Consider the following 71,556-nt stretch of genomic DNA (forward strand, 5'->3'; position numbering starts at 1 on the left):
AGAAAGCAAGAGTGTCTAACTAATGGCAACACCTGGAATACCTGCACAAAAAGCTAATCAAAAGTCAACTTGAAATCCAGGGAAAGCCTATATATGGCTGTTTCTGCCCCTTAAAAAAATTGCTCAGAACATTGAAAATTACACTCTGATCACACTTCTGCTGGTGTGAACCACATGGAAATAAAGCCTTAAACAATAATCTGACTTTTCAAGAAGGCTACATCCACATAAATGTACGAAGCTGGACACAATAGGTTTTTCTAAATGTAGAATCTATCTAGAAAATCATGGTGATTCCAAGTCTAATAAAGTTTCCTTGATGTTATGGAGTGTAAAAGTCTGTTAGAAGTACAGGGTAGGAGGAGAGGGAGGAGGGAGAAGCAGCTCTAGGACCATGTGAAAACAAAGCCTTTCTTCTCCTTTTAAATATTTCTGCTGAGCCTGATTGAACACAGGATGAAAAGCTGCTATCTTGAGATTTGAGGAAAGCAAAGGATTTCTGTTTCCACTATTACATTGAAAAGTTCTTTACTGCATGAAAGGTCACCCCTTCTAAAGTCCTCAGACTTGTGGCTTAAGTTTTGGGGGAACAGAGCTGCTGATACAACAGAAATCTATTATCAATAGGATGTGGTATCTCTGAATAGTCCGCATGGTCAGGAACATTAGCTCTCTATTCTTTATATTAATTTTACGTTGAACCTTAGCTTGATACTTTGAGAATGAGGTTTTTACTAGTAAAAGTGGCATAGAGGGGTGATGTGTTTTGAGAAAAACTCTCTGTTGTTACATGGTAAGAATGGCAGAGTAATGATCTGAGGTGTTGTACTGAGACTGGCAGTCACAGTGTCAGTATGAGCAGTGGGGTCTTACAGAATTGGGCCTAAATATTTGATGTTGTATTTGAGCTGATGCTTCTCTCTGTTATCTGGACTGTCAAAACCACACCTAGAATGTATTAGAGCCTTGTCATGACAATTGTTTGGTTTTTGTTTGGAAAAAAACAAAACAAAACCCTTCTAGAAAACATTCTTCTGTCAAAATACAGCATTTTACAAAAATACAAAATGTTTCATGGAAGTGTTTGTTTCAATGAAAATTTCTCAGGGGAAACTTTCCAGGGTTAGACTGGAATTATTAGGGAAAAAGAAAAGAGAAGAGAAAAGGACTCCCTGGGAAATAGTGATGCCCCCATATATGTCCAGCCTGGGTGCAGAGGTGCTTTGTACTGCATATCTGTCTCTCCAATTTCTCTGAGCCTTGTCAGAGGTGTTTTGTGGTGTGAATGGTTCACCATTCTCTGGTCCAAAGAGTTACTCTGTAAGTCAGGGGTTAGATTCCTGGTGTCCATAGAGGCCAGAGTTCCTCTAGGGGTAAAGCAGGACATAATTTAAACTCACCTTTTCCACTTCTAAGCAAGCAAGTTGGTCACCTTGTTATTACTCCTGTGGTGGATATGGGTCCAAATGTCTCTATTAACTTTTTCACTTTTAAAAAGGTTTTCCTTCAAAGCTGAAATAAAAGTCAGCTCTGAAACTGAACTCCCGTCCCTGAAATAAATTTGTTATATTCCTGTTGCTTCTCAAGTGCATTGTCCATGAGGTAAACCCACCATGAAACAGGCTGTAGTCCAGTAGATGCTAGACCCAGTCACGCGTGGTTGATACACAGGCCTTACCAGCAGTCAGGGGGGAAGGTTTTATGTGTTTGGGTGAGCAGAAGGGGAAATCCTGCCTACCAACAAGTCTTCATCTGTGCTCATGTCATCTCCACAGTCTGAAGATGGTGGTAGATGCTCTTCTACGAGGAGTAGCTGCTATTGTGATGTTTGTAGTACAAGCCAAAAGTTAGCTTCACTTTGAAGACAGGAGAGGGTTGAAGTCAGGTTCTGGTTGCTGCTATGTATTGAGTTGTGTAGTATGCTAATGAAAATAGTGTTAGCATGAAGAATGCACAGTTGTGCTTTCAGCAGTATTTTCAGGTCAGGAGCACCCTCTTGCATTCTCAATCAATTATGTATCAAAGTGGAGGGAAGCAGGACTGTAGTCTGCTTCCTTCTTGCCTCATTTCATGTTATTTGTTGTTTGGAGCAGGTGGGAAGAGGCAAGCAGGCTCATCTTGGACCCCGCTGTTGTAAGAGACTGGTCCGGGTAGAACTCATTCAAGAGCTATGATCTTGTCTTTTTTTTCTTCTTCCTCGCTTCATGACCAACCACAGTCTATCCCACAGGAAGTATTTCCAAGAGAATAGTGTATCACTGATATCTTCATCATAAACCACTTAAACACAGAATCAAAGACTCACCTTTAGACATCTCCCTTGAAGTTGTTTTCAAAGAAAAATATGAAGAGGAAAACTCTGCTCTCCCTGATATGCTTATAAATCTGTGCAAATCTACTGAAATCAAGAGCTAAAACTGAAATAAGGCCTGGAAATTTTATCTTCTGGCTCAGAAAACAGGACTCTACAATGGGCCTGATTCATTGTGGAGGAAAGCCAAGTCCACACAAGATGTTCATATTAATTGTGTAATTTGATTTAGGACTTGACTGGTGAGGCAAGGTGACCGCCTAAAGCATTGAGTTCAGTCAACTTGAGCTGTTCTTAAAATGTTGTAAGAAATTATTGAAGACAGGCACTCCTCTAACTGCAGAAGGGCACAGATTTGAAATGTATTTTTATTGAGTGACTGCACGGCCTAGTCCAAGACTGTGATGCAAGTATGATGGGTGCTGAAAAAAATGGACATTAAGGACAGTAAGTCCCACATAGTTTTTCAGGTGCAGGGGAGATACATAATATTCAGGTATTATATAATGTTCACTACTTAATACTTGTCGGAGATCCTTGTTCTGTGTCCTGTTGTCCAAGCCCAGTAATATGCCTTCAAAGTTTCAACACCTTCCAAGTGTCTCGTCTTGGAAAGCTGACCCATCAAAAAAAAGGCACTCTTCCAAATGTCCTGCTGTGAATGGCAGCCTGGCCCCAAACCCAGTTCATCTGATCCACATGAGGAAGTGGATGGAATGATTTGCACAGGTAAGTTGCTTGAATGGCTTTGGAATAGAAGTGAAAACTGCAGTTTTGCATATTGTGTGCTGTAAGCTACAGGTGAACTAATGTCGCATTTCCTATTATAACTTCACATTGCAGATATAGCTTTATTTGTAGGAATAATATGGGAGATACTGTTTTTTATTTACAAATTATTTCTTTGTAGTAATTGTATGAACTTGAACACAATGATACAGGGGTTTTATTTATTTGAAATTAAAAAAAGAATAAATAGAATTGGTGTGTTCCATCCAACTAAAAATCTCCGATAATCTATTATTAAATCATTAAAATATTTTAAACAAAATTGGCTGTAATATTTTTACAAGCGGTTAGCTTATGAAGGTGGTAGTTTCCTTCCATATGCAATAAAAAGCATTTCACATGCATGAAAAACTAGTGCACCAAATTCCAGGCTATAAATAAGGCAATTGTAAAATGTAAATGCTTAGAAACACTAGCAAACTTCAGCCAACAAAGCCAGGATCAGAAATTTATACCCTCGTTACTGGTAATTACAGTCACATTCTTTACTGATCTGTATTCCCAGCCAAAACATAAAAGTGTCCTGGTGCATTACCTGCTTGGAACTAAGTCACCCCAAGCACACATGTTCCAGAAAGCCACTCTGTGGCCATGCTAGCACATGGAGCTCTGCATGTGCTGCTGTAAATGTACCTGTCTACCTTTTAAGCAAAGTAACTGAAAGCCCCTCAGGGTGTTCTTACGAAATGTAAATTCACTGACTTGGAGACCTCAGCATAAAATCGCTGCTTTTAGTGGATGGCAGTTTAACCCCCTCCTTCTCCTAACAAAACGAGGAAAAAGAAATTCAGTCCCATTGTTTTTTATATACATGCAGCATTTGTCTTTTTTCTTCTTTGACAAAATAAGTAATTTAGGCATCTAAAAGTAGCTGCTTTTTTTTTCTTTAACAGCAATCAGCAATAAATTCTTAATGCTCTTGTGACAGATTAATCTCAACCTGTCAATAATTCATATTTGAAGCTTCCACTCTTCAAGAATGACTTGTGAGGAAAGATGAGCCTCCTTTTGGGTTCACACTGACGCCTCCTGCCAAATATTATTAATATGCTTAAGAAAAAAACACATGGGAACTAAATTCATTAGCAGTCATCTTGTAAATATTTTGACAATGCTGCATGAATCACATCGTTTTCTTTGAATGATGTGCAAACACACATGATTAATGTGTCTTCAACAGTCCAACTAACTAGTCTTGGTTACATAAAATTACCCATCCAGAGTGTCAGGCACCTACATATTTGACTTCAGGGGAACTGTTGCAGTTCCATTGTAGCTGATAACTGGGCCCTTTTCCATGTGGAGTGGGGTGCCAAGCACTGCCTGTCCAGTTCCAAGACCACTAAACTGTAGCCATGAAGCAACAGCAAAACACAAGTGCCCTAGGAATTAGAGCTTGTTGCCTGGAAGGCTGCTGTGCCTTGAGCACCTTCAAGAGTCAGTCATTCAAGTCTAAAAGTAATTTTGTCGTAAGATGGCTTCCTTGACAGGACAGAAATTTCAGGACATGTTAGAGAAGTCCTCAATACTGTTAGCCAAATTCTGATCCTTTCAATTTGAAAAAGGGAGATGTAAGACATTATGGAAGTCATAACCAAAATTTCTCACTGAATGGTTTGGGTTGGAAGGATCATGTAGTTCCAATACCAGATCTCCATCCAACCTGGCCTTGAACACTTCCAGGGATGGGATATCCTAGGCTTCTTCGAGCAATCTTTTCTAGTGCCTTGCCACCTTCACAGTAAGGAATTTCTTCCTACTATCTAATATAAACCTACTCTCTTTCAGTTGGAAAATTCCCCATTGTCATCCCACTACATGCCCCTGTAAATAATCTCTCCTCATCTTTCTTGTAGACTCCCCAATTCTTGTGGGTATTAGGAGGCCACAATGAGGCCTCCCCGTAGCCTTCCCTTCTCTAGGCTGAACACACCCAATTGTTTCAGCTTTTCCGTGTAGGAGAAGTTCTCCATCCATCTCATCATGGTGACCTCCTCTGGACTCACTCCAGCAGATCCATGTCCTTCCTGTGCTGGGCACCTTAGAGCTGATGCAGCCCTGCAGGTGGGGTCTCACCAGAGTAGAGCAGAGCAGAGGAGGAGAATCCCCTCTCTGCCCTGCTGCCCACGCTGCTCTGCATGCAGCCCAGGACAGGTTTGGCTCTCTGGGCTCCAAGTGCTCATTGCTCTCCTCCACCAGCACCCCCAAATCCTTCTCGGCAGGGCTGCTCTCAGTCTGTTCATCTCACAGCCTGTATTGATAAGGTGTAAACTTCCTCACAAAAGGCTTCCTTTTTTCTGTTACTTTTTCATCCTATTGAAAACAGTTAATGGAAAGTCACCAGTCTTAATGCATTTCAATAAGCTGATTCTCTTTGGGATCTTTCAAAGGCAATGATAAAACAACCTTGAGTTTTAAAGTATAGTGACACTTTATGTAAAAATGTTCTCCAGAAGTTTTTCTGTATGTTGCTAATGATGTAAACAATAAGCTTTCTTCCATTTAAAAGTCAAAATGCTACTTTTCCTTGTCCAGTTCTCCAAATATGTTTAGGCTCTAGTCATCATGTCTCTGTTCTTTTTGTTTTCATCACCCCCTTTTTTTTCCTTCTTTTTCAGATGAAGTAAACTTATTTCAAAGACTTGCAAATTAATACTGGTTGTCTCCTGTCCTAAGTGCTATACAAACATAGAGAAAGAAATGGTCCCTTCCCTGAAGGTCTTCCCTGATGATCTAAAACAAGAAGGAGCTGATGAAGATGTACTAAAATAGGCCTTGCAGGTCAGCAATGTTGACTGGTAGGCTTGATTGAACAAGCTAGAAAAAAATGTCATTGGCAGTACACAAATTGTAAAGTTCTTTTCAGTGCCAGATCAGAGCCAGATCAGAGATGTGTGCAGAAGCCAGGGAGACCTTTCTCATGACATACTAAGGGAACAGGTCTCACTCATTCTCCTCTCAGGGCTGTGTATGAGCTGCTAGACAAAGCCTAAAGGGTACCTCACAGGGGCTACAAGAAGGGGTGCAGGCAGGACTGCACCCCAGGGAATAAGTAAGAGGAAAGCCACCTGAGCCCTCCTGTTATATCATGCATTGTTCCTGATGTGCTTAATTTATTTCTCTGAGCCAGTGTGGTTCTGCCACTGTCTCTGAATTAATCACAGCTGGTTTCTCAACCCAAGCAAATTCTTACAGAAACTTGTTTCTCTCTCCTGTGCATACATGCAAGAAAGAAAGTGCTATTTTTTAAATATAGTCACATTTTAGATTAGAACTCGATGATATAAGCACAAGACACATCATTAACTGCAGGAATCTGTTAATACTCATAATCAATAAATGGCTACAGGACTGTTTCTTGTATTACAGACACAAAACGATGCATAGTATTTGCTAACTGCTGTTCACTTCTAAATACTGCATGTTACTCACTCATTAATTACTGCCACAATTTTCAGGAATTATTCTATAATTAATTGGCCTCTAAAACACTCTATCTCTTTCACATTTGGGAAGTGCTATTCAGCATCTGATTTTTCATACAAGTTTTCCGTACAAGCTTTGCTAAAGCTCTTTGAACATGTCATCTTGGCAGATAAAAACATGACATGGGAATGGCTACAAGAAATGGGAATGACTACAAGAAATGAGATAGTGTGAAAAGTTTTGGAAGCAGTGAAATATCACCATTAAATGTAAAATTAATGTGGCATTCCTACATCATGAAATTCTTCCTTCAAACTATGAACCAGGCAATGCTGTAAAAAGTTTGAATGTAGACTACTTAATAATTCAGGAATTGGTTCAAATTTTAGAAAAACTGATTTATTTGAATGTATTTGAGCAATTTGAATGACATAATGGCATAAATAATAACCTACAGAGACTCTGCATCCTTCATTAGCATGGATCCCAAAGTAAAGCATCAGTTGTGGAAATGAAGCCACTGCTTCAAGCACCTCTGCCAGCTGTGTTATAGATCCAGTCTTCCCCACTGCCTCTGGTGAGCCATTTATGAATTGCAGGGATTCAGCATCACAGATGAGTGAGCTAGTCTCTGTTAGGAAAGAAATATCATCTGTACAGAGAGTTACAGAGAGAGAGGGGCAGGCAGAGATGTAATTATTTACATGGCACATAGCTCCTTATGATCTCTAATGACTGAAAATATTGGGAATGATTTTAAGTCTCATTTTTAAAAGTACCACAAATAGTAAGTAGCACTATCCCCACTTAACAGGACTCTTTCAAGAACCAATCTCCTAGTGCCAGTCCACACAGCACTGAACATGTAGAGCTCTGGGAAAATCTTGACATTTATTTAGGTGCTTACAAGGGAGAAGAAATCTTCTGAAAATTTAGTCCCAGCTGCAGGGGTGCAAGGCCTTTGGTAAATTCTTATCAATAGCTGGATTGTAAAGCTGGAGATCACACAACAGCCTTGGAGTAAATCAGTATTATGCACTGTTAATCCACACCCACTCTCCAGCCAAAACAAATAAAATAAAAGCTCTTAGTGCATTACAGTAATGCAAAGCCTAAGATAATGCAGGGAACGTTCTCCCATGAGCCAGAATGTTCAGCTGAGGTTCTGAGCACTGATGATCACAGCATGGCCAAGCACACCCAGGAAGAAGTGTCGGGGACAGAAAGGGAGGCAGAACAGGAAAAGTACCCTACCAGGGGCTGGAGGACAGTGTCACACCACATGTGCCAAAACCTAGTAACTTCTGCCTGCTCTGTACTGGTCTCAGCATTCATGGTAACCTGCCCATTGCCTGCTCTGGCACTACGGTCTCATCCAGTCAAAACATCTAAATGCCATTTCATCTTCCTGTGCTGCTCTCCCTAAAGGCTATTATCATGAAGCTTTTGGACTGCTCCTCTTTGACTCTGGTTAGATCAAATGGCAGGTTGAGCTGTTTGCTGTTCTATTAAACCTTTTTGCATTTATCACCTCTGGTTCTTTATCACAGTCTGTTTTGTCTGTGCACTGAAGCCATACTCAGAAGACAAACTCTTAAAGGAGAACAAAATCTTCCCAGGCACACATTTCTACAGTGCATAGTGAGTAGGGTTGCAAAGTGCTTCAGTGAAAATGAGCTCTTAAGCTATGTAGTAGATGAAGTTGTGAGTTTTTATTATTGAAAAATTATTCTGTTCTATATATTAATTTAAAAAGCAGATGGTGGTTGTGAAGATGGAGGAGGTCAGTATTGTGGTGGTTCCCTTTAGTAGTAACTAAAGATTGATACAGTTTGATCTGGTTTGGGTGCATTGATAAGGGTTGAAGATGAATATATACAAAATGAAACAAAATCATAACCATAGCTAGCACATGATCTGCTCCCTGGACTCAAAAGGACTAAATGGGTACTGGCACTGAAGGACTGACCTGCAAAAGAGTTATACACATTACACAGCTAAATATGGTTGAAGATTGTACGGTTTCATGCTCAGCTCCTGTAAATACATTAGTTTACTTTAATCTCCAAGGCAGCCAAGCCAGCTTCCACTTCAGTTAAATCAGATGGGTTTTTTGATGAATCTGCGGTGGATGTGGTGGTTTGTTGAATATTACATGGAACTAAAACTACTGATACAAGCATTTGTGGACCAACTAAGACCAAGAACATTAACAATTAAGCTTTGGTGGCAGTATTTGGTAAAAGAAAGATACATTATCTTAACTTAGCTGAAAGGACTGCTAATGTTGTGAAGTGTTGGACGTGACTCTGAGGAGAGTATGAATGTGAACTTGGACTAAATGAGTAAAATGTGAAGAAGGTTAATTTTGAATTGAATATGAAAATGGTTCAACTGTAAATTTAGCCTGAAAGTTACTTAGAAAACAGCCTGAATTTTTGCATAGTAATAGAAATGTTACCAGCTATTTGATGAATGTATCATTGCATATGAAAATGTTTGATTAGAAACCAGTGACCAGCAATGATACAGAGCACAAGAGATTACACAGAAATGTACTGAGGAATGCAGAAACAACTGGCTCGTATTAATACTGTGACAGCAAATACAGCTAAGCTATCAAGATAGTAGAAAGGCTTTCTAGCTTTAATACAAATTCCCAAATTGTTTTGGCACTGAACTCAGAATTGCAAAGGCAGACACATAGGATGACTCTGAACATCATAGGAACACAAATAGCTGCTTTTGCTGAAACACAGAAATGCTAACCTTAGTACTAAATGGAAAAAAACATGATTTGGGGAGACATCAGTAAAAAAGCTGACTGTTGTCAGGTGAGAAAATGAGGTCAAAGAAAAAGAAATGTACTTTCTTCTAATGTTTAAGGAGGCAGAACCAAAGCTGAGTTTCAAACTGGCAGAAAAATATTGAGGGAGATAAAATGATGCAGAAATCTGACTGGGAGGGCAGCTAAATCAAAGAGGTAAGAATTAATGATCTACCCTGAGGTATAATACACATGGCACAGTTTAGGTGGCCCTAGAGAAGCAGCAAATCAAGCTTAGCAAGAGGTTTGGAATCAGAAAAACTGAAAAGAAAAAAAAAAAAGAATCAATTTATTGCAGAGGGAGAGAAATTTATAATAAACGGGAAGCAAGGTATAGTGCAAAGTGAATACGTGGGATTAGCTAGATGTATTGTTTTCTTCTTGAGCAATATGACTGAACATTAATATAGCTTCTATATGTGGAAAAAGTAGCTAGGCTTTGCAGGGAAAGCTTTAATATCTTATTAAGATATGGTTCTCAACCTAGAACTTGAGGAGAAACACTGCATTTGTCACCCCTTTCACCAAAATGATACCAGGGAGACTAAGTTAGATGGGCTAATGGACTGTACACACAACGCCTAAATCAAAACCTTTATCTTTCTAATTATCTGCTCTGGCTGGTCTAAATGGTACCCCAAACCATAGCTGTACAATAATGTCACTAGATCCTCCTAGTCCTTAGTCTGCCATATGCATATGGCACTTGAGGGCAAAAATGAGTTTAGGTTGAATGTGGAAGTAATCCATTCCCCTCACTGATGTATGCTAAGGCTGTTAGAGCGTACACAGACGATACCATATTCTGCTTATCTACCTGACTTCATCTCAAGTGCTTTAAAGGGTGGCCTGAGTGAAGGGAAACATCAAACAAGAAGCTTTAACTGAGATGAGAGTATGACTGAAGGGAAAAATGCAGGTTAAAATTGTTGATGCTTTTTGCAAATTACAGCAACTGAATCATCTATTCCCTTTCCTACTACTGCCAAGTCAAACAAAGTACAACTGGAACTGAGAGAACTGTCCTTGTGAGAGAAACTGCCTTGATCGTTAATACATAGCTTACGTTTTCTATACCATGTCAAGCCTTATGTACACTTTTCCTGGGTCATAACCAGCCACAGCCAGTAGACAGATAGCTTCCTAATGAAATGGAAGCATTATGATATCTAACTTTTATCGCTGTTATTGAGCCAGCAGACTTCCCTGCCTGCTAGGTCTGTTTCACAGCCTACAGATAAATCCTTTTTGGTAAAAAGGACCAGAGGAATTAGTGTTATTAGAGACATGCGTGTATATGCATATTCCTGTGTATTCTAAGACTCTTCCTAGCAATTTAGAAAGCCCTTTTAAAAGATATACCCAGTGTACAACAATGATCTTCATAAATCCTTTATTGGGCAGTCTTTAATAGTACCTCTTAAGGCAATTCCTCTTCCAAGATGGAGACTGAAGTGAGGTTCAAAACTTGGTTGTCTTTGACTTAAATGTGTTTGGACTTCCCAGCAATGCAAGAGGTGACACTCTTCACCTCATACAACACACATACAGTACTAGATGCTTCTGTTCTGAGAGCTCTGAATAGATTATCCTTAACAAAGGGAGAAAAGGTGAGAGTTTCAGCCCTTTTGCTCCTTTACACCAGATAAAAGGGAAAGAGTAAATTAGAGCCACCCTCAGTATCCTTTGTCCAGCTAACAGAGATTGCTGGGAGCACAGCAGAAACCATCTGTGAGGGTTCCATTTTCTCTGTGGCATGTATGGGCAAGTACAGGGTGTGGAAAGGCAAGGAAAAAACCACCAGTCTGGGGAGAATAACCTTGAAATGTTTAGAAGACCATAGAATCTTCTTAATTGTATCATTGACTTCTTCAGCACCTCAAATCAGGATGATGTAAAGCTCTAGGACACCTTCTCACTCTGGAATAACTGTGAGTCTTTTTAATTACATTATTGGCAAAATATATAATCAATTAGAATCACATAAAACAGGGAGGAAACATCCTGTCATTTAAGTTACTTGGAGACAAGAGAGATTTCCTAAATATAATGGTATATATGAAATTTAAAGTATAATAATTTTTTTTAGTTCAGTGAGTGGAAACACAGTAAGGAGGAACTCTTGATTGTTGAATGACCTGAACTGCAAAAACTGAAAAGCTACAGAGAAAATAAACAGCAAACAGAAAAAACACAATTGAACCAGAGGAAACTGTTACAATAGGAAAACTAGCTCTTTGGGTTATTTTTCTGGAGCCTGTCTGCTTTTTATGACTAACATATATTTCTGCATGTTCTCTCTTTCCCTTTCTTTCTTCCTTCTAAATATTGTGGTTGAGGAACATGTGAGGGTTGATGGAAAGTACAACACACTGTGGCTGTCCATGAATGGATTGTGAAAGTTCCTGAAGTGTCCAGGCTAGGCTGGAGTACTTTCAATAACTATACATTATATTACTATACATTATATTACTATAATAACTATACTATGCATTACTCTTAATATATTCATGTTGGTGGCAAGATTTACTTTGAGGGAAATGTTAACAGGTGTTTGATGGAGGAAGAGAGTAAGATTGCAAACTAGAAATTCCTGGAAATGGCTAATATGGTCAAATCTCACAACTGGAGCAGGCTCTTCTAAATTGACGGATGTGATGTCTCCACTAGACAGAAGGAAGACCAGTTAGTCAAATCATGTCCACCTTTCCTTCCCATGACAAGATTCATTTTCTTCCTTTCCATAAGGATCTCTAATCCATGCCAGCTGCATCTGCCTTTTAAATCCTTCTTCAAAACAAACTTTTCACTACAGTGCCTGAAGGAAACACCTTGCCAAAGGAACCTAACTTGATAGGTAATTTGAGAGATGATCTTATTTATAGTTAAAGGGATCATACATGAACCAGACCTAGTAGTAGCCAAAACCACATTGATTCGCTACTGCCCCACTGAGCATAGTTGCTGTTAACATATGACTGTCCTACTAATGCTCATATCTTCTTCTCTCTTCCCCTTTTCATTGCTTACCACCTTAATAATTGTATTCCTTCTTAAATTAAATCTGCCAAAAATCTGATCAGTATTTCAGTTTTGGGTCTTCTCTGGATCAGTCTTAGATTGCATTTTGGAAACCTCATTTCCCTGCACATCTTACAGCACTTGATGCATGAGCTTTCCTATTGCAAATGGACATTTCAGCAGTATGGGTTGGACTCATCTCACCTGTCTTCACCTCCTGACATATAAATCTGAGTCAAGAGGGAGAGAGATAAGAATCATTAAGATGCCAGTCAGACTTATCTGTGACCTGTACTCTAAAGTAGGTTACATTATTGACAGCTCAGGTTTGGTCTCCCCAAAGATCACAGCACAAGCAAATGGCCACTGTATAAACGTAAATGTACATATGTACAGACACATATTTGTTGGAAACAGAAGTAATTCATAAACTTCCAGTGTTTTGCTAGGAAAAATGGATGGGTTTGTTGAGTTGGATCAAAAGCAGAGGAAATTTAGGTGAACTGATGATGCTGAAGGGATTGCTGTGGGGTGCAGTGGTCAAGGAAGAATATCAGACAAAGAGAACAGTGAACTCAATTCTGGACATTTCTGTGGGTTTAAGCATACAGTTATTATCTGTAGATTCATACATCACACTGGAATGAGCAGGATGCAGAGACAGATATTTGAAATACAGATTTGATAACAGAAATTAAAGATGAATGACCCTAAAAGTCCTAAATATAAAAGGACATTTGTCATGGCTGCAGCAGGAAGTGAACCACAGGAATGTAGATAGAATTATACACAGTGACAAATTTCATATGGTAGGAAAAAACATGGGAGTTTAGTACCCCTGGCAATATGTGAAAACATACATTTCTTAAAGATTCATTTCTTTTACATACTCTGCATGTATGCTGCAACTCCATTGTTTTACAGTCGCAGCATGGCACAAACAGAAAGCTTGAGTGTTCCTGTTTCATTGAACTTTCTCTTTTGTCCACAGTTTGCAGCAGATTTGGCAGGGGTGGGTTTTAGCAGCTGAGAATCTCCAGAAAGGAGAAAGAATTACGTGGGGGAGGGTGAGCAACACAAAGCTAATTCTGAGGCTTTAACAAAAAGAAAGGCTAAAATGTTCCAGTCATTAAAGTCAAGATATTTAGAATGATACTTTTAATTCCTGATTCAGAACAAGACTATTCTACCATTTAACCTGCAGGTTTACAGGAGACTTAAAAGATGCACAGTATGTCCAAAGAGTTACAACTTGCAGTGTGCATTGCATGGTGCATAAAGACATTAATATTTCTGAGGTAAACAGATAATTGGCTTTCTCAGTATCTTGCTTTTATGGATGCAAAATCAATACCTATTTTAGGCATACTACTACTTTTATAATAACAGACATTTAAAGAATCATAAGATAATACTTACAGTATGTCTAGAAGAACTAAAGGAAAATAATGTATTGTTAAACAAAATATCAATGTTTGAAACATTTGATAACTGTAAAAACAACGGTCTTTCACAGGCAGCACTATTAAATAATTTTAATTTGCAATAATAGTGGGATTCAGGTTCTCTAATATAAAACATTAGAGACCTGTTAAAACATCTACAAAAATATCGAGAGAACATTTATTTTGTGGCAGTACTAATCCTAGGTGACAGACAGTGTTCTCAGGGCTTTTTTGATGACAAAGACAGCAATAATGCTTCTTCATAAATAGCTGTATAATGACAACAGTCTGCAAAATCCAAAGTCATTTGGAAAAAAATCTACATTCAGAGAACAGAGTCCTCACCTTTTTTGAAAAATAGTTTCTTTATTGTGACTTCTTCTGTTTTGATTGAGCCAGATGCCAACAAATATATTTTGGGATCTATTCTTTAAAACCCGAGAACAAATTATTAGCAGAAGCCAGCAGCAAAATCACAACAGTGTACAGTTTGCAATAACAAACTTGAGAAACAATTACCCGACCCCTTATGCATCTTTACTTTCTCTATGGTTTTTCTCCTGAAGAGCAGGATCATCACTTCCATGTAGATGCCAGGGCACAGCTCCCTTCTCATCGCAGGACTTGGTTCAGCACAGCTGCAATAGAGAACATGGATTTACACTGTCTTAATGGGCCAAGTGGCAATCCCTGGCACTGGAGAAGACCAGCACAGCCTCTATATTAATCTTGAATAACATCATCTTGCCCTTAAAACATCAAATACTGCTGACCTCTCATAAGTCTGACCCACATCTTGTGATCAGGGCCAAGAAATACACATCATTCTCAAATTAGCATTCTTCAGTGTCACAACCCCATTAGAATTGGCATAAACAAAAGCAAGAAGCACTACTTTACCCTTCCCACCACCTGGCTTCCTCCTAGGATGGCTGTGGGCATAAAATGAAGATCATTAAAGAGGACTTTTGTATTAATGATTGAGTGTATCAGTGATCAGATAATGGCTATATCAGCTTTCATTAGAAGTCTCAAGAAACCCATCTTTGCTATGCATGATAAACTAATTTCTTCTAGATACTTTGACAACATTGTTGATTAAAGCCTTAATGTTCACTTTATATCTGTAAGGCCAATTGTTTTTTGGTCAGTTTATTGCTTGGTGTAACAGCAAACCTGAATAGTAAATGGGCTTGAGAAGTGTTAAGGAAAACTCCACATACTGAGTATGTAGAGTTCTACCCTAAAGTATTTGCATGGGTGTTATAGATAGATTAATAGACAGGCAGACTTACATACAAAAATATTGAGAGAACATTTATTTTGTGGCAAAATACAGTCCAGGTATAAAAGATATAACACTGTATTTAATCTCAATTATCACCTAAAATGTCTTGGGCCATTAAGAACCAAGAGTAATAAAATAATAACATTAATTAACAATGGGCATTCCTGTCATCTGCCTAGAGTAACGCTTTTGCAACTTGGAATCAAGCAGATTCAGCAGAGCAGTGATAACAAACAAATGTTCAGGAGTGCAGGTATATTGGTCCTTGTTCAATTGGCTGATAAAATCTCCTGGTCTGCCTATAGCATGTTTTAACAAGATTTCTGCGCTCAGGGCTTTGTTTCTTCTGTTCCGCAGACGCAGTGTAAAGCAGGTACGTGACTCCTCCAGGGGGCTAAAGTTACACCCAGGAAGGCTTGGAGCGCTCAGTGAAACGTGCCCGCCATTCCGAGCACGTCGGCCGCTGTGCCGGGAGTGGCAGGGAATCACACCGGCGCTCCAGCGCCAGGGAGAGGCACGGGGCTTTCTCTGGGGGCTCATCTCGGCAGCACAGCACCGGCTGCCATGAGAACAACTCCTGCTGGCAGGAGAGAGCGGCTTAAAATATTTGTGTGACAGCACATTTGGACAGGTTTGCACATGCGTGAGAAAGGATAGCTATCTTGTTGAAACAAGAAAGTTTGCTCATGTCCCTTGTGGTGCCTTCTGTGTCTTGTTCTGCCCTGATTTTCCTGTTAAATCATCACAATACTCTTTTTTTATCCTTATTTCTTCGATTCCTACCAGTTTGTGGGGTTTTTTTGTGTTTGCTTTTCACTGTGTTCATTCTTGCTCACATTTTGCTGCCATTTTTGGGATTGTAGTGTATTCTTCTGACCACACATTGACATCTGGAATATCATTTCCCTTTCCCAGCATCCTCTTTCTTGAACCTCTGGATCCATAGCTATAAGTAGGTGAATATTGAAAAGCACTCAGGGAACTGTGGTAACAGTGGTAAAATGATGGAAACTGGTATTATCTAAACCTCAGCAATTACCTTCTCTGTGAGACAATGCCTGCTGCTGAATGTCCTGCCTTACAAAGGACTTGCTTACTTGTGGTCGTCTAAATGCCAGACACTGTGCTGTCAGCATCCAGCTACTTGCAGCACCTTTTAAACCACCTCAAGTGTGGAGAAGCCAGCTGGCCTCTGCACCCCTATTCATCTGTAGAATACCTCTGAAATCAGAGAAAGAAGCAGGTTCTGGGGACATCAGGAGAGGATCAACAGTACTCCTCTGGGGTCATCCGTCAGTCCTACACTGTGCAGCAGTGGAGTCCCATTTTTATGCCTTCTGACAGTAAAGCCGAAGGATGATTAACATGACCTCAGGGAGCAGTAAGGGAAATGGCCATCCACTGCCTGCTGGTGATTATTGTAAGTCAGAATGATGGCCTATAGAAGGATACAAAGTGCTTCTGGCACTGAGACCATTTTTGAGTCGTGAGTGATTGTCATTCTTCCCAAGGAAGTCTTAACCATAAATAGTAGCAGTATGTGAAATCAAGTATTTAAAAACATAAGCTTATTTCAGACTAGTCTTAACAGTGAAAGTGTGACAACAGACGAGGGGAGCAAAGCATTAACAAAACTGGATAGTAAAATATACATGTCTTTTGTCAGAGTGTGAGAACTGAGATGAAAGCAGAATCTCAGGCTATTTCAATGAGAAGGTAGCCAAAGCTATGGAACATCACAACTACAGAGAAAAGACTTTTCTCTAGAGAAAAACCCCACTAAAATTTTCCTTCCTATAGAAATTACCTGAATTTTTCTTCCTATAGAAATTTCCTTCCTATAGAAATTTCCTTCCTATAGAAATTACCTGAAATTACACTGCTTTTTCTTTTGTTGTTTTATGAGGTACTGAAAAAGTTTGATGTACTTACTACTTTGTTTTCAGATGCTCTTCCAGACCAACAGAACCTGGAATAGTTTGATGTAGCTATCTGGGCATCCCAGGGCCAAAGTCACAGCTCAGTGGTATGAGCTTGATTTTTCATTGCTGTGTTTTACCAGAGGTGTTTGATCACAGTGATATGAAAACCTGACATGAGACAGCTGTCATTATCTGAAGATGGTGTTAAATTGACAAAATTCTGCTTTTTAATTGCCTTTACTCTCCTCAGTTTACTAAATGTGAAAGTGAAACTAGCTCAAAACTTACATACAGGGGTAAAGCAAAACCTGTCACTTCCAAGACAAGTACCAAAATTTAAAAGGCAGCCAAGCCAAGGAGGTAGAACCTCCAGAATGTTTGCAAAGGTCACAGACCAAAGTGCTGGAAATCTAGAAGATGCCTGAGTTGAGCTTATCCATTAAATCCTTACTGCACCAGTTCTGTACATATCTCTGATTGCATACTAGTCTCCCCCCAGGACTGTTTCCTCATTTAGTCCCTGGTCCATTCTCAGCATCAGTCTTTTCTTCATTCACACAATTGCCCCAGCTCCACACAACCATATTCCAAAACTGAAATTTCAAATTCCCTATTTGTATAGGTTCTCTCTGTGATATCTATGTGCTTCTCAAGCATCAATGAGATGGTCTCCATTCTGTGGGATATCTTCCTTGCTTTGATAATCTGATAAAAGAGATCACTAAATTTGAATACTCTATGGGTGATGCGGACCTTTTGCTACTGTCACACCAGTTAGCAGTTCCAGTGCAGGTAATGTATCTATAGAAGGAATCCTATTCAAAGATCAGCCAGAATTGGACACTTCAGAGAATTTTTCCCTATTGCAATTCTAGCAATTCTCTTGTGTGTGAACTAAGATTTCTTTCTTATAACTCAGAAATATGTGTAATTTGGCCAAATGAGGTATGTTCATGATGACCAAATTTCAAACTTTTTGCTTCTAAGTGCAAAGGCATTACAGCTCCTTAGAAAAGTAGTTCTCAGATAGTTATTCTTTTAGTGCAGAAAATGTGTTAGTTAAGAATGAACTCTGGAAACCAGGTAAATGATTTTATGGACTGCATACTTCTCAAATAGGGAACCTTTAGATCAAAGAGGTAAAACTTGACAAATGCAGAAGTATCTGAAAATAGGACCCAAAAGGAAAGAAAAACTATCAGGCATCCTGAACTAGCAGCAGTGATTCAAATCTTTCTCACAGTTTTTTTTTTTTTCTGGGGGCGGGGGGCATGTAAGCCCTGAAAGAACAAATACACTTTCTGAGTAGCTGCCCCAGAAGAGTGTTGGTGCAATGCCATTTGAAAAAACCAGAATGCAGCCTTAGCACTGAGGAGCCCAAAAGCTGATTAGGTGAATGAGCCCATGCTTACTGTGTACTGGCCAGGGCATGCTTATTCTAAAGCCCCTTGTTAGTTGCTGGCATGACATCTCTGGCTTGACATTTAGATTCATACAGCATTCACAGGGTAAAAGCCACACAAGTCCCCTTCCGTAAATGGTGGTTCTTAAGAACCATAAAGAAATGAAACTGTAGGACTGACATGGGCTGTCAGTCACAGAGAAGAGACACCTGGAGGTACTGAGTTGATCTAAGCAAATCAAGGTGGCTCTAGTAGCCAGTTCTTTGGACCCAGGCTTCAGAGCTCTCCATTTCTGTCCTGTCAGAGTCCCAATATCGAGACAATAAGGATCCCTGTGTGTTTTGTTTTTCCTGGGCACTGCTCTTTCTCATCTGGCAGTATCCTATCAAATGCAGAGCTGCATTGTTGACTTGCATCAGTGATGGATCAAGCCCTCTGGGAGTTGGCATTACTGGGGATCAGCAATCTGGATTCCTGCCTAGGAAGCATCAGGAAAACATCTGTACCTGAAGCAGAATCAAACCATATTCAAAATAATGGGAATGTTTAAGCTGTGATAACTTTAAAAAAAAAATCCCTCTGCTACATTATTTTAGTAAATATTTGTAGGTGTCTATAATAGGGGGTAATCACTGCATTTCCTTTCAAACTAAAGAAGAGTAGTTTTCAGTAATATTAGATGAAAGCAAGGAATTCTAATGGATGGGTTTACCCTGATTTTTGCTGACAGATAGCACTTTTCAGCAGTTCTCAGGTGTCCTTTCTTGCAGCACACAAAAACTAGTTTGTGCCTGGTCTTTCCCTTTACTGATACAAGAATCCCATGGTAGCTGGCAAGCAGTGAAGCATCCCCCTTTGCCAGGGAGCTGGGATGGGTTGCATGTGTGGAAATCAAGAGGGGCGGGTATGAGGAAGGTGAATAGGGCGTGTCTGGCTGCAACTATGAGAAGGAGAAATGGCATGGTGCTGGAAAGAGAAGGAAGGAAGGAAGTGGCGGAAGGGAAGGGAAGGGAAGAAGGGAAGAAGGAAGGAAGGAAGTCTAACACTGCTGTAAGTCACAGTGATGAGCTGCAGCCCAAGAGGAGCTGAGTTTGGTATCATGGCTGTGCAAACAGACAGCTTTCAGGTTAGATTGGAGCCCAGGTCCCTGAGTCCATGAAATAATTTGTAGCTCAAAGGATGTTAAAGAGTTATAAGGCATTGCAGGCAATGGGGCACATGCTGGTGTGCTGTTATGGCTGTGGGTGGTGTCCAAGACATTTCCACGTGTTTCTTGCACCGATGAAGTAAAAAAGAATTTGGTTTGGGAATTTTGAGAAAACTTCTGCATCTCTTTTTTAATTTACCCTCATCTAAGAAGGAAAGGACCATACATTCAGAGTGCCCACAGGACTGGTGCTAGAAGAAAGGCTGTGCAGAAATGTGTTTCTTCCTGAGAGTGGAAAACAGATGAGACACTATTTCCATTTTCTTCAAGGGGTGCAGCACAGAGCTGCAGCCAGGTAAAAGGACATGGTCCTGAATGAAAACCTACCGTTTCCATTTCAAGGCAGGAGACTTCCTCAGGAGAAAGGGAAGGAAGCAGAGGCAGCTACTTTTCCAGTCCCCATCCACAATTCTTCTGAAACAAAAGCCCACACCCCAAGGTTAGCCTGCTCAGGATGTGGGCCACATGGAGAACCCAGAGGAGAACCAATTGCAGCATGTCTGGTTTAGAGCTCTTGGCCCCAGCAGAAGGGAACCCAAACCTAGGAACAGGGTCAGAGTCTAGCCCTGACACTGGATCCATGAGCTTTAAGAGGCCTAGGAAAAGAGCGCAAGAAAGGAAAGAGTAATTATATTAGAAAAAAACCCCAAAATTCCAGCTTGCAGTCTAATGAACTGCTGGATTCCCCAAGGGCTTGCTTCACATCCTTTTTCTATTTCTGGTACAATGCTTAAGTAACCCTAATACTTGATGGATCTGGGTAGGTTTACAGTGGTCAATTTGTAGATGCACACTAGAGTCAGTAATAGAATGAATAAGAACTGAATGTGAATTTCAGTTTGTTTCTCTTTTTTTGAAACTTTCTTTCAGAACAACATCAATATTTACAAAGGCAGGGCAGCTCCCATGTTTCCATGTCACAACATACTGCTCTAGCTGCATTCCTGTGAAAAAGGAAATAGGAATGGTTTCTGAACAAAAATCAGAGCCTGTGATTTTCAACTTTCTGTCTCTCCCATGAAAGCACAGATTATGGTGAAAAGGATAATCTGGAATTGCTTTCTTAGGACTCCATCATGAGACAGTTGTAGCTAACTCACCGATAGACTCCTGAACATAACAGTAGTCCTCAGCTCCCAGGCTGAGGGCAGGATGCACGATAAAACAGATTTGTATCCAAAAACAAAACAAAAACCAGAAATTCCCCTCTTCCCCACCCCCCCCCAAAAAAATCCTCAAACAAACAAACAAAAGTCCCCAAACTCTACTAAATAAAAGGTTTCAGAAAAAAACCCCAAAAACGTCTGAACTGGATAGCACACTTCTTCCCCAGCACCAAAAAAGTGTACAACTTTACAGGCTGGAGTAGAAAGGTTATATATAGCACTGCAATTTAATCCACATGACAATTAAAAAATACATGAAATGGTCTTCCTTATGCATGAGAAAAGATTATCAGAGTTTTCCCCCTTTCCTCTTTTAGCTTATTAAAAATGTAACTCCTTCAAGAGTAATAAATTAACTCGGAACGGATTACTTAAGTGAGACACAGGTTGTGATTAAAGGAAGTTTGGAGTTCAGGAGAAGTCTGTGTTTGAAAAACGTCCTCAGTGTTTGGAGTATTGCATATAGCTTTTGACAACTAATTTGGGAGAAGAGTGGTAGGGAATGAACCTCAACAGGAAAAGCTCTTGTTTTTTGTCACTTTGTGACATTACTGAAACACTGTTTCCCCTCATTTGTATTTCCCCCCGCCCCATAAGTTTGTGTTAAAATGTATCAAAACAGAGAAAGACTTTGAAAAAGGCAGCAGAACTGTCATAAGGGATGATGCTAGCTTGTTGGGAGGTTATGCTTTATTATGTAAATCCATGTTCGGGGGTATTTTAAAATGCATATCATATGGTTAGAAGCAGCTAATTATCTAGATAAACTATACTGCTTCCAAATGAAGCGTACAAATCCATAACATAAATGCCAGGGGCACGACTTCTTGCAGATCTGCAACCTACCTGATTGACCAAAACTGCCCCTCATCTGTACCAGTCAGTCTTGCTTCATGGAGCATTGGCCACAAGGCTGCTGGTTCCTGCCAAACCCTGCTGCTCAAATCCACCTTGTCTTGCTGCTCCTGAGAAGAGGTTCCTGCAGTGCTTTCCCTTGGGTAATGCTATAGAGTTGAGTACCCCGAGCTTGAATTCAGCTTGGAGCAGAGGGAAATAAAACTTCAGTCTGCACATAAATCCTTCATTTACTTACATATAAAACCAATGAAACAGTGCAATTTTCCCTTCTTTTTCTGTAATTTACAAATGGTTAAAATTATTTTCTTGGCAGAAACATCCATTTCTTAACTGCTTAGTGCCCATGCTGGCAGCACCAGGCTGCAGCAGTGGCTCTGTAAGTACCAGCTCTCACTCTGGAGATACCAAGAGGGGCTGGATGAAGAACTTGTGATGCATAATTTATTCAGTTAATATAGGCCTTTTCTGTGCTTGCAAGAGCTCCGGGGAAGGCAGGTGAGCTTGGCTGGGTTTTTTTCATAGTTTGCTGAAATACTTTAAGGAACTGTAGTGTGTTTGCATGCAGTACCTGTATGTCAGCAGCTTGTTAAGAAATGTGTTTTAATGTTGGCAGTTCAGATGTGGAGTTCTCGTGGCCTGCCCGGACAGGTGCTCGGACAGGTGCCATGCACCTCTTGGGCTCTGGCACCTGCAAAGGGCAAATGTTGGCAAAGAACTTCTGGTGAGTGCCGAGACACTTGTCTAACATCCACCGTTCAGCTGGCTCTATTTCGCCTGAATGTGCCTGAAATCTGCACCACCTCACGCGTCTGAAATAAAATCATAGCGTCGGGGGTTGGTAGTCATTAGAGATCTGCGAACGCGGGTGAAAAATGACATGCAGCGTGGCCGTGCGCTGACCGGGGCACCGGCCTGCCGCTCCAGGGGCCGGGCCGGGCGAGGGCACCGCCGCTCCCCTCCGCAAACTTCCTGGGGCACAAAGTTTGCCGGCAGTTCCGCGCCGCCCGCGGGGAGGGTGACAGGGCGCAGCGCGGGGGGCGCGCCCTCCCCGCCGCCCCCTCCCCTCCCCTCTGCGGCGCGGCGCGGCCCCGCCCCGCCGGCAGCCCCGCACCGGGCGGCCGCGGCCGCAGCGCCCCCGCCGCGGGAGGGGAGCGCAGGGGGCGGCGGCGGGGGCGGCCCCGCGCTGCGCCGCGGCCCGTGCGCGCCGCTCGGCGGCCGCCCCGCCAGCGCTCGGCGGCAGCGGCGGGTGTCCGCATCCCTGCGTCCTCCCGGCGCGCTCCCTCACCTCGGCGGCGATCGCCTGCCGCCCGCCCCCGCCCTCCCCTCCCCCGCACCGCCACACGCACACGCACTCCCGGCGCTGTGTGCGAGGGCGGGCGCCGGGAGACGGGCGGCGAGCAGCGCGCCGGCAGAGGAGACCACCGCGCACACGCACACGCACACACACACACTCCCGCCCGCCCTCCCTCTGTGCCTGCTCCCCCTCTGTGCCTGCTCCTTCCTCGCCCCCCGCCGCCTCCCCTGCTCCCCCCTCCTCCTCCTTTCTCTGCAACGAGCTAGAAAGAGAGAGAGGGGGGGAAAAAGCCACTTACAGGTATTTGTTTAGTGGATCGGCGGCTTAATTTATCCCCCCCCGCCCCCCCCACCTTCCCCACCGCCCCTCGCAGTTTGTTTACAAGTATCAAAGTTGTAATTGAGGAGCTGCCAAGGCACATCTGGATATTTTTCTTCTTCTTCTTCTTTGTGTTAGGGACTGATGTGCAACTAATTAAAGGCAGACAGGCTGGTAGCGTCTGCACACTCAAGCCCCCCCAAATAAAGAGCCTGGTAAGTGACTGGTTTGCTTTCCCCCCCTCATCTTTTTCCCCCTTATTCTTCGCGGGTTTTTTTTCTTTTGTTTTTTTGTTTTTTTGTTTTGTGTGTGTGTGTGGTTTCGGATTTTAGTTGTGGGGTTTTTTTAGAGGGATGGGTTGTTTTTTTGGTTTTTTTTTAATTTTGGGTTTGTCGGGTGCTCTTTTTTTTCTGTTGTTCTTGTTATCTGGGATCGTAAAAGTAGATTAATGTTAGACTTGGGCAATAAAAGGCGTCGCTGTATTAATTTATTAATTAATCTGCACCCGCCCCTCCTCCTGAATCTTAAATATGACCTTTGATCTCTCTGTCTTTGGCAGAGCAGACATGCAATATTGAACATGTACGGTCACATTTAGCTTAAGCAGGGACAGAATCGCAAAGCCCGGCTAGCAATTTCTATTTATTTATTTCATTCGTGGAAAAGAGGGCGATAGTTAGAGGGGGAGGGAAATCAATAACTGCGTCTCGGGTACCCTTTTCATGCTCCGGAGATGCATCGATTAAACAATAATGACCCGGTTGGTGGGCACCATCATTTTCTCGCTGCTGGTGGCAATAAAGCCTGAGAGGGGATCGCGGGGAGAGAAAGGGTAGCCAGTGAGGGAAGGTTTTGTGGAGAGAAGCCAGTTTAATGCTGGGGGAAATAGGGCAAGAAAATGCATATGACTTCTGGCATAAAGGGCTGAACGCTAACATTTTATTCCTTACCAGATGCGTGGCTTTCGTACACATGGCTGGCAAAACTAGTTTTATTGAGTAGTTGTTATCGAGGACATGCAGCTAGGTTTTCCTTTCTGGAAACGAGAGAGATTGTTTTTTGGTTTTTTGGTTTTTTTTCTGTAAGCAAATCCTTCGCATCCCTCCACAAGACGACGCTTAGCCTAGAGCTTTCCGGGGCAGCCTTTGTATTGCCACTAGACCTCTGAAGGCAGCGAGAGTCTGGGTTTTTCCCTGACGTGGAAACACAGAGGTGGCTCCTGCGAGCTCGGGGTCGTTTTTTTTCTTCTTTTTTTTTTTTTTTTTTTTTTTCCGACGGAAGGGCGGCCGCCAGTCCCCAGTGCAGCCGGGGGTGAGGTTCCTTCTGTAGATTTACGCTCCCTTCATCTGGATTTGTTTACATAAAGCCCGCTTTCAGAGCACGACGTTGGGAGAAGACGAAGTTTTTGCACTCGGTAGGTTGGGCTGCAAACGGTTCATTAATCTAATTATGATCGTAATTACCGTAATGGATAACCATTTTGAACTAAACATACCAGAGTCTGGAAACTAGACGTAGCCCCACGAGTGCCTCACGAGTGAGCGTTTCTGATAGCCCTGCATCAGAAAAGATGCTGGAAATATCTGAACTATTCAGGTAGAGCATCTGGAAAACAAAGAGGCAGTGTTCATAAACTGAGGGCTTTTTAAGTTATGCTTATGTTTTGCTTTAGTTCGCTCAGGCTGCCATAATTTACCTTCTTCATTGCCATGAACTAAAATACTCCCCTTCACCTCCTTGGGGGAGAAAGGAGGCGGTAGGAAATAAAACGGACGCCGTGTCCTTAGCCCCCTCCTAAACTTTCCCAGCCGGGAGCAGAAAGCCATCTTTCCCCGATGAGGGCTAGTTCAGCAGGTACACGGCTAGTTCAGCAGGTACAGGACGTGCCCTCCCGAGCGTTCCCGGGCTGTCTCTCGGCGAAGCCCCCTGCCCCGCGGCGCCCACGGAGGGGCTGTCCCCGTCTCGGTGTGTGTGTCCCCAGCCCTCCCTGCGCAGCCCCCGGCGGCGGTGACGGGGAATCCTCCCCGAGAGGCTGGGATAAATACTCCGTCGTTAGTACAGCTGCAGGCGCCGGGATCACAAGCTGTGAAATTGCTTAAGTATTTTTTTTTAACCTAGCCCCGTGCCCCCCGCGGCCTGCAGGCAGCCCCCCCGTACCCGGAGGTGGCGGGGGGGTCGGGGAAGCCGGTGCCGCCGCAACCAGCGCCCGGCGGAGCCAGCTGTGCCGGCAGGCAGCTAATGACCGCCGGGCTCAGAAGGACACCGTGGCAGCTGGCGGCTCCCTCCCCCACCTCCTTCTTTTTTCTTTTTTTTTGTAATTCCTTTTATTTATTTTCCCCCTCGTTCTTTCTCCCTGCCTTTTCATTTTTCCCGGTGCTGGTAGGTGGGCAGCTCCCTGCCCCCGTGTCGTGTCCCCCGTCCCCCAGCTTGTCCCGGGACCGGGTTTGCCCCACCCGGGCCGGCGCTGCGAGCGCTCTGCCCGCGGGCACGGCGAGACGTGTGTCCCCCACCCGCGTGTGCTCCCCCCTCCCCCGGGGTGGCCGTGGGCGGCCGTCAGCGCCCCCCGCGCGCGCACCCCCTCGGAAATGACTTTTTGTGTTTCAGCTGCGGCAGCTCCCGTGAGGATGCCGGAGGAGCGGCTGCCCGGCCGAGCACCGACCGCGGGGATGCGTCCGGAGGAGGAGGATTAAGCGACCCCCCCCCCCCGCCCCGTCCCTCTCCCCCCGGCCCCCAGTCCCCCCCGTCCCGTCCCTTCCCGCCGCCCCCCCCGCCCCGGCCACCATGAACACCAACGTGTGCGTGGAGAGCGGCCCCAACCCCGAGGCGCCGGGGCTGCCCAAGGACAGCCACCTGCCCGAGGGGGCCCTCAACAGCCTTGTGGATTACAACTCGGAGATGGAGAGGTACCGCTCCTTCGCCACCTTCTACAAGACCAACGGCGGCGCCTTCCCCCAAGCGGCCAAAATCGCCCGCATCACCACCCCCATCTTCCCCAGCGCGGCCGCCGCCGCCGCCGCCCGCATCGGCATGTCCCCCTGGAACTGCGACACCGCCACGGCCGCCGCCGCCACCGCCATGCTCTGGGGCAGCGGCGGCGGCGGCGGCGCGGCGGGCGGCGCGAGGAAACCCTCCTCCTCCTCCTCCTCCGCCGCCGCCGCCGCCGCCTCCGCGGCCGCCGCCGCCGCCTCCTCGCTGCACGCCGGCAGGGGCGGCATGCACCACCGGAGCGACTCGCAGCGGCTGGGCAAGCCCGGCTGCCCGCCGGCCGAGCAGCCCGCCCTGCCCATGGCCAACGGCAACTTCCTCTCCACCCTCGCCCCCGAGCACTGCCGGCCGCTGGCCGGCGAGTGCATGAACAAGCTCAAGTGCGGCGCCGCCGAAGCCGAGATCATGAACCTCCCCGACCGCGTCGGCACCTTCTCGGCCATCCCGGCGCTGGGCGGCCTCTCCCTTCCCCCCGGGGTCATCGTCATGACGGCCCTGCACTCCCCCGCCGCGGCCTCGGCCGCCGTCACAGACAGCGCCTTCCAGATCGCCAACCTGGCGGACTGCCCGCAGAGCCACGCCTCGGCCTCGCCCGCCTCCGCCCTGGGCGCCGCCGCCGGCGCGGGGGGCGGCGGAGGCGGCGGCGGTGGCGGCGGAGGCGGAGGGGGGGCCGGCGGCACCGGCGGCGGGGCCGGGGCCGGGGCGGGCAACCCCGCCAAGAAGAAGCGGAAACGCTGCGGGGTGTGCGTGCCCTGCAAGCGGCTCATCAACTGTGGAGTCTGCAGCAGTTGCAGGAACCGCAAAACGGGACACCAGATCTGCAAATTTAGGAAATGTGAAGAGCTTAAGAAAAAACCGGGCACTTCGTTAGAGGTCAGAGGAGATGATTTCTTTTTCCCCAGCCTCCCGCCGTCCCTCCTCAACCCCCTGCCCCCGCCCCTCCAGTGCTTCTTGTCTAGCTTCAAGATGCAGCATCCCTTCTCCGAGGCCTCCTTCAGGCTCTGAGGGAGCCCCCGCCGCGGGCGCGGCTCCCCGCGGCGCGGCCCCGCCGCCCGCCCCTCTCCGCCCCGCAGGGAAGAGAAACGCCGCCTCCCGCGGCGCCCCGCCGAGCCGGCCGCTGGCCCCCGGCCCCGGGCCGAGGAGGGACGGCCGGGGGGCGCCGGCCCCCGCCCCGCCAGCTCGTGGCCGTTACGGAACGATGCTAACCTGGTTTACCTGCCGTGCTGTTTCCATAAGACTGCTGGCTCTCTGGTTCCTTTTTGTTTTTCTTCCTATTTTTTAAAAATTTCTCTCTCTCCCTGTTTTTTTCTTTCGTTTTTTAATTAATGGCAATCATGACGATTCGGGGCGGTTTGTAGGAGCGGGGAGGTGGGAAAGGGAAAGTTTTAGCTGAACACCAGGTTTTCGCTGTCAGAAGTTCAGGGAAAGCAGTGGCAAGTTCTTCTCCAGGTTGGCTGGTAGCAATGTGTCCCAGACAGACGACGGGCCACGGAGCCCAGTAGTAGGAGAAACGCACCCAAGTGATCTCTTTGGCAATGTCTTTTATGAAATACCCTGCTCGTGGTGTATTAAACACAATGGAAGAATAGCACAGGTATGACTGAACTGATTTCTGGCTGAACTGTATGTACGGTTATTTTTACAACGTTTCCTCGGAAGTGACAATGTATTGTGTTCCCCAAAGCTGTAACAACAGGTTTTCAGATTTGCTAGACGTACGAGAGACAGGCAGATCCCGTGTCGCAGACATTTTGGTTATTGTATTGGGTACAACAGACAATGGGAACCAAAATACACAACCGTGAGGAAAATGGCAATTGGATGGTATCGTTAGGGGAAGGGAACAAGTAAGAGGAAAGACTAGTAATCATACTTAATTCCTTGTCATTATAAAAATTATAGTGTTGCTGGTTCGACACACATCTCAGATGCATCTGAAGGTGTCGAGGATGATGGATTTAGTACAGAGGAGTAGTGACTGAAGATTGACTTGAAGTAGTGACTGAAGCAGGTGACACCAAGATTTGTAGTCATAAAAATCAGCAACTAAGAGAAATTGTAACTTCCCTCTCTCTCTGTGTGTGTGTGTGTGTGTGTGTGCGCCTGTGTGTGTTTGCATAGCGGTTTATTCCCTTGCTCATTGCTCGCAGGAGCTCTCTCCAAGAAGAGATGGGATGAGGGATTCCAGGGAAAAAGCAACACTTAGAGCCAATTAATTTGTTCTGTGTTAAATAAATTGAGATAATAGTGTTGGTATTGACATTGCCATGGGACAAAAGCAACATTTGGGGGTTCACTGACATTTGGCTGATAGTATTAACTCTTTCCTAACCAGCCTCATCAAAACAACTAATTCCTTCTTGCAAGAGTGAACTGTTCTTGCTGAAAGTTTAATTCATAGCTCTGCATCCTTTTAGCTCTTTTTTTTTTTGTGAATGGTGACCCAGCATTGCTAACACAAAAACCAGGATGGACTTCCCAGGGATAGAAACTAGACTGGGTTTTCAGCTCTTGTTTTTCTCAATAATATGCCTTTGGTTTTGTAGCAAGTTTGCAAAAAGGATCATTAACACCTTGTCTGTTAATGCTGAGCATAGCCTAAAAGAGACTCCCTGAACCAGAGGCATGGAGAATTCCCCCTACACTACCCAGCACTGAGAGTGCCTTTGTGTGCCAAGTTCCGTCATTAGGCTTGCAAACCAAGGTGCTGCTGGGATTTAATGTTTGTGATAAATGATAGGTTCTGATGGTTTATCGATTTGTGCAGAAAGTGGGCTATCTCTGGAAGAAACACATTTGTACATTATCAGATCTTCCTATGGGTTTGTGTGCATCTCTGAGCACTTTTCCAGAAGTTCCTTGCCCCTGACAAAGGTGTTTGGTAGTGTTAAAAAGTTTTCAGGCGTGCTATGAGAATGCCTCCCGTTAAAATTGTTTAACCACTGTGACTAGTAAAACCGCCACTTGTGTGCTCTCATAACCACCTGCCTTCACTTCTTCTCTTCATTCTCTCTTTCCCCCACTTACTCTCTCCTGTTTGTGCTCCGTCAGATACGTAAACACAAAAGCTCCTCTGCTGCTGTACTGTGACTTGAAGGAAACAGGTCTCTCTTTCCAGCTGTGGAGATGTCAGTAAGGCATCACTTTTCTGCAGGTCATGGCCCATCACAAGGTTTTGTCACAGGATGTGGCTAATTTCTTTACAGAGGTGTAGTTTGTCAGTAGGAGAGAAAGAATAACTTATTTACGTGGTGTTTTCCTTATGCTTTCTTTCTTCTTTATAAAGAATTAAAATTAATAAAGTGACAGAAGGGCTGCCTGCAGCACAGGTGCAGCAGCAGTGCTCTGGCTGTAGGGCCACCAGCTGGAAGGGTGTCAGAGGGTGACAGGGCCTCCATGAGGGCCCTGCAGCAGTGGTGTTGGTGTTGGGGCTGGGCAAGGGCAGCCTCCCTGCAGAGTGAGTGCCTGGAGTGACTCTTGGCCTGTGCTCCTGGGCAATCCATCACTCTGCGTGGATGGTTCCCTGGCACCTTGGTTGGTACACAGCCATGGGTATGCATCAAGGATTGAGGGGCTCACCTTCCACTACACACTTAGGTGATTTGTGAATTGTGCTCGACAGTGGCTGCAAAATGCAGGGGTTATTTACAGCAGGGGATGGAACCGTGTTTAAAAACAAATGAAAAATTAGAAAAATACCAATAAACCGTGAGCTGGCTGACCCCACAGAAGCCATTTCTCTCTTTTTCCTTTAAATCTCTTCTACTGGTGCAATGAAGGCATAGGATATAACTCTCAAAGATAGTATGTGGAGGTGAAGACAAATCACGTGAATGCTTTCCAGTTCCTGACCCTTGCATTTTTCATGGAATGCTTCTCACTCAGCATTTTTTTTAAAACACTTGAATTATTTTTTCCAATTTTTCTTGTACTGTTTTCACATTAAAAGTGTCCCAATGCTCTAGTATTTTTCATAGAATGTTATTATTACTAGGAAATTTTATGTACAGCAATAATAAATCTATAAAAATCAGATTGACGTCACGTTGCACGCTTCCTACTTGTGTATGTATATTCTGTGTTCATTCAGATTTACAATCAGTTTAAAGAGACATAATCTTTATTTACCCATAGAGACTACTTATCTTCCTCTGATTGGTGCACATGTCTGTAACTTCTGCTGCAGGTTATGAAGGTTAGGTGCCTGGTGGTAGTTCACATCCTTCTCTCTTTTAAGCGAACCCCATTCAGTGTGTGAATCTCAGTTGCCCCAGTGCTCATTTTCATTAGCGTGACAGCAAGTTCAGGCAGAGAGGCTGACTTGTGTTGGCAGGGGCTGAAGGCTCCTGTCAAATGTGAAATATCAGCTGTTTAGGCATGCTGTCATCGTAGTGGGCACCACTTGCTCCCTTTGTAACAGCCCAGCTAATTGATATGTGCGCTATTAAAGTGAGCGTTTGCATACCAACCCGATTGAGTCAATACCAGCCTCCAAATCCGAGGCACTTGGCTGAGCTGTGCTTCAAGCCAGTGGGATTTTGAGATGGCCTTCAGGGATAGGTTGTGATGATTGATTACAGCAGGAACGGCGTCTGATCCTGAAAGTCTTAACACCATATGGCATTGCCACGGGGGAGAGAGGCTGCACTGGCAACCTCCGAACCTGCACTTCGTGTTGCGGTAGCGCGTGCGAGCGCTGTTAAGAGAAGACTGCTGAGCTCTGTGGATAGGGGTCAATTAGTAGGGGCCTCAGAGGAAGCAATTTCCCCGCTGTCTATCTGGCTTTAAATTACATGCACAAGTTAAGTGACGGCATGATGGAATTGAGCAGTGGTGAGGGGGAACTGTAAAGTCTGATAAGAAGCAGGCGGCTAACACGATCCAGCAGGCTAACTGGAAGGTGGAAAGAAAGACCACCTTGTAGCTCGTGTTGCTGTTCATCCCTAAACATCAGCAGTGCTGCTGTATGACAGGCTGTCTCTCCTGCCTGCCACTGTCTCGTGGCCCTCCATCTGGCCGAGGCTCCCTGTGTGCATGTGTTAAACGCTTTGCAAAAGGGCAAAAAAGCAGTCCTTGTTCCCGGGCGTTTACAGCTGGAGCAAGAACTGCCATCTGCCCCGAGTGCAATTTACATTGGTGTTGGCTGCAAAGCCCTGATCAGCCCTGAGAGCTGTTTTTTCCCCTCTTTCCTCCTTGTTTGTGACCCTGGTGCTCTGCCAGGGTTCTCTTGTTCTTCTCTTCTCAGGCCTGAGCCTAGAGGGAGTGTGCCGGGTGCTGGAACTGGCTGCTAGCACCATAAGAGAGCCCACACTGGGTGACTGTGATGCTCGTGCTTGGGGCTTCCAACATGGTGCATGATCCTGCTGTGACAGTGTGAGCAGGGAGGGGAGCAAGTGAGAGGCAGGGCTAGATCTGACCTTTGTTGGACATTTTGCCATGAGGTTTTGTCACTTTCATTCAGATACTGCATGTCTGGGATAAACATACATTCTATGATGAGTTTTCCTTTTGACCTCTGGAGGTTCTTGGGGCAGCACCAGGCCTCCTACTGCCACCTCCAGCAGAGACCAGAGCAGCTACATCTTTGCTCACCAGTCCTTGATCTCTGTTGCTCAGAAATCTCTTTGCAGGGAGTTAATCTTCTGCGTTAGGTTCACATCTTACAGGGCAGGAATGTGCTGCAGTTGGTAGTCATGGGGTGGAGGAATATGTTTAGAGCCCAGAGGAGACAAACTTTTAGTCTCCTTGCAGTTCTAGCAGATGACTGAGTGCAAGTGATTTCCTCTGAAATGTGGTTGGATGGTGCCTGGTTTACTGTTTCATGTATTGTTGTTTCCCTTTCCTCATGCGATACTTGCAAAGCAGAGAAAGTGCCCAAACCCCATGACATTACTGTTCAGTTTAGAGTATAAATGGCTGCTTGATACACTGTGCATACTGTTGTTAAGGGGGGGCAAAAATGAAGTTACTCCTGCCTAAGAAAATCTCTTGGTGAGATTTGGTACTGAACTGAACAGCATTTGAAGAAATTCTGCAAAATTGTAGGCTAGTCAGGGACTTAACAGTTTCTTTCATACAAACACTGCTTTCTACTTGCATTGAAAATGGCTTGCTTTAAATCATTGAACTATGATTGGTTGCTAGTGAAATTGTCTGTATGGTAAGAGAGGCTAACTGGTTGCAGTGGTTCTGAATTTTGATTTCACTCAGTGGTTCTTTGCATGGTTTTCTAAGTACTAGTATAGGTTATACACTTGGAACATCAAGATTCTGTGCCAGACTCTGGATTTCAGTGTTGTGACTGTTTAATCTATTTTTTTTAAGCTGACATAATGAAATCTCTATGCACTGTTTAGGCTGGTCAAGCTACATGTGTCATGAGAAAGATGATGAATGAGGGTAGTTTGGGATTTTTTTGAGCAGTAATTAGCATAATAAGTGTCTTTTTTCTTATTTTTGGTTTTTTTCCGCCAAATCATCTCAGTCACTTTGAACTAGATATTTCAGTTAGAGGTACATAAAACCATCATGACTTGGAGTCCTATGCCAGCTACAGGATGTTTGGAAAATCTTTTCCAATTCTGTGTTTGTACAAATTGTGGTAGACTATACACATCATGCCTGATTCATATAAGGAGACTTTGTTTAAGTTGGTAGATATGTGAATGTCATGCTTCATGCCACTGATTAGGGGTGGGCAAGAGTAAGGAACAGTCTCAATTTTTGTCTGCTTATTCATGTATGTTTGTATTATCAGATCTTGGGGTCACTTTCCATGCAATTCTGTTTGCTAAGTGCACACCTAACATCTTTACTGAAGTCAGGGAAGACCTTGCTCACTTGGAGAATGGGTTAGGGTGTCAGCAAGCAATCCCTTGGTACTGGGAAAAGAAAAGGAACAGAAACTTTTTTTTTTTTTGGTCAGAAAACAACATCCTGGTACTGGATTCCTGCTTTTTGGGTTTTTTTAAAAAAAAGTGCCCTAAAGAGTTGAAAAAAGTTGATGTTAATTTCTGTGTGCTGTGTCATGCATTTATGTATGGCAATGACTAAGAACAGGTCTTTTCCAAATACCCTAAAAATTTGTATTGTTAAAAAGAAAATTAGTAGTCTTCCAACTCTTAACATGCATATATTTTAAGGGTTAGGCTTGGTGAAATAATTCTAAGCAGGCAAACCTAGAATGTACACCTTAAAGACTCATCAAATACAGCATAATCCTTTTGATCACTGGTTGCAGTGGGAAATGGCTGCTGCTTGCATAGGTATAAGCTTTTTGGATGTACCCAAGCGAGTTGGGAGCAGTAAGTAACTTGTGTTACTGCAGCCTTGTTACTGGTGGCTAATAATTCCTAAGCCACCAGCTATGTGCTTAAAAACTGGCAGCAGACACCATGTCTCCTGAGGAGTGCCACCACCCAGGGAAAGCATTTCTGTGCTTCTGTAGTGTCTGTGGTTTTGATAGCTCATCTGCTTGGATGATTGTACTGAGCCACAATGTCTTGAAGCATGTGGCTTCCTTTGACACCTTTTCTGCTATTTGAGAGCCCTGACTGCATGTCTGCCTTCTCTCTTCTTTTGGGTACTTCAATTGTTTTCCACAGTCATATCTTGTTCAGTCACATGCAAACACCTGTCCTGAAATTGAATTACTCTGCAGTGTAATCTAAAGTCATCCCCCATTTCGGCATCCTGTGCTTTCTGTTGTGTGTTGAGTTATGTTGCACTGTACTTTAGATGTGACAGCCATTTAATAATGTTGAAGCCTTAGCTCTGCAGGGGCTAAAAAGATCCCAGCAGGCTTGTTAACTTCTACTCTCAGACATTATGGGAAATATTTTCTCCTCCCTGGAACACTTCGGCATCCTCTTAATTAACACTATAAAAATCCATAGCCAGGTATGCGTGAAGCCTGTTTAATTCTTTTGCAGTTTTCCAGAGTTTCTCTGTTCCTTCCTCTTTAACCAGGCAGCGGTGCCAAGTGAGATATGAGAGCATAAAAGGAATAAAGGCAGCCTGGGTCATGCAGGATACTGTGTTCTTGTCAGGCAGCATACTCATCAAGTGCCTTTCCCATACCCACCATAGGATCTTATTTTTTCCTTGCTCTACTCAGTATTTCTCTTTATCTCAATCTCTGAAGTGTTGAGCATTTTAGAACTTTGCACCTGTCTTTTCTCAGGACAGTATTCTTTTCTGCTTCACACTACCGTGGTCATGGTGTCTGTTGTACTTCTATGTAGAATCCCCACTAGCTGGTATCAGACTTCATTTGACTAGAAGTTATCTCTCTATATATTTGACTAAAAAGCTATCTGAGACAGAGATGAGAGAGATTATTCACTGGTTTAGGAGGTGGAGAAGCAGTATTAAAATTTGAGGTGGAGAGAAGAACTTAAATACTAGAAAATGGGGTAAATCCAAGGGAGTTCAGGATGGATATCACTTAAGATGAGGGCAGAGGAGAAGGAAAGAAGAGCTGCAGAGTGCTCAAACAGAGGAGAAATCCATAGTGGCTGAGGGTTGGTTATAATGTCTGAAGCCTCAGTGAGGAGGTGCCTGCTCCTCCACAGGGGTGACTCAGTTACCATGGGACAGACTAAGCCCTGAAGGGTGCAGTGGTAGGGCTGAAGATGCAGTGACATTTCCCTTGCTAAGAAGAGTGTGTGTATACACCTCTAATATGAGGTGTATTTGCTGCTATGAGTAATAAATTAGTATTCAGGTGAGGCAATTGAAGAGCTCACCAGTAACCATCTTCCCAAAACTTCTGCAGGGGAAGGCCAAGATTTCACAGAGCTGAAGGGAACCTTGATGAGGGTAAGCAGGGATTTCCCCATGTCCTTGTGGATATCATAAACCAGTTTTTAAAATTAATTTTGAAAAATTGACTGGAGTTTGTGGAAAGAATTTCAATATCAGGGTGAGCTTTTGGTATGGGTGGAGTCTTGTCTTCCAAACAAGTTGTTCAAGGAGTAAGAAAATGAAAAAGGCATACACACAGAAAAGCCAACAGATATGAAAGAGAGAGGGGAAGCTTGCAAAGGAGAGGCTGAAAATGATGATTTCTTGCACGAGGACTTCTTGGTCTTAAAGATTTCCTTGGTGGTGTGTATACTGTGTTTCCTGGGAAAGCTGGAGCATGCTGACAGCATATCAGTCTGGCACAATGTTAACACAAAGAATTTGCCCCATTGTCATGAAAAAAATACCCCACAACAACGGCAGTTCAGTGACATCTGTCCTACACATCCTAACTGTGATGGGAGATTGGAGATTGGGTGCAGCAGCCTCGGCAGTTACAGGCTTGGAAGAGAGCTGAAGAGCTCTCACAGTCTGTGTAGAAGCTGCAAGGAGGGCAGAGTGAGAGTAATTAAAGATGCTGGAAACAGAAAAGGAGAGGCAAGGAATATATAAAGGATATACATTTTTAAATATGTGATCTCCAAAGCAAGTAGTACTAGTGAAAAAAAGGCTTTTGGTTTTAAAGCAAAAAAAACAGGAGAAAAATACATTTGGAAGGGTTGTGTGACCCACATGGCAGGGGGTGAGGGAGGACTCAGTTACACCATCTTAGTAATGATGTAAAACCCATTCCCTCTACATCACCAGTTCATCTGAGCTCTGGGAGGTGGTGAAATGCTTGGCTGGTTGCTTGGAAGCTGATGTAGAGTAAATTGGAGGTCAAAGTCCAGTGAAGGGCACAGTGTCATGAAAATAATGACTGAGATGGGTCTTAATTGTCATCCTTGCAAATTTCAGAAGACACACTCGGGAAAGACCGGGATTCAAAACCATTTACAATGTATTAATGTCTCCCTCAGCAGTCAGGAATTGTGGTGACCTGTTGTATGAGAGTGTTGCTGCTCCTCTTCCTGCATCGAGTCAGACAATGCATGGTGCTCACCTTGATGCTTGGCTACAAGACAGCCAAACTGGCACCTGCAATGGGTCTTAGGCATTGGCTGGTTATACTCCCTCAGCTGAGATATCAAGTGCTGCATTTGAGTGATGTATTTCTGTATTTCTCCTTCCTTTTCTTTTTCTTTTTTTTTTTTCTTTTTGCAAGCTTTGCAGAAAAAGAAATAAGCAAGCAGAGACCAAGAATTTAATGGATATATTTTTCACTGGCTCTTTTATCAACAGCATGTGAAAAATCCCAAAGGACAGAAGCAGTTAGCTAACCAATGAGGCATCATAGCTGATTTTAGGTTCCATGCAGGAGAAAAAGATACTGAAGCCCCAGCAGCTCAAAGGGAAAGAGATTTAAATTTAGGTTTGGTACTAAGAAACGTGCCTCTCCTCTGCTTGGAGACCAGTCTGTAAGAGATTACTGTACCCCAGGGCAGCAGTTTGGAGGATGATAGAGATGTCAGCCTGTGAGTGCAAAGACTTGTACCACTGGATGATGAACCAGCAGGGATTTCTCATTAATGGAATGAATGTTAACAAGAATAATTCTGTTTTGTGAGCTGGTGTGTGTGGGAAGGATAAATGATAGGGGCTGATGGATGGTCTTCACAGAGATTTGATTAGGGAGAAGGTGAATGGCAGTGTGTGTGTGAGAGAGGGGGAGGTGTGTGCACGTGGTACATCCATTGCAGTAGGCAGGCACACTTCTAATTGATAATGTCTGCCAGAGAAGTCAGCAGAAGTAACCAGATAGGTCCTAGGCAAAAGCAGAAGCTGAGCACTGGTGTGGATATTTCATTTTTAGTGTCCTGTGTATTGTAGAGTCTTGGGTTTTATGTTGCATGGTGGTAACAAACCTGTATCCAAGAATTTCTCTCTAAAACTTTTGTCAGTAACAGAGCTTTCTGCTAATAAAGCATTTGACTATTGATATTAATTCCCACAGTCAGTATGAGAGCACTGAATGACATCTTCTCTGACCTGCTTAGTGTCATCTTTGTCTCTGAAGTAACACTCCTAAAGCTTACATGAGCCCTTCCCTGAAAAAGCAGGAGACAGGCCAGACCTACTGGTTGAGAGGCCAGGCAGGCAGAACCAGCAGAAACAATCCCTCATCCTTGCCTGAGGCCTTCATATGCTGCTGGAATGCAAATAATAAATGGAAAAAGGCAAAATAGTCACATAAGCTGAGTAGGCACTCTAGCAGACTTAGCAGCTCCAGCCTCAGGTACAGGGCTAGCTGAGAAAGTGAATGAACTGCATGAACTGCTGGAGAGAGATATAGAAATAGGGAAGGAAACGTGAATCCCTTTGACAGCGAGATGTCTAACCCTAACCCTCACCCGAAAAGCCAAACCTCTGTATGGTCCTTTGGCAGGAAGCCATGAGGAGCTGGAGTGTGGCCATCTGGAGCCGAGGACAAGGTGGCAGGTGACAGGTGACAGGTGACAGGAGGAGTTTGGGCCCGCTGGCTGCCGCTGCCAGCCCGCCTGCGGCATGCCAGGCTCAGGGAAGCCCACAGCCAAGCCGTGCTCCCCTTGGGAGCGAGCGAGACAGCAGAGGTGGAGACTTGGCTCTGTCCCTCAGCTCACTGGCCAAAAGGGCTGTGCTGGCACAAGGGAGGGAGTGTGCTGGAAGGCGTCCACAGGCAGCTACTCCAGCCTGGCAGGGGATGGGCAGAGGAGGTGTGTTCCTTCCCAGGGCTCTGCCTGCATCCATGTGCCATGTGCCGGTACCCTCTGCGTGCCCCTGCAGTGCTTCAGTGACTCGGGCTGGCCCCTGGGTGCTAAGGCCCATGGTGGAGCATGGGAGCTGCTCCCCTTAGAGCTGAAGGTGATGCTCACTGGCACAGAGTGGGGCTCCATCACTAACATTTCCTGGGACTGAGCTGTTTTTGCTTTGACAGCATTAGTCCAGATTCCTTACGATTTCTGATCTGTGGTTGCCGTCTGTTTTCCCCAATGGCATTACACATTTTTTCAGATCAGGACCCTATTCTCCCAAATTTGATCTCATCTATATAGTGAAAACAAAAGTTAATATATAAAATAAACTGTGGTGTGCAGTGAATGTAAATGAGGGATACCTTTGCTCCTTTTTTCTTCCGTGGAGAAACACATTACTTCTCTGACTAATCCTATTGATTTGGCTGGGGAGCTACGGACTGCTGCTGATGTCAAGTCCAAGTGGCAGGATCCGGCTATACAGTGGCAGGTCTCCGTGGCCGTTGGCACAAATGCTTTATTCCCCAGCTGACTCCATTGAAATCTCCTGAGGTTACCTCTGAGCTATTTGAGAAGAGCTGGGTTTTCAAACCATGACCCTGACTTAGGAGTACATTTTAAAAATTTCTACTTGCAATGTCCTGTAGCAAAGGTTTACTTTTCACTCGGTGAAGCTGGCGGCAGAGAAAGTCAAATGAGTTTTCCTAATCTGGTATGTTCTAAATCTGGTTTGTCTCAAATACAGCCTGAGAGATATGCAGTGCAAGTGGAAAAATAACTGCCAGCACGCAGATGCGTGTCCTCCCGGAGCAAATAAAGCTGACTTTTAAAATGAATGTTAAATTTCATCCTTGGTATGAAGGGAGACAGGCTTGTAGTTCAGGTATGGGGAGAGATGTTTTAAGGTGGGCTGTGGAAGAAAGCTCACCACCAACCTTCTGACCCAGCGTACATGTCCCTTTTTATCTGCTAAGTCCAATAATAAGCTTGTTATTAGAGGACATCTGTTACTGCCTGATAACTCGTGCAGCAAGCAGGAGCACAGCGTTGGTGGGCAGCCAGGGATTTTGGCAGCTGTGGGGAGCAGCAGCTTCGTGGACTGTTTCACACCTCGTCCAGAGCTGGGTCAGCACATCCCTCCCGTGGGCCTGTGGCTGGGTGGGAGGATGCCAGGAGTGTGAGGCAAGGGCTATTTCTGCACAGAGCTCCCCTGTGCCAGTTGGTGTGCACGTGTGCCAAAGCCTCATCCACGCATCCTCCTGCAGCCACAGCTGGCCTCTCGGTGCTGGGTCAGCGTGGTGGGTCCCTGGCATACCTCCAGGACAGGCTGTGCAGCAGCTGGGAGAAACGTGCCACACGCTGGGTTCTGCTTTTTCCTTCTGCATTTCCAGGGGATGCAGTTCACACACCAGTTTCTTGCCCCTAAGCCTCCTTGCCTGAAGAAAAACATTCAAGGAGACTGTGTGAGCTGAATCTGAGCGTCATGAGGTTTTCCCCAAAGCCATTGCTGTAGGTAATGTATATTTATGAGCGGAACAAAGTGGGCTGCAGATACTTTGAAAGGCTGCTTTCCTCTCAGGGTGGCTTAGCATTTAGGCAAGTTAGGAGTGGAAATGCTGTCCAGACTGCATTTGCCAGTGGCAGAACAGGCTGGTGCAGGACAGATGGCATCTTCCACCTGCCTTCCTGTGTGTCAGGAGATGCTGATGCTCTGTGGTTCAGGAGATGGTTATCTTTCCAGTACCGAGAGGGAGCCTTCAAGAAAACTGGAGAGGGACTTTCTACAGGGGTACATAGTGGTAGGAAAAGGAGAAATGGCTTTAGACTGAAAGAAGTTAGGTTTAGATACATATTAGGAAGAAACATCTTATGCTGAGGGTGGTGAGGCACTGGAACAGGCTGTCCAGGGAAGCTGTGGATGCCTCATCCCTGCCAGTGTTCAAAGGTGAGTTGGATGGGGATCTGAGAAACCTGGTGCAGTGAGTAGTGTCCCTGCCCATGGCAGGTGAGTTGGAGGTGATCTATAAGGGCCCTTCTGACCCAAATAATTCTATGATCTTAGAGTGCTCTGCAGATCAGGAGACCACATCCCTCTGCTGGGCTTTAGCCCATCACAGTGTAAGACTGTGATTGTCTGTGCCAGTGTAAGACTGTGACTGTGACTGTCATTCCAGCAATGAGACTGTGCCTGTACAGTCTCAGGACTGCCCTGTGTACCCTGAGCCCAGCTCTTGTGTGGGGAAGGGTCTTTCCAGAGAGGGAAATTAGGGATGGAAAGTGAGTTTTGAATTTGCACCAGAGTCTGTATTGTTTATGTATGAGCGATGCTGATGTCATTTCCAGGGTGAGTGTCAGACACCTGAATTAGCTTGTGGCACTAGAAATACAAGGTGTGACATGAAGTAAAGGCCAGCTTGCTTTCCTGCTGGCAGTCATGCTGCTCTGTTAGACTCATGAGGTGCATAGCCTGCATTCACACAGTGTAAGGAAAGCATACAGGCACTGGTTTATGGCCAGTGGTGGTCAGTGTTTGCTGGGCCAGGCTCCTGATGGATTCAAATTGTATTTCATGCAGTGGCCAGGACTTTTCAGCTGAATTGTTTTGGGCACCATAGAGCACCAGATTTCTCTATATCTGACCATATATCTCTTTCTCAATATATATGGATATATCGAGATATACACTGACACACACATATACATGTATATAGGTGTATATAACTTACTGGGCCAAACTGCTCCTCTTGTGCAAGGCGTTTCAAGGAGGGATTGCTCTCCAACTTGAGAAGCTCATGTTGGGTTATCTGCAGATAAGCTCACTTTTCCCTGTGTTGCTAGCACTAGTCCCGTTGCTTTGGGAAATCCACCAGTTTCATGTCATTTGTCATGTGAATTTCTGATTCATTAACACGCTGTGTATTTCGGTGGTTGGATAGGTCTCTGTAAAGACCACCAGGTAGCCAAGATTGTATTGGACATAGCTCAATTGCTGTAGACTTCCCAAAGACCCTCTGTTGAGCTGAATTGCTTCCAAGGCTCCTCAAGAGGAGTGAGGAGTGCCACATCTGGCTAATAATTTGCTGTAGCCAACATATGAGTTTACTTCAATGAGAGCAGGATTTTTGCTCATGGATCAAACATCAAAGGATTCTTACATAATGCAATATCTTTTAACATTGGTAAAGTATTAGGTCATAATCATGTAGTGCTCTGATATATTTTATTATTCTATTTTATTTCTGAATGCAGTTCACCTCAAATGATTCCCTAGCCTTGTAGAAAATAGTAATACAGGTGACTTACAGTGAGTCTTGGTTGGATAGCTCTGAATTTTCCCTGCACCCTAGCAGCAGCAGCATTCCAAGCAGGTACAGCCAACTTTCCTGATTCCTTGTATCTGTATCACACTTTTCAAGTGAGTGTGAGACTCAGGGAGCCGAGGAGAGAGGATTCTCTGGCAGGTGGGGTAGGCTTGAGCTTGCCAAGGGCTGGGCTGGGCAAGCAGGCGGGCCTTGGATGAGCAAATCCCACTGTCTGGCATCCCATGCCTCCTTCAGTCGGTCACCCCAGAGAGCAGTGGGAGAGGTCATCCTTTACTGAGTGCTGTTGCTGTGAAAATGCAAATGTTGAAACAGACTTTGGTGAGGAATTTACAGCTCCTGCCAGCATGCCGTTTTTTATGTGTTGTGTACAGCCAGGTTCTGCTTTTATGTTTCCCTGTGGAACATCCAGACAGATACATAGGTATCATTTTTCTGCTTAATTGAGGAGATTTTCTGTTGGTTTCCGTTGCCTGTTTTTTACCTTTTTTCTCCAAAAATGTAGCATGCTTGGTTCCCTATATGAAACTCATTTTTCGAGGCAATAATTAGATCTTCAGATTTCAAATATTTGAGCTACTTCTTCTGCAGAGAAAGCTGGCACATAGGGAGCAGAATAGAAAGTTTGAAAGTGTGGAGGACATTTCATCCTGGGTTTATGTAGGGATAAATCCTCTCCAGTGCCATGCTTTATGGCATTACCTGCATGGAGAAGCCAGGGCTGCAGGTTTCTGAGCATCCTCCTGAGAGCAAGGCTGCCATTTGTCAGCATTTGCACCAGCACGAGCAGTGAAGGCTTTTACAGCAAAACCGCGCTGATCAACTCTGGTTCTGCTCCTCACCACCCCTCCCCAGGCTTCCAGGCAGATCTGTCTTTCCTGACACTCAGGATAACCATTCCCCACCGGCAGCACAGAGATCCAGAAATGCACTGTAATCTCACTGAGAGTTTGATTCCCCAGCTGGGAGTGCTGGGTTTATACAGCCAAGCAGTAGATGGTCATTGCGCTTAAACTTTTGTGTTGGTGTGCTGAACCTCTAAATGGGCTGAAGGGCCTCTCTTTGTCTGCAAATAACCTTGATCCTTGGAGTGGTGAAATCTATGGATTTCATTGCATATATTGGTTAGGATTTAACTTGATATAGCTGTTCAATTTTAAAAGATTTCTTCTTTTTTGTTTGTTTTTTTTTTTTGGGGGGGGGGGGTTGGTTTTTTTTTGTTTTTTTTTTTTAAGGGTGGATTAGTAATTCATTCCCAAATTGGTAGTTAGCACAATGGATGTTTAATTGTAAATGTATATCTTTAATTAGAACTTGGTACACAGATGCAAAAATTCCTTATCTTGCAGTTTTTCAAAAGCACACATATTAAACCACAGCCTTGCCCTTCAAAAATACTGTTCTGTGCATTTAAAGGTCTGAATGACCTTTTAATCAGACATTACACCTTTACTTCCAGCTGATATGACAACGTCTGACAGTAACTCAACGTGATGTGGCAAGAAAATAAATAAAAGCCATCTCAGTCACTATGTCTTTAAATCTCTCTGTCTTGCTGTGGTTTTGTGTTCAGGCAGATGGACCCACAGCAGAATATTACATTTAGTTTTCAAGTGAAGACAATGTATTGAGTTTAATATGTTTGCATGTTTGGCTGTTCTTTTGAGGTCAATTTAGTCATACGATTGTTTCCTGCCATTCCGAACTCCAGCCTCTTCTGCAGCCAAACTCTTTATAAATTATAAATCTGTAAACCTCGCTCTCAGCAGCCATCTTACAGCCCACACAGACTGCTGTGGATGGTCTAGAAATTGCATTAGCTCTCCTCAGCGTGCCTGGGTGCGAGGGCTGCCGTGCTCTGTCACTACTTGCGCTCATGCTCACCTCACGTAAACGGGCAGAGCAGGGACTGGTAAAGATGGATATGAGCAATTCCTACTTTTGCACCATCAACACAAAGAGAACTCACATTAGTCAAGGTGGTTGTATTTAACACATCAGCTTATTGTCCTTGGAAGTTAATTTTCAGATGATTTATTGAAGTGTAACATTTGTGGAGGGGGAGTGGATATTGAATTGACAACAGGTCAGAGTTCTGATAATACAGCAGAATTATTTTGATCTCTGGTATTTCCAAGTGCTGAAGCAATAAACATAACAATAACAGCTTCCCTTTCATATGGCTTTTACAAAAAGAGAAGCTGTGTACTGTTTGAGCCTGTTTATCTTAAACTTGAATAATTATTCAACAAAAAATACATGCCATACTAATGAGCAGTTCCCTGGAATTCAGAAAGTAATATTGTGACACTAAGTACAATGCACATGTACACTGCAGGATCCATGGTCTGTTGGATTTTTATGGAAAAACTAGGAAAACATTAAAAAGGTCTTCCCTGAAACAAAAAAAGAACTCTTTCAAAAAGAGACATGTACTTAAATGTGCACCAGCAACATCCATGAGAACTTCTTTGTTACAAATAATAATTTCGAAATTTCAAGAGTTTTGCTTTTAGGAGATTTTTTTTTCAGATGTAACACTACTGTTTTGTGGGTAGTTCTTAATGAAACAAATACTTGTAAGCTGGGACAGACTGATAGAGTGTCATGTTAGGGTTAGTGTCACTCTCCCTTCCCTGGACAGGGCAGTTATTAATTCTGGAGGAGAGAGATGTGGGTCCAGATGCATGGGTTCAAGGGTGCTTTCATCATCTTTTGACTGAAGGAAATTGAGGATTAGAAGTGACACAGCCCTTGCAGGCTCAGTCCCTTCAGCCTCTCATGTAGGTTGTACTTTAAAGCTGTGAAGGGAATTTGCTGCTACTCAAATGTGTATGGAGGCACCTGGGTGCAAGTGGGTATCATTTTCAGGGTGCAGCAGGTGGGGGAAAGAGGGCAGCAGTAGCTCTCTTTACACAAGGCTGTTTCTGTGTAAGCCAAGGTCCTGCACGTGTGTGAAAGAAAGGACAGGGGCGGTCCTGGGCAGCACCCCTAAATCAGCACGGTGATTCCCTCACTGGAATGAAGTCATGGATGTGTTTTCAGTTCTTTCTGCATTGCAACCTAAATGTGGAACAAAGTGTGGTTTGAAAATGCCAACCTCTCCTCCTGAGGTGTCTGCAGACACAGCATACTTTCTGAGTGACAGAGCAGGGCCTTTGCTACTCCCCTGTCTCGAGCATGGTCTTGCCAAAGCGTCTGTTTAACCCACAAACCCACCGAGCCATAACTGCGTGCCCAGTATGCCGGCTCAAGGCAGGAACCATTGTACAACCCTGTGGTTATTCTAAAAGCATTGTCTGTTTTCCAGATATTTTTTCTAGAAATGGTTTACATTTTCATGACTACCTTGTTAACAAACTAAGGAGAAGTCAGCGTGTTAGGTGTGTTACATACTGAGTACGATGTATTACGTGTGATCCTAAAATGGTGTGTGTTTGGAGAAGGATGTTTCTATTAATTGTCAAGCAATGGGAGGCATCGTGTTGTTCCTAGATAACTGAAAGTATGCCTAAAATGTAAAGGAAAAGAACAACTAGAACTCGAGTATGCCAATGCCACAAAAGAAAGCTTAACTTGTTTTCTTGCTTTTTTTTTAGAGAACACCTGTTCCCAGCGCTGAAGCATTCCGATGGTTCTTTTAAGCAGTAGTGTATCTTATTTTCGAGGCAGTCCGAAGTGAATGGCAAGCTAAAGTCTTGTTTTAAGAAACTGCTTAGTCCACCATTGAAGAATATACTCAGATACTATTTTCATTTATGTATAGGGGTTTCCTCAAAAGCAAAAGACAAAAACCTGTGAGCCTGGGGAATTGGCCAGCTTCTTCACATTCAGTACACCGATTCTTTCTTTGATGTAACTTAGCTATACTAGTGAAGTTGTTGTCTATTTTTAAAGTGGCTGTAAAAAAAAAAAAAAAGTTTGGGTAAACCCCTGCTATAAAGTCATGTATCTTTGAAAAGTAACATATCTATACTTCATTTTCAAATATATGTGTTTCAGTACTGTAAACTGTACAGATAGCCGCTTGTATTTTGTGTGTTTAGACACAAGGAGACAATCATGTCTGAGCATCAATGGAGATAAACGGTTTGTACACAACAGTGTGGTTCTGCAAATTGAATCCGGAGCAATAAATTCTAGCTTTAACTATTATTTTGCTAGTTGTTTAGCAGCAGCAGCAGCAACAGCAGCACTGTTTTACCATGCATCCTTCCATAGAGACTTGATGCCAAGTTTTCCAAGATAAAAAGATTGTGATGCATCTAGCAATTACCTTCTGTTGTGGTGTTGTGAGAGGGGAAGACATAACACTTAAAATTAATCTTTCAAGCACTATATTAGAATAGTGGTTTGTGCACTTGCATTGCTTCCAAAGGAGCTTTACAGAGGTGTATCTCTCCAAAAATGCTGTCTGGTGTCTGACTCATTTTTCACTGTGCCCAGCATAGGCAAATGTGCAAAACTAGTAATTTAAATAAAGGTTGTTCTAGGATACAAACCAGAGTATGGGACTGTAGGAAAAATGATGACTCAGTTTAATTACCCTTCACCTACAAGATCTTATGTAACATTTTCAGTCAATGGAGTAAATATTTTATAAAGTGGAATGCCATATTTTTGGTTCTGGTGGAGCGCTTCACAGTTAAGTGAGTTTTGACAGTTGGACTGGTTTAGGTCTCACTTGTACTTGTGCTCATTTGAGAGCCTGGATATTTTTGCGGTATAAAAAAGATTTTTTTTTTTATTTTTATCCTTTTAGAAAAAGACCACTTCTCCCCATGTTTCTTGGTCCACTGATTTTGGCTTTGCTGAATGACTGGTCCCTTAAGCCCTTACAAAAATGCTTTGCTGTTCTTCTTCCTGTTCTAGCTGTATGGAAGAAATGTCTACTCCATGGAAAGGCAGCACACAGAGGGATATAGCTGACATGCCATAAAAAATAAGGAGGATTCTTTACTTAGGGATACTTACTATCAGTCGATCATCACTTTTTATCGCTTGGCTTTGTCATACCACTCTCGAGTGAGAAGGCCATGCCACCAAAGTAAGTGAATGCTGTTGTGCCATGTATTTGATAGATTTGTAATTTTATACAAGATAGGCCTACCAGTAGTTTCACAAAAAAGATGCTGGGCATGCAAATAAGTAATTAATGTTGCACAGCACATGTAAATCTCCTACTGTTTCAGCACTTTCTTCAGGGTTTTGCTAAGTACTTCAGCCTTTGGCCCCGGTCACACTTACTTGATGAAGCACAAGGTTGGGAATGCTCCAGTGAGGGACCTGTGCAGGTGGGGAAGACGCCAGCTTTGGCAAGTGAGGGCTGGCAGGTGTCAGGAGCAGCCCAGAAAGTGAAGACCAGGGGATGGAGGCAGAGAAACCTCCTGAAGTCACATGTGTGTCAGCAGGACTGGGCAGAGTGTGGGTGACCCAGGGTAACTGGAGGGCACAGTTGGGCTGAGCTTACACCTGCATCCTCAGCTTAGGGTCAGTGCATGTGCCAGTGTCCTTGCGTTGTACGACATCACATACATGGCTTCAGAGGTGGAATGTCACGCTTAAAATGCTTCTATCATGGTGCCCCTCTTACAGTTTGTGAGATCCTCAGTTGTATACTCATCCAATGCCCATTCAATGAGCTTTGTGTCTGTTTGTAGGGCAGCTGTGTATGGATTTTTTTGTGTTGGAGACTTTTTGGTTAGGGGCCTCTGTTACTGTTACTGATCGTTAGACCAATATGAGCTCTGCAAGGTCTTCTCTACCAAAGTGCTGATTGACTTACAAACTGAAGCCTTATTTGCACATCTGGCTGGTAAGCTTGCCTTGCTCTTTGGAAAACTCTCATTGCTCTTACAGAAGCAGAGGCAAAGTTAAGTTCAGGATACATTAGGTATACAAAGATACTCATAGCAATGTACTTACTGTCTAATACCCTAATGTTGCATGTCTTGTTGTGGTTCCTTTTTTTTGTTTTGTTGTTTTGTTTTAAAGAACTGCTGGATCTGTATATTGTAATTTTGGTGTTTTACATGTCAATCCAAAATTGTTAAACACACAAACAAGCATACCTTGAAAATGAACCAGAGGTGATTTTTCTTTGATTTACCCTTATGGTTTTCGTTTCAGATGTTGTTCCTTTGCACCATCAGGTTTTTAGATTCTGCTGAAACAGTATTAAATATGATGTAGTGTGCATAGAGCATTTTAATTAGTGATGTTTGAAGAAGGAAATCCATTTTCTGGCCTGTCTCTCCCCACCCCTCCCCATTTATATACATATTTGTCAATCGGATTATTGTCAAGTTCTAATTACCAAATTTGTGCTTTTCACAAGGTCCAATACTGTTTTCCAATGTGAAAATTTGTATTCTTCTCCGTTCTTCATTCTCACAGTGAAAAGTAAAAAAAAAATAAAGGGTGTGGGCAAAAAAAAAGCAGAACTCTGTCTTCTAGGTGTGAGTGAGTGCTAAGCCTAGTGGAAGCATTTTTGGCATACCCCAGATAAACTTATGAAAAATGGTAAGCTTGAAAGGGAGGCACACGTACCCATTCTGTCAATTAATAACAGACCCTCCCTATGAGGGAAAATACTCCCTTTTGTACAGACCCCCTGGTATGTAAGTCCTACAATTAATGTTGAAGAATGTAAGGTCTTTAAACCGGCTATATCTGTAATCAAATAATGAAGAAAGAAAGTAGTTAAATGAACATACCATTCAGGGTCGAATGCATTCAGCAAAAAGCAGTAGTGGGTCTTTGATCATGGTTAGATGCATAGTGATATCAAACAGTGGGTTCTCATGTAACAGCTAAATGTTTCAGATTTTGTTTTTATTAAATTTGGCAGTTTCACGCTGAGCTCTACTGTATTCTTAGTGAACAAAAGACAGCTCCTATGTTAGAAAGTACTCCATTTTCACAATTGCAGGGAACTAGGAGGGTATTTTCAGAAACATGGGCCACAGAAATGTACTCCTTTCACAGTGTTCTCCTATTTCTGAACTGTGCAGTTATCTATTAAATTTTCTAATAGATATTTGTGTAAGGTGTATGTATGCTTGTGCAATTATGGAAAAAAACAGTTTTGGAAAACAGTGTATTTATGAAAAAATAATCACTTATGGGGCATGTACAAAACTGTATAAAAACATTCAATTTGCCCAGTAAAGTTGTTTTTTGTGATATTTCTGTGTTGTTGAATAAAGGACTTTAGTATTCAAAATATCTCTCTTTTTCCATAAACAGGTCCTGTTTGTGGGATCTTAAACAAAGAAAACCTCTTTTACAAAAGAACCCTCAAAATGAGCGAGAAGGTCCAAATGCTGACCTCAGTCTTGCGTGTGGGAATGAATGCTTATGAAGTGATGGTACAATAGCCACAGAGCTTATTCCTTCTCAATTGGCAATTGATGGAAACCCCATAAGTTGTATAACTGAAGGTAACATCGTACTCTGGATTTTTTAAAATAGCAGAAAAAAATACTGCCTTTTCTTCGACTAGGAATGTTACTTTGAGATTTTGAGCCTATGAAAGGTTAGTGAAGTAAGAGCAAGACTGATTACAGAAAGCCTTAAACCCATTAGTGCAGACCTGTGTTGTATAAAAAGAGTGGACTAGTGAGGGTGGTGTGATAAATTAGCAGTTAGCTTTGTATGGAGAAGCCTGCAAAGGTGAAATCTCATCTGTAGCTCTTGCAACAAACAGTAGTCCTGAGGGTAGATCAGCCCATTGCTGTTGAAGTACTTGGAATTACAAATATGGCTTGTGAGAGAATGACAACATTATCTTCCTTTCTGTTTTACTGCTTCTCAGTTCAAAGTTCAGCTCTCTACCTGTCTCAAAACTCAAATACATAGCTAAGGAAGTGTTTTGCTCTTGACATTTTGTTTCCCCATACTACTTGCCAGCATTGAAGCAACTTCAGATAGGTGGGAAGGTTTGTGACAGGCACATCATCTGATTTTGGTGAAATTTGGAACGTCATCTTTCTGCGAATATTCCTTTAATCAACAGAAAGTTGGCTCTTAGGTGCCAAAACAGAATTTTGAATGAGTTTGAAAAACGAGGTAGGTCCTTTAGTCTTTGAGATGCTTTCAATGCCAGCTGATTTTCCAGGGGGAGCCTTGGTGTATCCTTTTGTTTTTTCAAGAAAGCAACAAAAGAAAAAGGAACAGAAGTGGATTTTCCACTGATCCTGTCTGCTCTCATCGAAATCCATAAGGATATATGTTCTTGGGAGACGTAGACCGCTCATTAGACAAGAGTGAATCTTGAGGTCTGTTTGAAGAGGAGGAAAAGGGCTGCCAGGTTGCTCAGGCATACTCAGTGATCTCTCTGGATTAAATATAGAATTCACAGGGAGGAAATACACTCATTTCATGAGACGGTCGATTTGGAAGCAGGAAGAGGTCTCTGAGTTCCTATTCTTTTAATGCTTTCTCTTTCAACATTTTTCCCCTCAAGTATTGTTTTATACTGGTCTGAATGAAAAACGTCCCTCAGCTCTGAAGAAATACTCGCCCCAGATATGAACCTTGCAGTTTAAAACTACCTCTAGTTTTTTATAGCTTTTATTCTTTAATTAAAAAACCAAAAAACCCCAAAACAACAAAACAACAACAAAACTAAGCAACTAAAAGTAAAAACCCAGTCAAGAAGCAGGTAATTCTTTAAAGCCAAAGCTGACAAACTTATTACTGAGCCTATTAAAGAAAGGAAAATACCCTTTTGTGTGGAAACTCAGTTTTTCTAGGCTGTGTTGGGCTCAATTTGGTTTTGCCACTAGCCATGTCAATGCTCTTTTATATATTTCCAAGGAACAAGTCTGAAATTATGAACAGTCTAGTGATACAGGGCAGTGTGCCTTCTGGGAGGCTCCAGTCTTCCCCATGTTCCCATGGGGTTTACCAGATAGCTTGTGGAAATTGAGGATATTGTATAGGAGGCTTGGTTATAAGTTTGATCTTACTTCACTGTAAGGATCTACTCAGTTACCAGTGTGCACTGAGCATGGATAGATGGCCCCAAAATCTATAAAGGAAAGAAATTCTTCTTCTTCTCAGTAATAACTGCAGAACATACAATAATCTTTGAAACCACTGTATCTATCTGAGGAAAGAAAGTCGAAGTGCTGCAGGATCTGCTCCCCCTGTAGGTTTGTCTTGGTTTGCTGTTTGGTTTTTAGGGTGGATACACTCAGCTGGGTTGCTGGGTGCTTCAGCAGAGCCATTTTCCCCAAGGCAGGCAGAATAAAGGAAATGCAGGTAGCAAAATGTTATTCTTGCAAGACAAGGATCTAGATTGCCTAAAGAAACTGTGATGTTCTGGAAGATTTTCTCGGCTCTTCTAAGTTCTCAGATGATATTAAAGGATTGTCACATTATTTGTAATGTAATAATCAGGAAGAATTTGTCATGCTACCACCCATTCCTGAAAAACAAGATTTAGAATTCAGCCTTAATGGGTTAATTTCCCAACCAACTCTGACGGTGCTTCTTCGTGTAATATGACTTCCCTATAAAAGAAGATGCTGTGGCAGTGGGTTGATTGGCCTATATAGGGCCCTGACTTGCAGAGTCAAGGATCTCTGATAGAAAATAATTCAGAATTCTGGTAGAAGGATCTGCAGGTGTCATGATGTCAGCCAGAGCCTGGATTAATTATTCGGTGCAGTTCTCCCCAGCTTGGTTTATGATATGTATAAGCATCCTACATTTGAGAAGAAACCACCTTTCTTCCCTTGCTCTTTTAAGTCTGCTCTCTTTATGGAATTAATAAGACTAACCTTCTGCACTTCTTCAGGAAAGGCCAAAGCATTAGAAGAAATACATCTCTTTTTGGCTAGACATTTTCCTTTGGGAAAAGACAGAAGAGTTAGTCTAGGTCAGATACTCCTGGTGCTTTCTCAAATCTCCTAACAGGGGTTTCTCTGCATTGGATGTAGCTGTGAGCAGAGCCCATACCTCAGCTTGGCAATTGGTCACAGTCCTACAGAACATCAGCACTAAAGCAGGCAGGAGCCATGGGGATGTTCCCACTGCCCTCTCCCTGGTACATGTGACACACAAAGGTTTATGGCAGGGGTCCAGCACCCTTCCCATGCAGGGGGTCAGGCTTGCTATATCCAGCAGAGAGGTGAACTTCCCCAGAACTGAGCAGCCTGTAGCTCAAGGTTTTTAAGAAGAGAGAAGGTTTTTACATGTCCAGACAGGGACTAGAACATCTCAACCCACTTGTCTCACATTAGCTTTTGATTTATAGCTGTGAGAGTTGGTGGCCACCAGGCTGCAGGAGACAGAGCTGGGCTGTTGAGGATACCTAGTCTCTTCTTACATGCCTACATTTTAATGGTCAGATCTAGAGATTGATAGTGAATTTGAGCAGCTGATATGTTGACCGAGATTAATGCAAAATTATTACAACTGGTTTTCAACCTTTTGTTGGAGAGTCAGTGAGTAAATAACCTGATCTAGCAAAATCTGTCACCCACATTAGGAACTGTGAACTAATTATTGCTTTCTGATACTCTGCTCTTACTTGTTTTCCCTTTTTAACCTGATTGTTTGCATTCCTAGGACTGATTTGCCTTTCTGATGCAATGCCATGTGATCTGCTGATTAATTTTTGTGAGCAATCATAAACTCCAACCTATGGCTGACTCCATATATTTTTATGCTACGCTCCATAAACATTCATTCATTTATTATGATTACTGTGTGGAAACAGACTTTTACAGGCTAATAAACTTGGATTTGAACTGGTTGAAGAGTTTCCTGGTGTCACTTCTTTCCTCTTTTTTAAGGAAAAAGCCCAAAACCACACATAACAAAAAAGAAGAAATAAAGGTGCAAACCTTGACTTGATTTAACCAGGTCTCTGTAACTATCTCCACAAATGCTGTCAGTACTAGACTTGGAAATACCAACAGCAAAACCTTATTCTCAAGTTGATTTCATTAACAGTGAGAAACAGTCCTTCTTAAAAATAAAACAAACTTCCAGGGCTTAGGGCTGGGAAAGAGGGGGAAGGGAAATCAGGTTTTTTTTCCTTTAATTGGTTACTCTGGTGTCTTCTCTCCTGTAGACCTGCTTTCTTAAACACGCTGACATGCACAGGGCAGCTTCCAGCTGAGACCAATTAAGCAGAGCATTTGCCTCCAGTGTGGCTCCGTGGCTGTGGCCGGGTGATGCTCGTTGCAGGCTGCGTGCCGGCGCGGGCACAGCTGGAGCACGCGCGGCCAAGCGACCTCCCAGCGCACGCGGGGCCAGGGCCAGCATCTTCTCACGCTCCTGGGCTCTGATGCTCCCTGACCTGCTGTGCCTGGCAAATGTCTGGTCAGAAATGACTCTGCAGGTGGTGGAGAGTTTTTCTTTTCTCAGTGGTTAGTTCAAGCTCAAACAGCTGGGCAATACTGAGCGTAGTACACAGAAGGAACGTGGATTCTCGTGTCGTCACTGTTTAAGACATCTCAGTAGATGAGGAAGCTGGCAGTAATTGATAACCCTTTACATGGTCTCTGCAAGGAGGCCATTGGGATGGAATGGCACTTTGTGCAGAGAGAGAGGCAGCAAAGGTAAAATAGATTGGCCTGATGTCTGCACACAACTACATGTAGTCCTCTCTGTAAAGAAATCGTCATCCTTTCCATATGTTCATCTGAAGTGTGTCACAAAAATTATGCATAAAAATTGTATTTTTCAGCCCAGCCACACAGGTAATCTTAATCTTATCAAAGAGCAAATGGGAATTTAAGAGCAGAAGAAGGGCTCATGTTTTGTCAGCTTTCAGGCCTTGAATGCAAGCAGTGAGATCAAGTGTCACTGAATGGCACAGCTGGACTGGACAGGACCCAGCCTCCGTGTACAGTGGCCAGTGGCACAGCTGTCCTAGACAGGGATCTTTGGAGACCACTGCTCTGGTCCCTGCCTTTCCTAGTTCTGCTGGAAAGAGTGACTTTTAGAAGATGGGGATGATCCTGAGGCAGTCTCACCACAGAGATGAGGCACAAGCAGGATTATTAGCTGATGATTTTCTTTTTCCTGTTGTGACCCAGCACATCTTATTTCAATAACATAAGCTAGAATTGTAGCAGCCAGAGAAAACTGCAGCTCCCCAGCAAGGCAGAGGAAAAAGCTAATTTGCTCACTCTTTATTTCCCATTCTTTGTTCCCCTTTCCCCTGTATTTCCTTCCTTTAACTGCTCTCTTCCCTAGAGGAAGGCAGATATGGCAGATGCTGTGGCTCCTGCCAGCAGTCCCCAGCTCTGTGCTTTGTGTCCTGGGAAGGTGATGTGGCTACAACTGCACAGAGGCTTGAGCTCCTGGAGGCTGGAGCACCTGCAAGGTAGGTGCTTGGTGTGTGGAGTGGTGCCCCAGCAAGTGTATGGGCTGATGTTCTTCTGCTTGTGCCACTGGCTTCCATGGGGAAATGGTGGCAGATACTGAGCTGAAGCAGTCAATGTTGGACTTTTTACATCCCCAGCGTGGCAGGGTCAGGAAGCTGATGCAGATTGCAATGATAGCAGTGAATACGTAGGTTACATGTGCCCTAAAATGCTGGTGCTGAGAAAATCTGGGGGGACTTCTGAGGTGCAGAGAGTAAGACATGTGCTTGATTCATCAGTGGCACGTCCCAAACTTTCTCTGGCCACAGTGAGGGTTCTGGAAAAAAAGTTAAAGAAAGCCTGGTCTCAGCCAGTTTTTCTCTAATTATTTTCTTGGAAACAGCTGAGTTGGTTCTGCTAGGAATTTGAAAGCACACCTAGCTCAAGGCAGGCACTGAGCTGGAGGCAGATGTCTTGCCTGAAAGGTTTCAGCCTGCAGGATTAAAGGTATGAGTAAAGCTATGAACTGCCAAAAATGGGACCTTGTAATAGGCACTGCAGGTGATGTAAACGACAGATGTTGCCACCAGCTTTGCTAGGGGTAAAGGAGGGAGTGAGAAGGGCATTCATTCTGCTGTGCTGTGTGGGGAGACTCAGTCTGGTTTTCTACCAGCAAGGCTGGAAGCAGCTGGGGTGGGTCGGGGATTTTTGGGTGGGCATCTCCTTAGCATAAAATGCAACTTGTATGATGGCAAGGAAAAGCTGGGCAAGGGAAGTGGATGGCTGTGGCACTGCCAGCCAAAATGCTTCCCAGAGATGCCAAACTGTGCCCCAAGGAGCAGGCAGAAGAGATGCTCTCCTGGCACCTGCGCTGTGAGGGCTGCAATGTCTGTCTCTGGCTCCACTGAAAAGAACCAGCAACCAGTTTGTCATCTTCCTGGCCTAGTGTGCTGAGCCCAGAGACAGGTTATATCCAGGAGGGTTGTTCACAGGAATGTGCTGGGAGTGATGGTGATGCCCTGGTAGTGCCATTCCAGGGGGTGGGGTGTCCCCCTCCCTGCTCCCTGCGGATGGGGTGCGAGTCTCTGCTGTGTTTTGATCCAACACTCCACGCTGCTGCTCTGACACTTCGCCGCTCCCACTGCGATTGCTGCATTTCTCTTCTGCTTTATGTTAAAACAAGGGAGGTGTTTAAATATTTATTATCGCTAGAAACTCCAGAAGCCAATGTTCATTTGTACAAGGCACTGGGATTTTTTTCCAATTGTCAGTAATAATTCATTAATTATTATTTTAAAGTTTTTGTTCTGCCTGGGATGTGTCACTTTCCCACCAATTTGGCAGCAATCTGCACAAGATGTGGGATGTACAGCACCGTGGTTCTTCCTCCTGTGTGTTGTTGCTGCTCCTTCAAATATCTTCCCTTTAAACAAAGTGGGCGTTGGAGTTCCTGGTATCTGTTCAACTAAAGGGAGAATTTTTTCCTTGCTCTTCCTCCACATAATTTTTTTGGGGGGTCAAGTGCCTTCTGCTGCCATTACTGCACCTGTGGAACTGGGGTCTGCTCCTGCCCCTCTGCAGGTGCAGGAGACAAAACTCGTGGCTTTTTGCTCCTGGGGATGCTGTGCTTGGCTGTGGCTGCTGGACAAGCATCTCCTCTTGCTGCAGTGGCTGCACTGAGCTGTGCCAAGCTTCAGGGGTCCTTCAGGCTCTGAGCATTGAATTGGCACAGTCTGGAATCCAGAGCCATGAAAAAGCAATCTTGTCTGGCCGTGGCAGGTTGGCATTTTTCTTAGATTACTCTAAATGCAGAGTGTTGCTTGCTTTCCCCTGCTTCTGTCTGCAAATGAGCAGGGAGGTGGCTGGGATGTGGCAGACTTCATCTACAGGGAGATGGGAATGGGGAACTTGCACTAGGAAAGGCTTTTTGTTTTCAGCCCAGAACATCATATTTGTCTTCTGAATTCCCTTTTTACAACGCCTTTCCCTTGAATGCTTTTGTTACCACTTGTGTGTTTGCCACTTTTGCAGGAGAGGACAGTCTCAGGGAGCAAAGGCATTCCCCATCTGAGCCTACCAGGGACATGCCTGTGCCTAATGCCACCACTGCCATATTCCCATAGGTCATGACTGAGCTGGGTACCAGAGCTGCCAATAGCCTTGGAAAACAGTAGCAGGCTGCTCAAGGCTGTGTCCTAACTGGGCTGCCCAAAACCTCTTACAGGAGCTGGGGAGGAGATGGAAGAAGCCACTGAGGTTGGTAATTTTGCTTTCACCTGAGGTAACCACAGAAGCTGAGCATCCCTGGTGCAGCCCAGGGGCTGAAAGGAGAAACTGCCCCTCTGGGCTGAAGCATGCCCAGGAGTATTGCCTTATGGGGTCACCAAATGCAGCTCCTGGCTGGCTCCTGGCGTGCTGGGGAAGAGCAGGAGCTGCTCTGCTGGGCTGTTCTGGTCTGTACAGATGGGATTCTCTGTTCCTGGAGCCTGGGGCCAGGGACACCTCCAGGCAGAGGGGCAGAACTGTGGGCATGTGTTGGTGCACAGGACTGCAGGCACGCCTGTAGCTGCCTCTGTGTCCCAGCCAGCCCAAGCACACCAGGCACAGCCCAAAGACCATCTCTGCTGTTGCACCTAGGCAGTGCTGGGCTGGAGATTAGGTTTGTTGGTCTTTTTACTACTTTTTACTACATTAAAGACATGCCATGCGATTTGGCTCTGTTCCCACTCCTCTTTCTCTCCCTTCCCTTCCCTTCCCTTCCCTTCCCTTCCCTTCCCTTCCCTTCCCTTCCCTTCCCTTCCCTTCCCTTCCCTTCCCTTCCCTTCCCTTCCCTTCCCTTCCCTTCCCTTCCCTTCCCTTCCCTTCCCTTCCCTTCCCTTCCCTTCCCTTCCCTTCCCTTCCCTTCCCCACTGAATGGTTCCCTAACCTCCATTTCCTTATGGGAAGAAAAAAAGGGAAAAGAGACCTTGATTAGTGCAGCTGAGCATCTCCATGAGATCTGGCCTCGCTCAGGTCAGAGCAAGGTGGAAACCCATCCACCAATAGTGTAGCCATGCAGGAAGCCCCTTCCTGGGATATTTCAGCTGGCAACCTCCAGCTCGCAGCTGGAGCAGCTGGGAGCGAATGCAAGTGTGGCAGCACCTGCGCTCATCATTTTTTTCGGGAAGTTGGGAGATGTAAAATTTTCCTGCTTTCCACTGGATGGAGTTTTGCCTTTGCCACAGTAGCAGCTCTTGGGAGCTGCCTTCTGGGAGGCGAGGCGAGCTGCGGGAGCGCGGCTGCGATGCCAGGCTCAGCGGGATTCGCCCTCTGGAAAATGCACGGCCAGGGCTCAGCCTGAATGGCCGGCTCGCGTTGTGTGGTCACAGGAGTAATTTGCCGAGAAGGGCTGAGATGAATTGCTTTGGCTCCCGAGAGGCCCGGGAGCAGGGGGAGCCCAGCCCCGGCGCAGCGGTGCCTGCGGCTCCCTCCAGGGAGGAGCTGCTCCCAGGAGGTTTTTAATGGGAAACCCGGGCTCGGGTCGGAGCTGCCGGAGCTGTGGCAGGGACCGAGAGCTTTTGGTGAGGGGGGTTTAGCTGCTTTAGCCAGACAAAGAGTGCTGAAACACTGCTTGAAACATGCACTTCCACAAATAAAGGTGTAAGACAGATATTAAAAATACAACCCTGAGAGCATCTCTTATAAAATGCAAGCATCACTTGCTGTGCTGGGAAATGTGCTGTCCCCCACCCCTTCATTGGAGGGAGGTGGCAGCACTGCAAGGAGAGGAAATAGGAGAGGGAAAAAGCCCAGCAGGTGCTGTCTGGGTGTGTGTAGAGGAGGCAAGCATGGCTGTGACCCCGTAGGGGCACCTGGGCTCTTGGCCCTGCCCGCGGCCCCTGCTGGTCTCTCCTCCCACACTGCATCAGAGCATTTGCCTCTCCCTGGCCCCTCATGGGAGGAACCTGCTCCTCATTGCCCTTCCCAGGGTCTGAGGAGTCTGGCAGTGCAAGGCACATGGCCACATTTCCAGGAGATGCCCTGCAGGGACGCCCTGCTCTGTCCATGGGCCTGGCATAGGACAGAAGTGGTGTGACACAATGCTGCACTGACCCCAGGACTCTGCACTATCTGGAGCTGCTCTGGGCTCTTTGTTTCAGGTCTGGATGACATTTTTGCTGCATTCATACTCTAAAGGACACCTGTCACAAGCAACTTTCAAGCCCGTTTTTACTCTGGCTCATACTTGGCCCACAGAGGCATGGGCAGCACCTTGGTAGGACACCAGAGGAGGAATTTGGGGAGCTGCCATGGTGTTCAAGTGGTGTGGTGAGAACTCCCTGGAAAAGGGTGGAAAAAAGGATCTCAACATCCACCAGGAAGTAGTAGCTTTTTCCCCCAGGACATGCAAGGAAAGCCCAAAACTGTGCCACTATAAACAAGGGTTGCTCTGGGTGGTGACTGCCTTCTACACTGATGCCTCACCTACAACATGGGCTTGACTTCCAGCTTCATTGCCAGATCAGGATCCAAACAGGAATTGTTGTCTTTGCACAGGCCATGGTCACAGACCAGCATCCTCTCCCAGTCCCTTCCCAGACCCTTGGGCACTGGTTGCTGTGGTTGCCAGCAGCGCTGCAGATGGCAGTGTGCCTGTGCCTCTCCATGTGGTGGAAGGGGCCATAAACTCCTCCAGGTGTGGAATCCCTCACCTGTGTGGAGAGAGAGCACCAGTGGTGAAAAGCTGCTCTTTTCCAGCATTCACTGCCTGCACTGGTGTGACTTCCCTTGCAGCCACCTGATGGTTTCTACCGAGCTGATTTAACTGTGTTTCCCTTCACAGCATGGCTGTGGAATGCCCACCTTCAAAAAGGTCCTGCTTACTGCAAAAGTGATTTTTTTACTTGGGTGCTGATGGTGTATCTACACTGCATATGAGTACTGCAGGGTGGACCTGTAGTCTGGGATTACTGCTGGTTCTGCCTTTACCCAGGAGTGTCTCCAAACCAGCTGCATTTCCAATGCTGGCAGCTGGCAGGGTAGGAGTAATTTGCTGGGCTGGGGTGTCACTCAGCCATGAGTGGCGTGTGACAGCCACGATCGAAAGGGACATTTATTTGCCTTTAGGATGGAAGAGACGTGACACTTCTTGTCAAATCCCATCTTTGCAGATGTGGTTTGTGAGGCAATAAGGCAGAGGTCGTGGCAAAAGGTCACACAAAGCAGCGCTCTGCCTCAGCAGGCGTTTGTCCTGGTGCTGCATGGTGTATCCACGGCATGGGATAGTGGCAAGCTGAGGAGCAGCTGGTCCACCTTCTGCAGCCTGCTGCCCCTACAGCTCCAGTGGTTTTGTCAGTAATGGCTCACACGCTCTTTTGATACGTGCACACGTGATTTTACACCTTGGTGATATTTTACACCACGAGAGTTACTCAGAAGACCAAGAGGTGCTTCATGTGGCACTCACTGGCTTGGTGGAGCCCCATATGGATTTTTGCTGCTTTGGAGGCCTCTGAGAACTGGAGGTGTGCAGCCTCTCTGAAGTATAGGTGTGAGTGTGGATTTTAAAAATGTATTAAAGGAATCCTTTTGTTTAAATATGGACTCAGGTCTGTAGTTGAGCTCTGGTGGTCAGCATGGACTAAAGCAAAGCAAACTAAAAGTGACTATCAGCTGTGCACCATAATGGACTCCTATGGCTTACTCTGCTGCCATGAATATAAAGACAGGAGACTAAATGGATAAGGAAAACAGCGATGAGGGATTTCCACACTCAGGGAAGGGAATTTTTCTGGGTTACAGCCTGATGCCTGCCACATCTGGGGCATCAGGGTTAGGTTCTGGATCTCATCCCACCACTCCTGCTGTTGGCAACAACCATGGCCACTCTGCAAAGCTGTAGCATGCATGCAATCCCTGCCTTTTCCTTCTCCAGCACTGCCTGTGCTACTGAAAGCTGCTCTTTTCCAGCATTCACGGAAAAACCAAACCTGCCGTTTGCAAAGACCCACTCTGCTCCCCTTTTCCCCTTAGTAAATGCACATAACCAGCACTTTGCACCATTACACCTCCTCAGAGATGCAGAAAACACATAGGTTGTTTGTTTTCACATATACCTACCTAATTGATGGGTTGGGAAAGGGGAGGTGGGAAGGGAACTTCAGCCCTATTAAACTGTTGGGAATTGCGTTCCTTAGATTAGAAGTGTTTGTATTATAAATACTGTGAGAAGCTGAGGCACAGAGTGAGCTGGATCTCAGCATCTGGGATAAAACCACCAGCCATGGTGGAGCCCTTTATAAACATTTGTATTTTCCCAGAGGCAAGGGATAGTTAATCCAAAATACACACCTGGAATTCAGTTCCCGTGGCCTTCAACACTGTTGCGCCCATGCTGGACCAGGATCTTAGGCAGCAGAGCTGAGATGTGCACACATCCCTGCCTGGTCCTGTTTTCCAGAGGAGCTGCTGGGAAGCCACTCCCTGGGTGTAAATACCTGCAATCTTTGCAGGTGGATTTTTAAATCTAGAATTGAGCTTTGCTGCTCTGATCTATTTATATACAGTTTGTGGGGCAGGAGTATATTCAGGTGAAATTTTTCAGGGACTAGAGAGATTTATGGCTTATTTATGGCTTATTTATGGCTGAGCATAAGAAAACAAACAAAACAATAAGCTCCAAAAACCACCCAGAGTATTTTTTTTTCCCTTTGGGGGCTTTTGGTTTTTTTTAACTTTATGTCTGTGCACCACACTAATGCTTAACCAGAAACTGAAGCAGAAAAGTGTCAGAAAAGCCATGTTCATATTTCTCAGGTAACACTGATGGTTTTCCTTTTCTGGGAGCAGGGCTGCATCCTGCAGGGTCATGGCACCTGTGGAGAAAAGCACAATTATTACGTAAAACAGAACAAAACGGATCCAATTCCATCTTCCTCTCATTTCAAGGGGTTGCTGTGAAATTCGAATGTGTAAAACCTCCTTTGGACCCTTTTGCTTTTATCCTGATGGACAGGCCTGACACAGTGTGAGCACTCCTCGGTTAGAGATTTCTCCCAATGCTTCTCCCCAGACCCACAGCCTTAATGGGGGGCTGCTGCCCTGCCCCCCCTGCCTCCAGCTCAAGCCAGACAAGCAGCCAAGGGCACTTTGGAGAGTTGTCAGGTGGATTGGGCCATGCTAAGTGAAGTGTGCAAGGAGGAGAGAGGGGGAAAGAAAAATACCAGGGCTGTGCGCCGGTTCTTCAACCTCTGGTAGGGTGACAACCTCGCAAGGGCAGCAGAGCTAAACATGACTAAAACGGATCCTCTGGGGTGGTGACTCCACTTGTCATCTCCAGCACAGGGCAGAATTCAGCCTGGCCGCCTGTAAAGCTGGGGGAGCAGATGCATGGATTAGTGATTACCTTTCCCCTAATAAAAAGGGAAAAAAAGGGAGAGCAAGCGGTCCTTTAGCCAGTTATTGCTTTTATAGCCGCACCTCTGTGCACTGAGCTGAGACAGCTTCCTCTGTGCGTTCAGCTGAAAACAAAGAGTGAGGAGGAGAATGAAAGAGCAGGATGCAGCCTTCCCTCAGCTGGCTCCCAGACCTGAGCCTCACTCTGCTGCCTGCCTGCATGGGGGGACAGCCTGCCCTGGGGCTGGGGGCTGCAGGGGCACCCCTCAACCTGTGCACTCCTGCCCACCTTCAGCACCCTCAGAAGTGTCAGGGGAAGCCACAGCCGGTGGCAAGAATGCAAATAACTGAGAAAGGCTCCTCCATCATCGAGAAAACACAACAACTCCCCCCAAAACCCACGCAGGATCACTCAAGCAACAACTCCACCGCGCACAAACCCGTCTAAAATGGAGAGCATTGCAGAGGCACAGCCTGGTGCCGCTGAGGTAAAATGGGTGCATTATCTGCAGTAACACAGCGATCGCGCTCCTTCACCTCCGCCGCTCCGCCGGCATGGAGGCGATTGCACAGACAATGTGCCATCCCTCACTCCCTCCACTTTTAATTCCTTCCCCCTCCTCCCGTGAATCTATGCAATTTTCTGTTAATAAAAAAATGAGAAAGAAACTAAAGCTCTTCCTCAGAAATCTAGACATTAGCATACTCTCCCTAATACTTTAATCCCCATCATTGTTTATAATGGGGCTACACACAAGGTTATGCACAATGCTGACTGATTTATCTATCTATATATACATTTTGTTTTAATTGAAACGGCAACATTTAGGTTCCACCTTAACAGTGCACCTTAAAAGATTATCTCGGTTATTTCACAGGCACCGAGCCGGCACTAATAGTCCAAGGCAGATATTGAAAAGCAGCACAGGGCCAGGCAGATCTATTAGAAATTCCCATCCACGCGCCTCATACATATTGATTTCTGACACCAAGCAGCAGTGAAAGCCCCCGTGGGAATAATATATTTAGCAGGGTTCGCTGCGAGGAGGTCACAGAGTGCATACAGATTAGCTACAGAGGACCAAGGCACTAGTGTTGGAGCCAAATGCTAGATTTTATATCATTTTAATCTGAACTTTTATAATCCTTTTAGTTCTTCTTTCTCTGGATGGCAGAGGAAAGGCTCCTCCGCATGTATCATGCATCTTTTTTCTTTTCCTTCTTTATTCCTTCTATAAATGTGCAAATGCTGTTGTAATGGGGAGGAATGTACCCTTAGCATTAGCAGGAATAGGCACAAACAGATTTGGGGTTTATATATAGGTATGTGTGCACGTGTATATATGCATTGATATATATGTGTGTGTGTGTGTGTGTGTGTGTGTGTGTGTGTGTATCCCTGCTTGTGGATGATAATGGTCATTTTGGCTGGAGACATCTCTATTTGAAGATTTATTTGAAGGTTTCCTTCAATGAGGGTGGTGGGAGGGGGTCTCAGTAAATCTCAGGCTCCAGTTTTAATGTGCAGAAATAAAGAACTGCTCTAAGACCTTCTTTCCTTTTATTTTTATCCCAGAGCTTAATTGAGCAGAAGTCACATTTACGCTGTTGAGCCTCAGAAAGCCACAGCAACAACAACAACAAAAATACCTAAACAGTTTTAATTACCTTTCTGCCTGTGCTGAGGGGGAGGAGGTGCCTGCTGGCCGTGCAGGGGGTGTTGTGGCTGGCTGAGGCAGTGGGCTGGGGGGCTGGAGGGGTGCCAGCGTTGCAGAGGGAAAGGTTAGAGTTGACACACTTTGACACGAGAGTGAAACGCGCTCCGACAACAAAGAAACCGGGAGATTGCAGCCAAACAGACACAAAAGCTCAGGGGCATCTTGCAGGCGAGAGAAACACACTGACTCCAAATTTTTCCTTTTTTTTTTTTCCCCAATTTATTTAAAGAAAATTTCTCAATTCTTCCCAATAAGCAGTATTCCCACTCTGATCAAGCCCACCTGTCTCTGGCAGGAAAGTCATTCCTAAAAGATGCACAACAAGCAGACCCACTGCTTTCAGGGTTCCCCATCCTGGCATGGGGCAATGAGAGTCACCCACCCACCCAGATCCCAACCTGCCAGTTCTAGATGCTGCAGGATGAGTATGGGTCGCTTCCTGACTGGGAGGCAAAAAGTAATTTGAGTCTTGTTTTCTAATTTTGAAAATGAAAGGGAGGAGCAGCTTTTGACACTTCTGTTGTCCCTCAAGCCAATGAGGTGCTCAACTTTGGGCTAGGAGAGGCTGTGAGAACTGCTTGAGAGACATGAGTTGTCTTTTTTCACTTTTTAGCTCTCTGAATGATGGTTTCCCTGCCAGAGGTGCCCCCTGTACCTCAGACAATGAAGCAGCAGTCGAGTTGTCATGAGGGAGGAAACCATAAGCCTGCAAGAGGTGCAGGGCAAACGAGAGGGGGGTGCTTGGGGGTGGGGTTCCTGCTGTCCTTGCCCGCGCTGGGGCAGGGTGGGGTGGCCCTGTGTGGGCCCAGGCTCTCAGTTACCTGTGGGGCACTCTGGGGGCTGCCTGGTGGGCCCCAGACCTCCACTGGGAGTCTGTGGTGGCACAGTCGGGGTGTCCTTTGGATATCCCAGGTAAGGGGAGAGGTGTTTGGTGCTGCACAGAGGGGCCAGGTGTGGGTTTGGTGCAGGGTCAGGCTGCACCTCCCAGCCCTTGCCCTGTCCCCATGGCCTCACTGCTGGTGTCATCCTGCCCAACCATCCTGTCATGGCTCCAGTGCCAATGGCCAGAGCTGGCTGGGCATCCTCCCCAGCTGCAGCACAAAGAGCAGCTCAGTCTTTCCCACCCATAACCTGAGCTTACGTGCTCTTTAGTCCTTCACATGAATTTGGATGCTGTTTGCAAAGCATTTCTGATTTGAAGAGCAAGCAGCAGTACAGTCCTACCTACCTTCAGAGCTGACTGCTTGAACTTAGGATTTATTTCCAAGAACTGTCTGCTCTGTTCTTGATGGGTGACACTATTCACCCCTTTGCTGCCCTCCTGCAGTCTCCATAGGCACCCAGCTGCAAACTCTTTGGCAGTGGATGCTCCTGTTTCCAATGGGTGCTCACTGTGGACTCCTTGCAGGCTCACTTACTGTTGGTCTTGTCTTTGGGTGCCTCCTGAGAGCAAAGATAAATCTGCTTTTTCCTTCATTTCTGCAATGAGAAGAGTCATAAGCTACAAGGAATGTGCGGTGTCACTAGAGACAGAAAGGCTCTTCCTTGCTTGCCTTTCAAAAGTGTGAGGGTCTTGAGCATCACAGCATCATGCTCTTGTCTTCTTCCCTGCCAAACCCTCTCATGCATCAGCCTTGTGGCCCTCCCAGGGACTGATGGCTGTCACCTCTCTCTGTTGGCACAAGCACCCATTCCAAAGTGGGGGATATGCTGAGCCTGGCTTTCACCAGAGGTCTGAAACTACAGTGGCACACATCCCCCAGCTTACACAGGTGCACTCTCCTGGAAAAACCCTTCTCATCACACTTGTGCTTTCCAGGGGCACAAATCCTGCCACAAACTCTGTGGCAATGGGTACTCCCAGTCCCCAGGTTGCTGTGCTTCAGTTAATGCACCTACCTATCCTAAAGCTGAGCCTTAAAAAAATTACACCAATGGTCAGGCCAAGAAGATTGTCCACTTAATCATCAGGTTATGAACTTGGAGCTGCTTTCCCAAGGCTCTGGATAATGTGTCACACCAGTGTTGCTCTGTGATCCCAGACCAGGGCTTGAGCTGGTGTCAATGCTTCTTAGGGAATGTGGGACACATCTTCCCACCAATGCACTTCATGGGCTGCTGATGGTGGCCACTTGCAGTTCACCAACCTTCTTGTGAGAGCTTTGGGGGCATTAATACCTGCTTTGCTGTGGCTCTAGTAAAACACTCAAGTGCTGCACAGAAAAGAGGTCTCTTCATAACATTCAGCCTCCCATTCCATAAAACTCAGCATTTCTCATGACTTGTGCTGGTTGGGCCAAGTGCTGGCATTTTGCAGAAGGGTTTGGTGGGAGCTGTCCAGCCCAGTCCTCTGACATTTGAAAAATGGTTGCATCTGCACTGCTGGTGAGGTTATTCAATTGAGCAGCTGCCTGGAGCCAAGTCCCACCCACAAATTCTTTGTCTGAGTGGGAATTCAGTGCTTGGGCACAATGCAGGTCTTGCCAAGGACCTCACTTGTCAACTAAAATATTTACAACTCCCTTATTATTTTTGCCAAGATAAAAGTTTGGTGTTTATCCTCTGTTGTTCACTACTCTATACTTTAAATTAAATTAAGTTATAGGTGAAAAAAACCATGTTTGTTGACCTTAAAAATACAGGGCAAAGAGTGCCTGTTGCAAAGCTTTACAGCAAACAGAGCTTGATCGGTATCAATAATGACAGTGAACAGAAAAATATAGTTTAGGTTTATATGTCATCTCAAATACCTGGCTGCACTTCTTGTTTTACCCAGGATTCCAGTCCAACATTCACCACTCAAAGTTGCTACTGAGAGCATGGGACTGACCTTGTCAGATTTTGGGTTTTTTTCCTTCATTCATATTTGAAGATCTCCATCTCAGTGGTAAATACACCAATATGCTGGGGTGAGGTCATTGCTGGCCCTTGGCCAGTCTCTTCCACACAGGTGCCCTATTTCCTTCTGTGTCTGGAGGAAATGGCTTTGTTCCTATGTTTAGGTTGACAGAGTCCATGCTTTATCCTCCTGCCTTGATGCTCTCTTGGAGCCCTCTTTGTGGCTCCTTAGAAAGAACCACGCAAATCCTTGAGGTGGCAGCTGTGCCATCTCCTGCAAGCTTTCTGCCTCTCTGATGGCGCAAGTCCTGTGCAATACTCTCCTGAGGCTGAACTAGCAGCACACCTGGAGAGGTGCCTCAGGAATGAAGGTGAAGGTGAAGGCTGATGGTGGTGGGTAAGGTCAGGAAGCTCCTGCTACTGTGGCTGGGAATGGGTCCTTGTCAGTAATGAGAAAATCTGTATGCAGACCCCTTATCAGATTTGGGAATTGAAGCCTGTCAAAGAAAAGAGACTGCTGAGGTCTAAGCAAGGTAGGAAGGCTGGGTGCAGGATGTTTGGAGGGCAAATGGACAACCTGGATGATGTTGGTTCTTGTTATGTGTCTGTTGGCTGCACAGCTGCTGGGTCAGAGGCAGGCACTGGCTTTGGTGTGTGCTGGTGCAGCCAGTTCTGCAGTGAGGGCTGATAAGTCACCAAAAGAGCCAGAACTGCTGGGCTCAAGGCCAGGTTGGAGGCTTTGAGCAACCTGGTGAAGTGGAAGGTGTCCCTGTCTATTGCAGGGGAGCTGGAAACAAAGTCTATGAGGTCCTGTCTGATCCAAGCCATTCTCTGATTCTATGAACTGGAGTGTGTGGTTTTGAGGTAATTTCTGCCTTCACACAGCTGTGCCACATGCTTGGGAGGTCTCTTTTCCCCGAGAAGCTGACTGCCAGCAGCAGACCCAGGACCAGAATATGTGGTTCTGAGGTACCTTCTGTCAGAACAGCTCACGAGACTCCTGATGGCAGGGTGTGAGCTGTGAAGTTGGAAAGCCACTCTTTCCCAAGTCTTCTTCCCTGGCACAGCCTGGAGTTCATGCCCTTACCCATGACAGCAGCAGCAGTGGACTGGCCAGCTGCAGCACTGCAGGTCCCAGGGCCTGCCCTGGCTGCCTGCAGGTGTAGAGGGTCATTTCTGGCACTGCAGTGGCTCTTGGCATGCAGGCCAGTTTGGGATGGATGTCTGTCCTTGTCCCTGCCAGGCCCTCCTGGGGCTGTGCTCCCAGTGCCTCTCTGTGAACCCAGACGTGCGAGGTCACTCTGAAATGCAGCTTTTTGGTGCTGCTGTGCTTGGGGGTGTGTCCACAGGCTGCAATACATCTCTTTTCCCTCTCTCCTGTTCTCTTCTCCTTCTGCCAGGTGTTAGAGCCCAGAGGTCTGTGGGCTGCACTGAGTGATGGATGGTTATGAGTGACACTCCAGGATGTACCCAGGCCCTGGTGATGCAAAACAGGGACCAGATGTGGCATTGCCCTTTGGAGAGCAAGGCCAAGAAAAAATGGCAATAATTGGCAGATGCAAACTAACCTTGTGCTCTCAGAGGTCTTTTCCCAGTGAGGCAAGAATTAATAAATCCTTCTTCATCTTTTCTGACGGGGAGGGAGTTTAATGGCTACTTCCTTAGACCAGTTTTGGGGGACTGGTTTCAACTAAGATGGACAAAATTCCCTCCACACTTGCACTGAGGCAACATTTATTTCCTATCCAGTACAGTAATTTATCTCAGACACAAGAGGCCTAAGATTTTCTGACATATAGATAGGATCTTCGAAGCACCACATTCCTGAAAGATGCTTTTAATTATCCAGGATATCCAATATTATCTCACAAAACCAGTCAGGTCACAGCTCAGGTGTTTGAGGGGCTGCATGCTTTTTGTTGGAGTTTTGTGGGGTTTGAGGGTTTGATTTTGTATTTTTGATTTTCATACTGCAGAATACTGCTTGTATTATTTCCAATTAAACAAAATATTTTATTTTTCCAAAAAGTAATCTCCACTTGCAATTTTCCCCCTTGGAGAGGGAGTCCTCAGCAAAATACCATCAAAGTCTGTCAAACTGATTTTTAATTTCAAAGTCTGAGGATAATGTAGAGATGCTCCTTTTTAATGCAGAGCAGTGTTGGTTGACAGGAACACAGCAGCCCAAGTTTCTGTGTTGAGGAGGGGAGCAGGGCAGACAGGGCTGTGTAAGTCCCTGCTCCTGAGACCCTGGCTTTGGAAGGGATGCACCACAGCTGGATTCACATCTGGCTTACAGATGTGAAAGACTGCTCACACACCAGCTTCCTGCTGTTTATACAGCTGAGTTTTAAGACATTAAGTTTGTTCTGGGCTTTTGTTTCATCATGTGGTAAAAAGCTGCAGCTTGGTGGTATTTCTTTTGGCAAGCCACCTCACTGGCCGGGATGTGTGAAAATGAGCAGAGTTGGTGCTGGGGGAATGCCCTGTCCACATGGCCATCCTGCCCCTTCTGGTAGCAAAGAACCAGCTTGTTTTATACCCATTCTTTTATCTTTGTTATGTATTTCTATACAACCATACATTTTTATACATCCATACATTACATGTATTCTAAGAGAGCACAAAGAAACATCTCATTCTGATGCAGATATGTTCCACAGGTATCTCAGTTAGTTCTCATGATGACCAGGAAAGGGTGGCCCACTGTTAAATGAGGTGGGAAAACCAGCAATAGGTCATGTCAGGAAGACAAAAGCACTCCATACCTTTCTTCTTTTCCCTCCAGTTTTACCCATTTATTCACCAATGAACTTTTTTAGGTTGACAGTGTTCATCTCAGCAACAAGGAGGTAGAATTTAGGGTGGAAGAAGAATTCAGCAGGATATTTTCCACAAGAACAGATCCAAGGGAGCTCACAGAAAGAGTCATTTAGCAGTTGGCAATTTTATTTTTTTAGAATTGGTGGCAACCAGGGGAGGTTTCTGGAGCCTGGGAGAGGGTAACAGGAATGCCCATCTTGGAAAAAAGGCAAAGCAAGGGGACTAAGGAGCCATAGACCAGTCAGCCTACTTAGTACATGGAAAAGTGCTGGAAGAAATAATCAAGCAAATTATTTATGAGCCTCTAGAATATAGCATGGAGATAAGTAACAGCCAACAGGGATTTGTCAGGAACAAATCATGTCAAACTCACCTTATTTCCTCCTATGACAGGGCAATAAGCCATGAGGAGAGGCAATGAATATCATATATCTTCACCCAGCAAGGCTTCTGATGTCTCAAGCCACACTCTCTTGTAGATGCCACAGGGATGCAGACCACGGAGTGGGAAAAAGCTGCTGACCATGAACCATCTCCTCTGTGCCCCATCCCTATGGTGGGATGCATGGCAACAGGGACAGCTGGAGAAAAGGTGAGGTGCTTCAACAAGGACAAGTGCAAAGGGCTGGTTTTAGGTAAGACTAAATGGTGCACATCCCTGGTAAGGAATGTTTAGCAAAACAGCAGATCAGCAGGCAGAAAGGATTTGCTGGGGTTGGAGAGCATCACAAGCTGAGCATGAAGCACAGCAGTGGAAAAGCAGATGCCTCACTGGGTGAAACAAGGGGCAAATCTCAGGTGAGAGAGACTTTCTGCACCCAGTGTTAGCAAGGGCTCAGGTGGCATTGTCTGCCCCAGTTTGAGCACTGCTGTTGGAGAAAAATATGGATTAATTGGCAAGAGTTCACCTGAGAGCACTAAGGATGGTGTGTGGCACTGGGAGCGTGTCCTGCACAGGAGAGTGGAAGGAGCAGGATTTATTTATGCTGAGGCTAAATGGTAGGTGCAGGAAGGTGGGGGGTGAAGTGGACAGGACCAGAGGCCCAGGCTGTGTAGCAGGAAGGGACCAGGAGGTTGGAAATGAGTGAGATTGGTGGTAAAGGTGGAAAGCACTGGGAAGAAAGTGTGTGACCTGGAGGCTGGTGGGCTTGCCGCTGCAGGGAAAACTTTGGGCAGAGCTGATCCCACAAGTGAGCAGACAGGGTGGTCCCTCTGGCTTCTTCCAGCCCTCATTTCAGAGGGAGGGTGCTAGGGAGGGGGTGGTTTTGTTTTCCTGGGCTTTGTGCCCGCACAGGGATGCTCTCCTGAAATCAGAGCAGGCTACTGCTGCCTCGTCAGCATTCGGGATATTCGCCGAAACAAGACCTGCGTTAATCAGCACAACGGGGACATCATTAATTATTCTCAGCACCTTCTCAATGGAAATGTTAGAAAGGAGGGCTAAGCTGTCCCTGCTGCCCCCCTGTAATCCTGTGCCACGGCTGGCTTTATTGGCTCTGAGGGGAAAAGAGGCACATTTGCTTTCCCGCTGATACGGCGTTAAGCGTGCTCACTTCACAGGCGCGTGCAGATGAAAGTGTAATTGCATGGAAGGTGAATTGATTGCAATTAACCTCGGGACTTGGCCTCGGGCTGGGGTGTCCCACCTTCCTCCCTGGGAAAGTGCCACCAGGGGCACAGCACACGGCTGATGAATACGTATATCATGGCAAGAAACACACGCGTTACAGGTGAGAGTGCATAAATCATCCAGGAAAACACGTATTATACTGAAATGATCAAATTATAAATGAAGCACATAAATCATGAGATTACACCATTGGATTTTACCAGGGATCATAAATTATATGGTGAAGCCCGAGGTTCACTGAGAGGTTCACAGAATAATGAAATGGGACTCATATAACTTAAGGAAAATATCGTTATCTCCACAAAATGGAAACGCAAATATCCAGCCCAACCTCCATGTATTTTTACAACATCTTCTATCAGGAAGGCTCACAACAATAGGGCCAGTTAAGCACAATAAGCCCCAAGGAAGCCTCCCCTGCCGAAGCAAACAACGATTACACATTAAAAAGCATGTTGGAAAGATAAGTTTGTAAAGAAGATAAAAAGTCTCCAGCAGGGCTGATGGTTGGGCGGCGAAGCTGCTCCGAAGGTTGCTGACACGCGAGCAGGCTGAAAAAGCTCCGCTGCTAAGTGTGAAAAGTAGGAAGAGTTATTCTGTGAGCAGCCGCTTGATTTCCTATTGATGGAGAGCGCGGGGTGCTGGGGATGGTGGGGAGCTCGGGATGGCGGCTGGAAATGGGCTCAGCAAGGCACTGCCTGGCAGCTGCAGCAAGGCAATTAAAAGTTAACATGAAGAAAAATTCAAATCGATATGCTCTACAATTGGAAACCAATGGTGTTCAGGGGAAGAAAGGGGGAAAGGATATTGAGTGCAGTCATTTCATACCTGATCTTCTGCCGGTTTTTGCTTTTATTGCTCTATTTTTCCTTCCTTGCTCCCTCCAAAAAGCAATTTGCTTTTTTGCCCCCCTCCCCTAGGTTGGTTTTTCAAACAGATACAATTCAGCAGAGGAAAGGCCGGTCCAATAAAATAGAAACCCCACATTTATATTTTCCAAAACGCAGCTTTGTTGTTAATCAAGCCAACCATCGAGGAGGAGTCTGGCTGTCCTTCGGCTGCTGCCGGGATTCCATGTAACAGAATGGGGCAGGGCACTGGGTTCTCTTCCCAGTGGTCAGTGTGTCAGTGATGTCAGTGCCACAGCGTGACTCCGGGATTTACATCCCTTCCCAGCATTGCTGAGCTGGGATATGGGTGGCACAGGTATACCAGGGGATTCCTTAGTCGTAAACAAAGTGTTTGACCTGTTTCACTCCTCAGGGCACGACTGGAGCCAGCTGAATTTATGTACTGGGAATGGCTGCTTTATGGCCAACCCTGCAGGGGCACTGACTCAACCTATTTCTGGCTGAAGATGTTAATAAGGATGCAGAAGATGTCTCAAGTGGGCAGCAAAACTAACATTTAAGGGAGAATTAAAATGTTTAAAATGTTTTGTGGTACACAGACATAATTTTTAATTAGCAGGCACAACAGATATAGTATCCACTAATACTCAGTAGTAAAATCCATCTTCAACAGCAAAACTGTCTTCAGCTCGGAGGCTCAGCTCCCGTAAGAGAGGGCTCTACTCTAATTTATTTTTCAGTGAGCTTGGGATGGAAACCTGCGTTTGTATGATGGGAAAA

General features: G+C 45.1%; 1 protein-coding gene and 2 long non-coding RNA genes across 3 annotated transcripts; 2 read left to right on the forward strand and 1 right to left on the reverse strand.

Moving 5' to 3' along the window:
* Positions 1–23,153: 23,153 nt before the first annotated feature.
* LOC136555472 (uncharacterized) lies at positions 23,154–51,981 on the forward strand. The gene is made up of 3 exons (XR_010783497.1): positions 23,154–23,257; positions 23,414–23,490; positions 46,089–51,981. It is a non-coding gene; the product is annotated as an uncharacterized lncRNA (long non-coding RNA).
* LOC136555473 (uncharacterized) lies at positions 23,905–25,678 on the reverse strand. The gene is made up of 2 exons (XR_010783498.1): positions 24,771–25,678; positions 23,905–24,311 (listed from the first exon to the last, which is right to left on the reverse strand). It is a non-coding gene; the product is annotated as an uncharacterized lncRNA (long non-coding RNA).
* CXXC4 (CXXC finger protein 4) lies at positions 26,049–27,265 on the forward strand. The gene has a single exon (XM_066548156.1). It carries the CDS (start codon positions 26,057–26,059, stop codon positions 27,263–27,265), a length of 1,209 nt encoding a protein of 402 aa, XP_066404253.1. The 5' UTR covers positions 26,049–26,056.
* Positions 51,982–71,556: the final 19,575 nt, after the last annotated feature.

This window comes from Molothrus aeneus, chromosome 4 (assembly GCF_037042795.1).
Source record: "Molothrus aeneus isolate 106 chromosome 4, BPBGC_Maene_1.0, whole genome shotgun sequence".
NCBI classification, from domain to species: Eukaryota; Metazoa; Chordata; class Aves; order Passeriformes; family Icteridae; genus Molothrus; species Molothrus aeneus.

Bases quoted from the DNA above. Each gene is read 5' to 3' on its own strand.
- CXXC4 (XM_066548156.1), top strand. From the start codon at position 26,057: ATGAACACCAACGTGTGCGTGGAGAGCGGCCCCAACCCCGAGGCGCCG.